Source organism: Pelodiscus sinensis, chromosome 14, assembly GCF_049634645.1.
Source record: "Pelodiscus sinensis isolate JC-2024 chromosome 14, ASM4963464v1, whole genome shotgun sequence".
Lineage (NCBI taxonomy): Eukaryota > Metazoa > Chordata > Testudines > Trionychidae > Pelodiscus > Pelodiscus sinensis.
This window is the reverse complement of record NC_134724.1, coordinates 15,595,099-15,665,287: the sequence shown is the minus strand read 5'-3', so window position 1 is coordinate 15,665,287 and position 70,189 is coordinate 15,595,099. Positions and strand designations below refer to the sequence as shown.

Here is a 70,189-nt window from a genome sequence, read left to right as displayed (position 1 = left end):
ACTCCTGATCCACCTTGCCTTATGCTTTTTCATTCCAGGTATCCCTACACAACTTTGCCAAGGAGCCTCAGTCCTGAACTTCTGTAGTTCCCAGTGCCCAGTTTTCCAGAGGTGAAAGGCTACTGCATTAACTCCTCTAGAGATATCTGGCTCTTAAACAGCTTTTATTATCTTACAAATTGAGATATGTATTATTTTCTTGGGTAGAGCCACATAATGAGGCTAGATGAAGCTCACCTTCTTGCAATAATTAATAATTAACAACTATTATTATAGGTAGAGCCAGCAGTGCTGCAAGACACTTCCCTTTATAAGACCCTGTTTTCAACAGCTTATAACTTTGCCAAACGTGAAATATTTGGACTGAAATTTCCTATGCAGAGTGTCTATTTCTGATAAATCAGAGAACAAGAATTGGCTTTGTCCATGCCAAAAAAATTCTTCACTTAGGGGACACAACTTGGCAGGGGATCTGGGGAGCTAAGTGGAGGGTCCAGATGTTGGGGAATGGAGTTCAGTGGAGTGGGAATCCAGGTTTAGCTGGTTGAAGCTTATTGGGGTGGGGATCCAGGTGGCTCATTGGAGTTGTCCAGGTGCAGGGGGAATGGAGTTCATTGAGGAGTTTTGGGGGGGGGGAGGCTTGGCAGGAGGGTCTGGGTATGAGGGAGTCTGGATGCACAGGGGTTGGGTGGATGGGGGGGAGCAGCTCCATGTGCAGAGATCCCTCCCCCTTCAGCTGAGGAGTGATGAGTGCAGGAAGTGGGGTTAGGGGGGAGAGTTTGCAAAGCTTCCTGCATCTGGGAAAGAAATATGGAGGTGGACCTTACTGAGCCCCAGGTGCTGTGCAGGGGATGAGGAAGTCCTGTTTTCCCTAGCCCAGCTGAGACTAGCAGCTGAGCCTGGCTCAGGATAGGAGCCACCAGCTGGGTCTTCCCCAGTCCTTTCCATGCCCCACAATGATTAACCTCTCTGTCAGCTTCCTTAGGTACCAAAACATATTGCTGGGAAGGGTCACATAACTGCTTTTTTTGGCTTCCCTGTCAGAGGGTCGTTTTTGTTTTGTGGGGAAGCAAAGAATTCTGCAGAGGACATAAATTCTGCACATGTGCAGTGACAATTAATTCCCCCAGGAGTAACACTGGAACTGAGATAGAAATGTAGTTGTGTTAGTCTGGTGTAGCTGAAACAAAATACAGGACTATTAACAAAATGGTTTATTAGATGATGAGCTTTCGTGGGCCAGACCCACTTTCTCAGATCAAATAGTGGAAGAAAATAGTCACAACCACCTATTTGATCTGAGGAAGTGGGTCTGGCCCACAAAAGCTCATCATCTAATAAACCATCTTGTTAGTCTTTAAAGTGCTACATAGTCCTGTATTTTGTTACTGGAACTGAGAGCAGTCTCACATGTGCTCTCAATGCTCCCTCTTCTGTTGCACAAGCACTGTTAAGGAAACTGAGGTAAGGCAATGCCTGCAGGTGTTTCATTTTTTTGTCTAGCTCTGTATTTCTTGGGCTATCTAAAGAATAATTGTGTTAGACCATTATGTGGTTCCACTATCACATGTGCATGTAAGGAAATACAGTAAATCAGAGTGCCATAAGGTTGGTGCTTTGGGGAAAGGAGTGATTAAGAAACTAGAAAGTTTATGCAGGATCAGTGCAGGTCCCAGGGACCTAAGGCATCTGGATTGTGAGGTCTTAGTTCTATACAAAAATCCAGGACTCAGGAAGTGTTCCTGAGAGACCAAAGAAGTTTAAAGAACAGGAGTCCAGTGTAGGAGGATGAAACACAGCAGGGTGGTGAGAGTCTCATGATTAAAGCAGCTGAATCCTGCCCTGAAGAACTGGATTTTATCCCTCCCTGTTCACAGCCATAGGATTTGCAAATGTTGCTGGGCAAGACAGTTAACCCAAGCCTTTTTCAGGCACTCCTTAATTATGAGTTTCTCATTTACTGGGTGCCTGACTTGAGACCCTGGGATTTGATTTGCAGAAGTGCTGTGCACTCACAGCCACAACTGAAGTCAATGGGAGCTCTGTGTTGAACAAATACAGGGCTAAATAATGCTAAGTATGGTGAAAAATCAGACCTTAAGCATCTCAAATTTGGCTCTCAAAATTAGTGGACACTTTTGACCTTAACCTTTCTGTACTTCAATTTCCTAGCTGTAAAACAAGTCTCTCCCTGGGTCTCACAAAGGGGTTGTGCAGATAAACTGATTCATATTTGTGAAGCACTCAGATGTCACAGTGATGAGTGCCTCAGAAAAGCCAATGAGGAAATTAATACTTTTGTAGTCAAAGCAGCATTCAAATAGTATGCAATAAGGAAGGCTCGGGGCCACACACTGAATGAAAATGCTGAGGCGCTATCTGTTCACTGAATGTCATCGGGATGCTGTGGGAAAAGAGTATGTAATTAAACACTATATCATAGTGCATATGCACAAGGGGAGGCAAATTAAGGCTGCAGTGCACAGACAACATGGAGCAGGAGTCTCAAAGTGTAGGGGGGAGGAAAGGGCTGCACTAGCCCCCCCCCCCAGTAACCCCCAAGCTGTGTCTATCATGATTATGAGGGTTAGCCAGCAGCCTGGGGATTAAGGGGTTAACTACACCAGCCAGGTGGAGTGGCCAATAGGAATGTAGGTAGGACTTTCAAACTGGGACAAAGGAATTTGGGTTTTTTCCTCCTTTGTCTCTCTGGGTGAGTCCTCTGCAGCTACAGGGAGGGACAACCATGTCCCTCTCTCTCCAAGAAACAATGCTTCACTTTCTGTAAGTAGGGTAAAGTTTAGGTAGTTTCGTTAGGCTTTATTGTTTTAAGGGTTGGGTATGGGAACTGATATCTGGTACTGCTTAAGAGATGTTTCGCTTTTCTTTTTAACTAAGTTTTAGCCCATGGTGTAAATCCTCCATGAGTATATTTTGTTACCTTTCCATCTGATCCTTATGCTTGCAACAGGAATATTGTTGTAATAATAAAAGTTTTCTCTTTTCTTTTTATTAACCTGGCATTGGTTACTGCGTGTCCTGATTTTAATAATAGGGGTGAGATTTCCCAAATGATCTTTCCCCTAATCTCGTTATTAATATTTGGGTGGTGGTGGCAGCAGATGTTTTATTCCCAAAATCTAGGTTTTTAAGATTTTGGGGGAAGTTTTATACCAAAGCCTGGTAGATAAGGCTTTGGGGTACATTTGCTGGCCCCCACTTCTGCATTTATCATGCCAGAGCGGGGAAGGAGCCATGACAGCGTCCCTCAAGGACAGGGTACAATGGGGGGAGGGAGGGAGAAGAGGGTGGGGTGGTGGTAGGAAAAGGAAGGGCTTGAGGGACCAGGAATGGAACCCCCACGTTGTGCCTTTGGGGCTCCCAGGTTGGATTGCGACAATACTCTGGCCACAGATGGCCTGGGGACCAGGAGTTTGAGACCCCCTGACCTAGAGCCTGGCATTGCATAGCTTTTGAGTGCTTGACTTTGCAATCTTAATATTATTTTAACATAGTTTCTAAATGTCATCTAATATTTGCATTGTGTAGATCCTTTGTCAGGATCAGAGTCCCACTGCCATTGGCACCAAATCCAGGGGTGCTCTGGGGCTGGACCACCCATGGGGAAAAAGGTGGGTGCTGAGCATTGTCCCATCATCTTCCTTCTCCCTCCACCACATCCTGCTTGCCAGGGGGCCCCACAGACAGTGCCCTCCTCTTCCCTCCCCATGACACTTGCCCAGCGTGATCAGACGTTTTGTGGTGTGCAGGAGGCTCTAGGAGCAGAGGGAGGAGTGTGGGCGCGGCACACTCAGGGGAGGGAGTAAAATGGGCCGGGGTTGAAGATGGATGGGAAGAGAGCAGGGCAGGAAGAAGTGGGGCAGGGGTGAGACCTTGTGGAAAAGGATGGAGTGGGGACAAGACCTGGGAAGAGCTGGGGTCCAGCACCCCCTGGCACACTGGAAGGTTGGCACCTGTACTTGCTGTTCTAGGCAATGTGCCGACACATGGTCCCTGTCCCAGGGATGTACCTTGTTTTGTACTTATAGAGTAATTTCTAATATAGGATATTGTCCAGAAGAACCAGACGTTCCTCTCTGCCTCCACCAAATACAAGATGGGTGGTGAATACCCTCCACTCACTGCATTTTGAAAACAAGTGTATATATAACACACACTGGCATTTGCAGATCATCCATTGGATGGGAACTAATAACCCCCTCACCTAGGTACCTGGGAGATGGGCTCTGTGCCACAGACAGTACAGATCCTTTGGGACACTGGTGCACCCAGGTCCTAGTTTTAAGAGAGGAAGTATCAGCCTAGCTATTGGGACAGGAGGGCTCCAGGAGAAACTAGAACCAAGGACAATTATTCACAAAGCCCAGGAAGTTGGGAGAGAACATTAAGGCTACGTCTACACTGGCATGATTTTCCGAAAATGCTTTTAACGGAAAACTTTTCCGTTAAAAGCATTTTCGGAAAAGCATGTCTAGATTGGCAGGATGCTTTTCCGCAAAACACTTTTTGCGGAAAAGCGTCCGTGGCCAATCTAGACGTGGTTTTCTGAAAAAAAGCCCCGATCGCCATTTTCGTGATCGGGGCTTTTTTGCAGAAAACAGTACTGTGCTGTCTATACTAGCCCTTTTGCGCAAAAGTCTTTCGGAAAAAGACTTTTGCCTGAACGGGAGCAGCCTAGTATTTCCGGAAAAGCACTGACGATCTTACATGAGATCGTCAGTGCTTTTCTGGAAATTCAAGCGGCCAGTGTAGACAGCTGGCAAGTTTTTCCGCAAAAGCAGATGATTTTGCGGAAAAACTTGCCATTCTAGACACAGCCGAACTGTCTGAGCCTGATTCACTCACGCAGCTGTGCCACCATGGTCACAAAGAGGCTTATAGAGACTGCCAGAGGGAACTACCCTCCCTTTCTGAAACATGCTCAAGGTGTGAACTTGACAAGAGCTGGAAATTGAGCCTGGTGTTGTTAGTTTGCATCATTTGAGTTCCTGTGCGTGACCTGCCCAACAGAGCTGGGCACTGGACTCAGATCTCCTTAGATGGGATGGTCTCTGCACCACAGAAATGAAGCCTCTGAGCAAGAAGTTATTTTGTTTACTTCAGTGAAGCCTTCTGAGTTGGGTGGATCTGAACATGAGGCCTGGTTACAGACTTTCTAGAGACACAGCCAGGTTAAATCTAATATCCTCTCTCCAACCTACAGCCATTAGGGGCCCCCACTCAGTTTTCTGGCTAGGCAATAAAGAATTCTAGCATTTTCAACATCACCCTGTTCTACCCCCCCTCCCCCTGTCCCATATCTCTTTTATATTTACTGCACTTATATCCCTGCTTTATGAAGTAGCTCAAAGTGCCAGGAATGCTTAATAAACCACTCAGCCTCAGAGAGAGAGGACAGGCCAGCAGCCAGCAAATGGAACTCGAGGGACCCCTGACATTGTTCTTTTCAAAAAAAAAGGAGAGGGAGGGACAAAAAAGGCAAGTGCCCCTCTAGTGCATCTTCTCCGCTCCCGCTTCCTCGCTGCTGCCGCCTGTGTCACTAATGCAAAGGGCGGGAGAGGAAGAGCTGCTAAAAGCCTTGCAGAATGCAAGCCTCAGATTGCGGCACAAATGTGAGGAGAAACAAAAAGCTTTCAAGACCTTTAAAAACAACCGAGTGCTGCCCTCCCTGAGCCACCCCTCGCCCACTGGTCATTCCTCAGGTAAAGGAGACACCCACTGGCCAGGCTAATCGGCCAATTACAGTCCCCACGTCATGCACAGAAGGGAAGAAATGAATTGCGAAGGGGCAAAACAAGGAATGGATTTGATGTAGAAACAGATACTAGTTTAGCACTTGTAAAAGCAAATGACTAAACAGCTACTGGCTAAAGGTAGGCCTGCTATGGAGAAGTGATGGGCAGGTTTCCCACACTCAGCTTCTCACTCTTGATCTACAGCATTCCCTGCTATTGTCCTGGGATTTTCTAGCCTCCATGCAGCAATGCCAAGGCAACTCAATCCTGACCTCCAGCCACCTGCTAGTCCAGACCAGGTTCTTCACACAACACTATAATACATCCAACTAGTGACCTACAACACTCCCTGCTGTCCTGGTTCTGAGTTCCCCATACACAGCTCGGTCATTGCTTCCTACTTTTGACCCACAACATCACCCAAGCCTTGCCCGGGAATCCTCTTGTGCTCACACAACTCGGTCAATTCACCTAAATGCTCGAACACCCCATCCTTTCCCAGATCCAAGCTTCTTTTGGAAAGACACCATTATGAAAAACTATGTACAGGCAGTCCCCGGGTTACGTACAAGATAGGGACTGTAGGTTTGTTCTTAAGTTGAATCTGTATGTAAGTCGGACCTGGTGTCCAGATTCAGCTGCTGCTGAAACTGATCAGTTTCAACAGTGGCTGAATCTGGACGCCAGTTCTGACTTACATACAGATTCAACTTAAGAACCCTAGGCATCCCCAAGTCAGCTGCTGCTGAAACTGATCAGCGGCTGATTCCAGGAAGCCCGGGGCAGGGGCTTCCTGTAGTCAGCCACTGGTCAGTTTCAGCAGCGGCTGACTTGGGGACGCCTGGGGCAGAGCAGCTGGGGTGCTGCTGGGTTGGTCCAGTAGCGCCAAGGAGCGGTGCTGTGGGACCAACCGGCAGCGCCCCAGCTGCTCTACCACAGGCCCGGGGCTTTGCTCCACGTCTCCCTGGTCTGCTGGGGGGGGGCCACTAGCTGCACCCCCCCAGCAGACCAGGGACACGGGGAGCAAAGCCTCACAGGCGCGGGACCCCTCCACCTCCTGGGAGACACCGGGAGCAAAGTGGCAGCGGCGGCGGAGTCCCGCACGTCTGAGGCTTTGCCAGAGCAAAGCCTCAGAGGCGCGGGACCCCTTCGCCTCCCCGGCTTTGCTCCGGGTGTCCCTGGTCTGCTGGAGACGGTCCCCAGCAGACCAGGGGCACCCGGAGCAGCTTTTCTCGCCCCGGAGGTCGAGGTGGCGGGACCGCTGCGCTCTGGGTGGTCCCGCTGTCTGCGAGCTCCGGGGCGAGAAAGCCCCGTTCGTAAGTGCGGATCCGACATAAGTCGGATCCGCGTAACTCGGGGACTGCCTGTATAGGCTTATGAGCCAGGGGTGAGTTGGATGCGGCTGAAAGAAATATGAGAAGGGCAAGGTGGGCTGGTACTGAGGTAAATGAAAAGATGGTTTGTAGAGGAACTGTTTGGGCAAGGGCCTGTGTCACTAGAGATGTCAGTGTTTCAGGCTACAAACCGGCAGAGATGGAGTTTGGGTAGAATACTTTTCTGGCTTGTTTGTTTGGGTGGAAGGCTTTGTTGCAGGCCAGTACTCTGAGAAATTCCTTCCATTAATAGCTCTGACAGCATCTCACAGCGTACACAGCCCTGAGATCTGGGGGAAGACTGACCAGACCTCCAAAGAATAAAGCATTGGGTAAACTTTTTGGAGGGACTGTGGGCCCAGTTCTGAAATCCTTGTGCACACAAAGCTCTTTCTGTCCTCTGGGTGAGTGTGTTACATGTATGAAAATATGCAGTATGGCTGTAGCCACATCAGTCCCAGGATATTAGAAAGACAAGGTGGATGAAGTAATATATTTTATTGGAAATAAGCTATTGGGCCACAAAGATCTCTTCTTTCTCTATGGCTCAAAAGTTTGTCTTTTTCACCAACAGAGTTAAGCCAATAAAAAAGGTTACCTCAGACATGTACAAAAGGACAAGAATTCTGCCCTTAGAATCCTGCATCCCTTTAGAATACAGTAGTGAGCAGGCAACAGCAAGGCAAAAGGGGAGGGAGTAAAATCGGTGATTCCTATTTAACAAACACAAATCAATAGAGGCCAAGCAATTGCTATTTCTCACCATGCTGCAGATCACTTACCCTGCTACACCAGCAGAATTGCTTGGCATCAGAACCTCTCTCTGGCCAGAGGTGTCTTGTTTACTGGGCAGGGCAGACTAACCTTTGCTGTCTATTAAAGTGTTTCTCACAAAATTTCATGTGCCTTACTCTGGGGAGAAAACACCTGCCCAATACCTGCAGATGTCAACTCAACACTAGCCATGATGCCTAAGCTAGACCTGCACTGCTTGGAAATCTTGAGTCCCCTGTGTACAGTAGCAGAGGCAGCTATTTCCTTGTGCAAAGAGGGAGGCCACACAGTACTGGTCTACAGTAGGGAGATATTTCAAAATAATTCCTTATTTCAAAATAATAAATAGAGCATAAGCACTACCAAGCCCGTTATTTTGAAATAACTCCTGCTTTCCATGTGGAATATTGCTGATTTCAAAAGAGTTATTTCGAAATAGCGTTAGTGTGGATGCTCAGCTGCTCCTATTTTGAAATAATTGGCCTCCAGAGGCCTCTCACAGCTGCACTTGTGGCTGCTCTGGCCACATACCTGACATCTCCAATGCTCCCATTCTCCAGCAAAGCTTAAAGTAGCAGGCTGACGGAAAAGGGCTTGTGGCACATGTGGACTTTCCACAGCTCCATGCCACACAGCACCCATCCCAGAAGCCATGCCCGACCCCAGTGCTCCCTCTGAGCCCCCGACAGCTGCCAGCATTCCCACAGCACATTCGACTCACCCTGGCCAAGGATGAAAGGGTACTGGCCTGGACTGGTGCAGAGATCCTGGACCTCATCGAGATCTGGGGCGAGGAGACCAACCTCCAGGATCTCCACACCAAGAGGAGAAATGCCAGATGGCCAGCAGCCTGGCCGAGATAGGGCACATGTGGACCCTCAACCAGGTCCACATGAAGATAAAGTAGCTCCGGCAGGCCTACAACAAGGCCATATAGTAAAGTGGACACTATGGGTTAGCTTCTCACACCTGCTGAAATTACAAGTAGTTCGATGCCATCCAGATAGGGGGGCTGGTCACCTCCCCCCCACTGTTGACATTGAGTTCAGCAAGGACATGCCTCCATGAGGACGGGCTTGTGGAGGAGGAGAAGCAGTCTACCAGGCCATCATTCTTGCCAGCCATGAGCTGCTCCTCACCCTGGAGCCAGTTCTCCCTCCCAGGATCTCTCCCGGGCCTCGGATGATCCCAGTGAAGGCACTTCAAGTGAGTTCTATAACTTTCCCTATACACATACAGGGGCAGGCGATAGGCTCCAAGGGTAGGTCTACACTACCGACCTAGTTCGAACTAGGGTGGTAGTGTAGACATACCCCAAGGGACTGCACACTCCTCATTTGGCCTACTTGGCCTGAGAGTCACACAACAGCCTATGTATGTGGCTGTACATGAAGCACCAGACCAGAGCTCTCAGCTCCATGACACTCTCACACAGGAATCCCTTGCGTCTTCTCACAAGGTTCCTAGAGAGGCCTGCCTTACTCTGGCCTCTGTGGTGGGACACCTTCCCATGGCAAGTCACCACTAAGGAGGCTGGGGTTATGGAAACACACAGCAGTACCACACCTGGCACAAGGTCATGCCTGCACTTGGGCAGCAGCCGCTCTAGGTCAAGTGTGGCAATGCAAAGGACACTGATTCCATGCATAGGAACCTGCCGGGGACAGGACGAGGAGGGGACCCAGTAGCACTCTCTCTGGCAAGTGGCCTCTGCTGCTTACATACACCTCCACCAACACCACACTCCTCTTCCAGCAGGCAGGGATAAAAGTTCTCTGTCTGTGGGACACCACCAGTGCCGGACTCAGTGTGTGGGGGACACAGAATGAAGCTGATCTACCCTGTCCCCCCCCTTCCACCCACAGGCTCCTGGCTTGGCTGGTATATTCCCATGCCTGCTTGTCCCGAGGCTGTAGGTGTAGTGATGCTCCTCTGGGATGTCCATGCCTCTGCAGGAAAATGCCCACTCATTAGGCAACAGATGGCCTTCCTCGAAGCACATCACCATTGTCTGAACCAAGACCTTCAGTGTCAGCGCAGAGATTAGGGCTAGGCTTCATACACAGTGTCTCCTGGGATAACTGCCGTGTAACTTTTCTTCACAGCTGGCCCAACTGCGAGCATGCTGCATCCTCCACCTCCCACACCATCCTCCTGACTCTGCAGGATCCATTGGAGAAAGTGAACCTGCTGTGGGACCAGATGGCCTGCCTCCAGTTCATCATCCAGTGGCATGATGAGCAGTGCTGGGAGCCGGCTGCTGACGGAGGAGCGTTGGGCTGACGGGGAGCAGCAAAAGGCCATGTTGGACCAGGTAGTGCCAGCATGAGGCTATATGCTCCTCTATCACCTCTGTGATGGAGTTCATGGCTCTGTGCATGGAGCAGGCAACCAGCCATCTCTTCACCCCCCCAGTTCCTTGCCCCCACCCCATCCTTCCCTTCACTTCCCCTCCTATGCCCCAAGGGGTTTCTGGGGTCCCTGAACACATGGTGATGGGATCTCTTGGGCAGCTGAAGCCTCCCAAGCTACACAAGGCAGGCACCAGTTCCATCTCTGAGGTCTCCCTCTTTCATCCTCCCTCATTCCAGGTTCTTTCCCCAGTTCCTCCCCTGTTGAATATCCCCCAAATAAACAGAGGTTTTTTTAATGGCTTCTTTATTTGCTCTGGAGGTAAGGGGAGGAGGGACCCTTTGTGGAGAGGCCTGGAGGAGAGTCTCACAGGTGATCTTGGCTAAAACTCTCCCTCAAAGCCTCCCAGATGAACACAGCCTCCGATGTGCTCTCTGTATGGCGCTGATGTCTGACTGCTCATAAGCTGTGGCCAGCCAATCAGCCTCTGCAGGAAAGTCTCCTCCTTGCTTTCATGTAGGTTGTGGAGCACGCAGCAGGCCGCCACTATGGAGAGGATGTTCCGCTCACTCATGTCCAGACAGGTGAAGAGACTCCTGAACCTCCCCTTTAGGTGGCTGAATCATAGAATCATTGAATACTAGGACTGGAAGGGACCTTGAGAGGTCATTGAGTCCAGTCCCCTGCCTTCATGGCAGGACCCAGTACTGTCTAGACCATCCCTGATAGACATTTATCTAACCTACTCTTAAATATCTCCAGAGATGGAGATTCCACAACCTCCCAAGGCAATTTATTCCAGTGTTTAACCACCCTGACCGTTAGGAAGTTTTTCCTAATGTCCAACCTAAACCTCCCTTGCTGCAGTTTAAGCCCATTACTTCTTGTTCTATCCTCAGAGGCCAGGAAGAACAAGTTTTCTCCCTCCTACTTGTGACAACCTTTTAGATACCTGAAAACCGCTATCATGTCCCCGCTCAATCTTCTCTTTTCTAAACTAAACAAGCCCAATTCTTTCAGTCTTCCTTTATAGGCCATGTTCTCTAGACCGTTAATCATTCTCATTGCTCTTCTCTGGACCTTCTCCAATTCCTCCACATCTTTCTTGAATTGTGGTGGCCAGAACTGGATACAATACTCCAACTGAGGCCTAATCAGCACAGAGTAGAGCAGAAGAATGACTTCTCGTGTCTTGCTCACATCCTTGCTCGTGTCTAGGATGTTAATGCATCCTAGAATCATGTTTGCTTTTTTTGCTACAGCGTCACACTGACAACTCATATTTAGCTTGTGGTCCACTATAACTCCTAGATCCCTTTCTGCCATACTCCTTCCTAGACAGTCGCTTCCCATTCTGTATGGGTGAAACTGATTGTTCCTTTCTAAGTGGAGCACTTTGCATTTGTCCTTATTAAATTTCATCCTGAAGGCACACTCCAGCACCATGTGGAACCTTCTGAGCTTGGTATTGAAGTTCTCATTGGTGGAGTCCAGGCTACCCATGTAGGGCTTCATCAGCCAGGTGAGCAATGGGTAGGCTGTGTCACCCAGGATGCAGGTCAGCATGCCTATGTCCCCAACCTGATGGTGTGTCAGGGAGAAAAGTGCCAGGGTGCATCTTCTGGAGTTCCAGAAGATGTAGATGTTGTGAGTCCTCCCCTACCAGCCAATGTTAATGTCCATGAAGTATCCCTTGTGGTCCACCAGGACCTGCAGTACCATAGAAAAGTACCCTTTTCTATTGATATAGTCCAAGGCAAGGTGGTTGGGGGCCAGAATGGGGTTGTAAATGCTGTCTATAGCCCCCCCCCCCCCACACACACACAGTTGGGGAAGCCCATGGTGGCAAAGCCATCCACAATGGAATCAACGTTGCCAGAGTGCAATGGTGACACGCTTCTGCAGGGGGATGGTGGGTCTCAGTTGGGTGTCCTGTCACCTGAGGGCAGGGGCAAGCCACTTGAAGAGCTTAAGGAAGGTGGCATGTGGAAGTCCTGGAGCCACCGCTGGTTGTCCCATCGCTGCAGGATGATGCGGTTCAACCTGTTGGAACTGGTTTCCCTCTGGCAGAAGAGGTGTTCCACGGAGTGCAGGGTATTGAAGATCATGTGCTGCAGTGGGAGCGCTAGGACGTGGGTGAAGGGGTCCTCCAGTTGGGGCTGATCATTGTCCTGTTGGAGCAGCACATGGGCGGTTGGGATGAACTGCGCCAAGAGGTGTAGCATGAGGCCCATGAGCCTGGTGCTGCTTTACAGCAGCTCTGGCTCCATGATGTGAGTGCTGTGGTATCTGCAAGGGCAACCAGAGCACACGGCATGAGTTTGGTGTCCCATGAGGGGGTAGGCAGTGGAGGAGTGGCGTGTGAGATGTGGCCATAGAGAGGAGCCCCTGAAAGCACGTGTCTCAGCTAGCCTCAGCAAGCAACCACAGGAAGTGTCTGCCCTCCTGGTGCCTTCCCTGGAATGCTTCAGGGGGCTTTAAATCCAATGCAGGCTCCAATCAGTGTAGACGTGCTATTTTGAAATCATTCTGCACTATTTCGATGCTGCCTTGTAGAGTGGACATGCTATTTCAAAATTATTATTTCAGGAATTATTATTTCAAAATAAGTTATTTTGAAATAATTTCCTAGTGTAGACATACCTGCAGAAACTGTGCAGACAATGGAGCAAGATAATACCACTAGCAAATGATAGTGCAAATCAGAAACACAGAGCAGGAGAGCAGACACGTTCATTCCCTGGGTGGGAAATTATTGAACATACAGAGGTAGGGGCAGACACAGGGGCATTCTTGGCTTCTTCCTTTAAATAATCTTTGTTGGTACAGCACAGGGGAGAGGTAGAAGAAGCAGAGGTGGGACAGGTGCCAATCCAGAAACATTACTGAAATATGGGAACAATTGAGGTTCAATAGAAACCATTGGAGAGAGAAATTATTACCCACCATCAGAACAGAGAGAAATATATTGTAAGCTGTGTGCAGTACAACAGGGATTTAAATACTCTAGTGCTGAATTTGGCTTAACATGACTCCGTAGCTCATTGTTTCTTGCACCTGTTCTACCAACAAATACAATCTGCTGTGATGCTGAGTTCCCACTGATGTCATTGGCTCACAGGAACAGGGCCAACATAAGCAACTTTGAAACTGCAGATTAGCTGGAATGGCCTCGTTTGGGCATACCAGTCCCAAACCACATGGATCAAATTGTATTGTACCAGCATGACTCTGCCAGTGCCTTCTAATGGACAGTTACAGTCAATCCTGTATGTTTAGATTACAGTCCCAGATTCTGAAAGTTGTCGGGGGGAAGAGGGCAGATTTAGCTCTAATTAGTTCCTGTCTCACCTTGCAGATGTTAATACTGAGCTCCCCTCTTACTTGAGTTGTGAGGTACTGTTCATGCCCCACCCTTTTCAATATCAGCCCAAAACAACAAGAAAGGACAGAGGAGTCTTTGTTGAAAGAATCTGACTCCAAATTTCTGCTTTGTTTGTTTCCCTCCCTCTGCCTCTTTAGTCTATTTTGGGAAGAAGGTGTTTGAATAAGAGGCACTTTACAATAATTGTTTCATTCCTGCAGATTCATGCAGCACTGAGATTTTTTTTTCAGCTTACAATGTCTTTAGCTCAGAGACTATTGAGACAGAACCTACAGTTCAACTCAGGGCCAACCTTGCAATTTGTGAGGGAGCCAACAAAAGGGGCTGCTGGGAGGAGAACATAAATGGAACGGTGAGTTGTCTCTCTCTTTGGTTCCACTGTGGGGGTTGGTGGAAATCAGAGTGGGCTGTGAGCCTGTGACCTTTTTTGTTTGCTTGTTCCCCCACCATACACCATACTCTGCAATGTGAATGGTATCGCTTCTTCGCTATTTTACTGCCCTGTGGAATCATTTCTTTGGAAGCTGAAATTCATGAAGAATACATCATAAAATAGAATGACCACAAAATCATGTCCTGCAAACAAGCTGCTCTTAAAACCCAGAGGTCATACACACCCCATAGGCCACGCACCAATGGAGGCCCTAGGTCAGTTTTCAGCTTTCCCTATTTCTATCTCATTGGTGGTTTTTTCTCCCTAGTGGCAATCTGGACAGAAAGGCCAAAGTTACAGCAGTGAGGTGTACCCTGCAGTCTACAGAAAAGTGAAGATGCCACATTTCCTCTGCCGGTGTAAACATAATTGCAATTAGTCCTTCCAGGAGGCCAGCATTGGAAACAGTCTGAGCTCTAGAATGAGATGCCCCCATTTGACAACTCATGGCTGTGTCTGTCTGAGTAATACAGATCTTTTGTGGATTGGAGAGAATGGGGAAAAGGGAAAAGGAAATTCTGCTCTCCAAATCATTTTGGTGAGTCAGACCTCAGGAAAGACCTCACCTCAGTCTACGCCTTTCTAATTACTGTTTCCCTCCCACAAAACAATGTTAATTAAGGACAAGGGACTGTCAGAAGTGAATGGTAGCAGGAAATATATCTTATCCTTACACCACTCAATAACCATTGTCACTGGACATTAACTAGAATGGGAAACTAAGATACACAAAGCTCTTCCCACCAAGAAGCAAGGGTGACACCAAGTGACAGAACAGAGACCCTCTCTATTCCTATACCCACACTATGGGGGCGCATGCACGACTGAGTCCCTCTGATTATCAGGAATAAGAAAATAATTGAGGAAAAACTAGTGCCCTGTCCTTGCACAAGAAAATGTCCACACTGCCATGTGTGCGCTGTGCTTTTACACAAGAGCTCCCATGGCAGTGTGGATGCGCACAAGAAAGCTTTGATGGCCATTTTAGCCATAGAGCTTTCTTGCACAAGAAATCCCTGCCAAGTGTCCACACTGCCCTCTTCCACAAGAGCTCCTGCGCAAGAGGGCTTACACCTGATAAAAAAAAGTGTAACTCTTGTGCAAGGAGCCCTCTCTTACCACACCGTACTGTAAATTTCCTTGCACAAGAGCGGGCGGGCAGTGTGGATGCTCTGCAGATTCTTGCGCAAGAATGGCCATACTTGCGCAAGAAGCCACTAGTGTAGACATAGCCTAAAGTTTAAACCCAGAGACAGTGGGTCCTTGAGAATCTTCAGGAAGTGTTGGAAGGGAGCCAGGAGAGCCAATGAAAAAAGAGTGAGAGTTTTAGAATTGAAGTAGGACCCTGCTGCGTCAGTCTTTGTGTGATCAGAGCAAGAGCTGGGAGAGATGAGTTAAGCCACGAAAAGGCATGGAGTTTCCAGTGATATCCATGCGTAGGAAAGACTAAACCTTAGAACAACAGATATGTAAGTAGTACAGGGAATGTTTAAGCAGATGCAATCAGGTTATTTTCTTTATTTTTGGATTTGTTAAACTCCTTTGTGCTGAGCCCATGCGCTCCCCCCAACTCTTCCAAACACTGTAACTTTTAAACTGAATCTCAGGAAAGCAATTCTCTGTGTTTTTAATCTGCCTTTTTTTAGTTGTCCTGTAACACCTAGCAACCAAATATGCTTTACTAAGTGTGTCTTCTTTGTTTTATTAATAACATCAGCTTTTTAAGACTATGCTCTGATTCCTGTGTCCTAAAATGAGGAGATTGTGTGCATATGCTTGAAATTGAAAGGTCCGTTATTAAGCAATTACTGTTTGTTATTACACTTTCTCTAGAGGGAGGATTAAAGAGCTCGAGGGTACCCCATAGGAACAAATTCCCAAGTGAATCTTCCTGGGTTCTCGAAAGGATTTTTGCATTTGGGTAGCAGTGTACCATCCAAGGTCAGGGAATCTCTGATCATGAGGAGTTTTTAAGCAGAAGCTTTAATGGCAAGATATCTTAAAGTCTCTTATGGGCCCCGCACCTTCTGTACTTCAAGTGCCAGGGTGGTAACAGCTTTGACAGATACCACCCCCCCAGTTTGAGAACCCCTGCTTTACAGGAACAATAGACTTTTGTTATCTGAGCTAGGAGGGGGCAGTGCTTTTGTAGTGGGGAATGGGGTAGGATCTAGGATTGGGAGTGTATTGGGGTTATGCTGCACATGGTAACCAAGACTGCTGGAAGCCAGAGTATAGCTGGTGTTTCTGATTGGCTGTTGTGGTCAAGAATTGCTGACCCATGGCTGTGGCTATGCACAGACACTCAGGCTGCGTCTAGACTGGCAAGTTTTTCTGCAAAAGCTACTGCTTTTGCAGTAAAACTTGCCAGCTGTCTACACTGGCCGCTTGAATTTCTGCAAGAACACTGACGATCTCATGTAAGATTGTCAGTGTTCTTGCGGAAATACTATGCTGCTCCCATTCGGGCAAAAGCCCTCTTGCGCAAGAGGGCCAGTGTAGACAACGCGGTATTGTTTTGCGCAAAAAAGCCCCAATTGCGAAAATGGCGATTGAGGCTTTCTTGCACAAAACCGTGTCTAGATTGGCACAGACGTTTTTCTGCAAAAAGTGCTTTTGCGGAAAAGCGTCCGTGCCAATCTAGATGCTCTTTTCCGCAAATGCTTTTAAAGGAAAAACTTTTCTGTTAAAAGCATTTGCAGAAAATCATGCCAGTCTAGACATAGCCTCAGGGTGTGAAATGCAGGATGTTTATAAGGAACCCAGTTTAGGAGCCACAACACCAAAGCATAGTGACTGACCCTCTCATTGTTCTGAATTTCACTGCAAAATGTCATACAAGGGAAGCAGGATAAAGACTGATAAAGACTCAGGTATTCCTGCAGAAACCCTAATAGGCAATCCAGAGACTAAACACCTAGCCGATGGGCAGTGGGAGTGGAATAGGCACTGGAAGAGAGTACCAAGTTTGCATGGGGTTTGCTCTACCCACACCACTACACCACTTCAGAGCTAGACACCCTTCAGAGTCTGTTGGCAGTCAGGGATGTTAGATATCATGTAACTGAATAGTTGTGTAACTGCATGAAATCTTAGGGGATACACAACTATTCAATAGTTCTCAGGGATGGGGCCAGCAGCCAGTGCACTCTCGGCCCCACTCCCAGAGAGGCCCCTGCCACCCTATGTTGTTGCCTCTGTATCAGAGGCAGCAGCGTGGAATGGCAAGAGGGAGCTGGTCCGCAAAGGGAGCCACTATAAAAAACAGCTCCCCATGCAGACCAGCTGCTTGCCGCCCAGCGCTGCTGCCTCTGATAGAGGCTGGTCTGTGGCAGCAGCACCAGTTTATGGGGGGTCCGAGCTCCCTGTGGACAGAGGCTAGTCCACAGCAGCAGCCCCCATCCACGAGGGGTCCAAATGCCCTGTGAATAGTGGCTGCTTGAAAGCCAGTTCCCTGTGCTCATCACCTTCCGCTCGGCTGCCTCTCTATCAAAGACAGCAGCATGGGGGTGGGATTTGGATCTGGTGCTCATGGGGAGCCTGCTTAAAGCTGTACAGAGGCAGCAAGCGGGGGGAGTGTGTGCAGTCGACAAGATTAACCGACAAGCCCAGGCTTCTCGGTTAAAAATCCCTATGGGCAGTGGCTGTACGGAGAGGTGTCATGCGACCGGAGGGGAGAGTGGGCACTGCACTTTGGGCAGGGAGATACTGGCGAAGAGGGTGCCTGGCGGGCACAGCTGGCTCTGTAGGGGACAGAGGTAATGCCCTGCCAAAGCTGAGTACAGCTCCCTCCTGGGGTGTGTCCAGACTGTGCCCTGGGGGTGCCCTGTCCTGCTGGGGCCCATGTGCCATCATGCCCAGTTGTGGTGGTTGCCATGGTTCCCGGCGGGGCTGCCCAGGCCCCTACAGGCGATGACTCCTCCGGCCGCCAGGGGCCACTGTCGCTGCCGCGTGCGGCCGACTCTCAGCGCCTGCCGGCGGCCACGCTCCGGAAGCACTGCCGTGGTACCCTCTTGCCCTCGTCAGCAGGGCTGAGGCGTTGTTAGTAGCGGCGCCTTGGCGGAAAGATGGCGGCGGCCATCGCGTGAACGGATTGCGGAGGCGCCGGGACCCCGCTGCGGCCCGGAGAGGTGAGGAGACTCGCGACGCCCACCAGCGCCGGAAGCGCAGCCGCTCTGCCGAGGCGCCCCGCCCCCCTCACTCTGTGAGCCTCCCACCCCGGGGCCCCGACACTGGGGCTGCCTCTGGGGGAGGCTCCCGCCCCCCTCTCAGCATGGCACCCCGCCGCCGGGTCCCCGCGGTGTTACCCTTGCGGCGCCCCCAGGGGACCCCCTACCATCCCCCCCACCCCCGCGTGTGGTGTTGGTTCTGCAGTTCCAGTACAGTGTGTTTCTTCCCTCCCAAGGGACGATGAAGTGATGGATCATGAGGCTCCGACCATCAGGCCCCGCAGAATCCAGAACCAGAACGTCATCCACCGCCTGGAGCGCCGAAGGATCAGCTCTGGTAAAGCCGGCACCCACTGGCACCAGGTCCGGGTCTTCCACCAGAATGTCTTCCCCAACTTCACTGTGGTTAACGTTGAGAAGCCGCCCTGCTTCCTGCGCAAGTTCTCCCCTGATGGGCGCTACTTCATTGCTTTCTCCTCGGACCAGACCTCCCTGGAGATCTATGAGTATCAAGGCTGCCAGGCAGCAGAGGATCTCCTGCAGGGTTATGAGGGAGAGATCTTGGCTAATGGCAATGACCAACGATCTGTCAACATTCGTGGGCGGCTCTTTGAACGTTTCTTTGTCTTGCTGCATATCACCAATGTGGCCTCCAATGGCGAGCACTTGAACCGGGAATGCAGTTTGTTCACCGATGACTGTCGTTATGTGATTGTTGGCTCTGCTGCCTACCTGCCTGAGGAACCTCATCCCCCATTTTTTGAGGTTTATCGCAACAGTGAATCAGTGACTCCTAATCCTAGGTCCCCTTTGGAGGACTATTCTCTGCATATCATAGATCTTCACACAGGGAGACTGTGTGACACAAGAACATTCAAATGTGACAAAGTCATCTTATCTCACAACCAGGGCCTATACCTGTATAAGAATATCTTGGCTATTCTCTCTGTGCAACAGCAGACTATTCATGTATTTCAGGTGACACCTGAAGGCACATTCATTGATGTACGGACTATAGGCCGCTTCTGCTATGAGGATGATCTCCTGACCCTGTCTGCTGTCTATCCGGAAGTACAACGGGACAGTCAGACAGGGATGGCAAATCCCTACAAAGAGCCCTTCATAAACTCTCTGAAACACAGGCTGTTGGTGTACTTGTGGAGGAGGGCAGAGCAGGATGGGAGTGCAATGGCAAAAAGAAGGTTCTTCCAGTACTTTGATCAGTTGAGGCAGTTGCGTATGTGGAAAATGCAGCTGTTGGATGAGAGCCATCTGTTTATTAAGTACACCAGTGAAGATGTGGTCACGTTGCGGGTGACAGACCCTTCACAGGTAGGGCCTGTCTTCTTGGGGCAGCTTATTTCTTTGTTGAGATTATTCTTATGCAGATAAATACTATAAGCTAAGTTTCTGGTATAAGTGCTGAGTTGGGTTTTTGAGTGCTGGGTAGAAATGTGCTGTTAGGTCTGCCACAATACATAATTTGGATTTTATTGTGAGGTGTCTTGGTGGTATCTTGGATGGCATTTGGCAAGATTTCCCCCTCTTACAATGTCAAAACTTGTTAGAAATTAGAGAGAAGAGCAATGTGGTTAATTCAATTTCATCTTCCAGTAAATGCAATTTTGTTTTCTATACTACACTACTGTTACTTATAGAGAGTGATCCAGTCTTTCCCCACTCCTGCATCAGATGACTTACACAAACTATATAATTTTCATTCAATTAGCTTCTGGTTTCAATCCTTCCAGCCTGACGATCATTTTGTTCTTTTTTCCCCCACTCTCACCAGTTTCTTTCAATTCTGGTGCCCCGGACTAAACAGTGCTTTAGAAGCAGTCATGCTAGAATAATGTAAAGAACTGTTAACTTTCCTACTGTGTGGCCTACGGACTCTGCATGTGCCACCCTAAACTGACCCTTTTTTCTTGCTGTATTGTATTGCATAGTTGGATCTCTAAGCCATTACTGTATTCCAGATACTTATCTCTTAGTATGTATGTGTGTTTGAGTCTTTTTCAGTTGTAATAGCTGGCATTTTTTGCAAGCTAAATTTCACTTTTTCTGCTTACAATTCTAATCCCTCAAGCCTCTTGCTCTCTTTCTGTCCTGGATGGTATTTTCAACTCCCAATTATGCTTGGGAGAGTGCTGCACCAAAAATTTTTTAAAAGCTGCACACTATTTTAAAATTCTGCAAAATTCTGCATATTTTATTTGCCAAAATAATAATGTAATCAGGCCAGTTTCAATTATTTTGGTAGTTTATTTCAAAATACTTGTCAGTAAGTACGACCGTAACAATATAGACAACAAAAAAGATTTAGGAAATGGTTTTTGACACACAGATTTCTCACTAGGCATATTAATACAGAAATTTGAATGTTAAAATGTACAATATAATACATTTCTGCAACTTTAAATTTATTTCCCGCACCCTTCTAAAGAAGTGCAAAGGCTTTAATGAGTTGGGGTAACAGAAGAACTGAAGGAGAGGGAAGTAATTGCTGGGAATGAGCCTGGGAGTGAACCTGCCTGATTGTTGGATGTGGGTGGGAGCAGTATGGAACAGGTTTATTTTTTGGGGGGAGAGAGACAATTGTTAGGGAGTTGAGAATCTTTCCCCATGCAAACCGTGGTTGAACCCTAGTCTTTCCTGTTCAATCAGGCACATCTGCCCCGGCCTTGTGTATCCCTATACCTCCATTCAGCCAGGAATAGCTGCAAGTGTCCCCTGTGGCCCTATACCCCACTCCTCTCTGTCCCCATGTGTCCCTGCATCTTCACTCTGCTAGACATAGCTGCTCTGTATCCATGTGTCTCTGTATCTGCACCCTCACTTCCCTTTCATCCAGGCATAGATGCCCCTATTCCCATGTGTCCCTGCACTCTCTCCTATTCCCATTCAGCCCCAGCTCAGTGTTGTCTCCCCACTATCTCTGCATCCAATCTGTCTCCCCTCACTAGCTATTATGAACTCTAGCCTGTGAGACCCCCAGCAGCCCCATGTGCCCTGCTCTGTTTGTCCTCCCACATAATACCTGTCTCCTTAGCTGGCAAGGCGCACTATGAAGAAAGCAACATTTGCCCCCTCCATTTCCAAGGTTGGCTACTCTGGCCCATGAGCCAGCTGCCTCTCTTCTGATACCATGTACACCACTCGTGTGCAAAAAGTGTAATTGTAACATGACTCCTCGCATGGCTTTCACCTCCCCATCCGAATCATTTATTTTGCAGGAGAAAAAAAATCTGTGGAGGACATGAATTCTGTGCTTGTGCAATGGCACAGTAGTCAATTTTGGTATCATCTACTATTTCTAACTAATACATTGTTTACTCCTACTTTCAGGTCAGTAATAAGGTTAAATCAGACCAGCTCTAATGCCAGTCTATGTGGTAGACTTCCCCTCACTCCTATAACACTTGTTTATTATTGCCTTTTTCCTAGAGACTTTCATTTCTGTTTTCAGTCCATATGAGATTGGTCTGAGACTACTTTACATTTTTTTATCTACTTAATTCCTTTCATCTGCTTATTTTATAATTCTATTAAAATTATCTGGCAAGAACTCTCTCTAAACTTGCAGTTCTGCTCATTGTTTCTTTTTCCCTGCAAGCTTAATAACTCCCTTCCTACTGCCCTCAATATTTGTCCCATTGTTTTTCTAGGGCTAACAGTTGAAATAAATGGATGGTAGCTGCCCATTATGAAACTTTCTTTGGTTGTTGTTTCTTCCATTGTTCACATACATTAGGCTGCTATAGAATCACAAAGAATATTAGAGTGTGTGCACTGTTTGTTGTTGTAAAATCGTTGAGGACTGAGGCTCTTTTGTAAAAAGCAGCATTGAAATATTTGTGGAACAAAACCACAAAAAATAACATTGATATTGCAATTGGGTTGTGTTTTGGGGTCCACTTTATTCCTCAAAGAGCAGTGTTTCTTAAACTGTGTTCTGCTGCACACCAGTGTGCGGGGAGGCAGTCAGAGGTGTGCCGTGGAGAACAACAGAATTCAAAATGGCTACCCTTAAAGGAGCAGGCGACCTTTCTTTCCTCTGACATTCCCCCAACCCTTTTTTTCCCTAAGTAACTTTCCTCCCGACCCTTTTTCCCCCTGAATTTTTTTTTGGGGGGAAGGGGAGGGTCAACCAAAAATCCTTGGTGAATGGTAATAGAGATGTAGCCGTGTTAGTCTGATCTTGCTGAAACAAAAAAGAGGTGTTCCTCATAAAAAAAAAAAAAGTTTGGTATTCCTCAGTCTTAAAAAGTTTAAAAAAACACTGTCATGGAGTCTTGAGCTCTGTCCGTGTCCAAAAATATTGTAAGACTTCCTGATTAGATGAATGCAACCTTTTCACTTGGACGTGGACTTTGACGGGCATTTGTGACTGATCATTGCAATGTTCTTTAGTTTGCTTCCATTTCAAGTACACTTAGATTTCATAGCTGATACAGTTCATGTCTGGCTTAAAGCCTGAAAGGCAGCAGCAAACTAGGTTAGTTCTTCAGGAGACGCACTTAGTTTCCCACTTTTTTTGCAATCACTTCCAGATATTGATTTTGTTCTGTGAAGGTCTGTGTAGTGATGTAAAATTTCAATTATTTGGCTAATTGAATAGTCGATGCAACTTGCACTATTTGATTAGTCAATAAGGGCGCTTCCACCTTTGAAGTGTAGCAACAGCTTTGCTACACTTCAAGGGTGAAAGCGCTGTGGGGAGCATGGGTCCAGTGGAGGACTGAAGCAGTCCCCAGCTGACCCCATGCACCTCGCGGCATTTCAAAGTGGCAGTGCCGTAGGTAGCCCAGGGTCAGCTGGGGACTCTCCTGCTGATCCTGGTCTCCACATGGTGCTGCCACTTTCAAATACTGCGTGCAGCCCGGTCTAGCCGGAATCTCCCAATAGCAAGCTGGTCTTTGTGTAAGGCTCTCAGTTGTGGAAAGTCTTTCCCTTACCTCTGATTTGAGGGAGCCAGAGTTCGCTGACAATTAGGCCCATCTCATCTCCTAGGTTCTGCTTGAGGAAGAGTTGGGTGAATTGGTATTTATGACTTTGGGGTTTTTTTTCGTACATTAAGAGGGAAAAGTTGAGATTTTAATTTTTATTACAACTCATAGAAAGATTGTTTAAAAATGTACATGAAGCCTGACTTTTGATAAACACATTTATGCATTTAAACAAACAGAAAATAGTAGAAAGGAACACAGAAAAGGTCATGTTTTAGATCTGCCTACCTGAGCACAAGGTCCCTCCTGCCATTTCCATTGCTCTAGGATGGCTTCTATGGCAGCTGAAGAAGGGTTCTATATTTAGTGAAAATTCTGTTCTTTCCTCTGTATTTGAGTCTAACCTTTCCTTTATTTGTTTGATTTTGCAGTATGTCAATGTGTAGATGACTACATAATTAACCAGTAACCCTGAGCTTATTAGTTAATCTTGTTGACTACATGCACTGCCCCCCCCCCCCGCTGCCTCAGGGGTGAGGGGTGGTGCCTGTGAAGACCTAGCTTAAAAGTGGCTCTCCACAAGCACCAGATCCACCTCGTCTCCTTCCACTACACTGTGTTGCTGCCTCTGACAGAGAGGCAGCAGCACGGAAGGTGAAGGGGCAGGCGGGAGCCAATACATGTGAGGAGCTGGCTTTCAAGCAGGCTCCCCCTGCGTGCTGGCTCCGCAGACCTGCCTTCACATGCAGCAGGGGTGGGGAGAAGAGGAGGCAGGAGCTGCTGCTGGGGGGGAGCCAGTTTAAAAGCTGGTTCTCCCCAGCACCAGCTCCACTGTGCTGCCTGCCTTCTCTCCTCCCACACTGCTGTCTCTATAAGAGGCAGCAGCATGGAGGGGGGCTTGGGAGGCTGTCGCGCAACAGCCCCTTTCCGGGAGGGTGGTCTGAGCTCCCTGAGGACGGACTGCTGCTGTAAAGCAGTCTTTGTCCATGGGGAGCTCGGACACCCACAGACAGGGTCTACTGCCACCCCGTGCTGCTGCCTCTGATAAAGAAGCAGCAGCGCAGAGTGGTAGGGGGCACACCAGGAGTGGGGCCAGGAATGTATTGGCTTGCGGCCCCACCTCATGGACTATCAAATGGTTGTGTAACTGCTAAAACTTCATGCGGTTACACGACTATTCAGTTATACGCTATCTAACATCCCTATTATGCAGTAAGGCCTAAAATTAAGATACAGTGTAATATCAAGTCTGGTTTGTTTTTCCCTAGACTTCTTGGGATCTCATCTTTACATTGGCAGTGGCCTGAACTAGATGATTAGTAGATGTTTTCCAACTCAGTCTTCTGAATAATACCAGCACATGTAGTGGAAACTAGGGATGTTAAACTGTGTTTAATCAGCTAATTGAGTAATTGATTAGGGGGGAAACTGTGGAACCTCAGTGGGGTTAGCTCCCAGCTAATTCCCATCTTGCACTCAGTCCCCCCTCCCCCTTCCAGCTGCGCCTCTGCTTTTTAAATGTATTATGAGCCTGGTGCCTCTTCATCCTTTTAAAAAGCAGAGGCACAGCATTTGGGACCGGGCAAGACCTGGAAATCAGCTGATTCCTGGCTCACGACCAGTCCCCCGCTATGTCTTTGCCTCCCTTGCTCCCCCATGGAGACAGTGCTGGGGGGAACCGGCTTTTAAGCTGCATATGCTTATGCTTATTGGGTAGTTGACTAGTCGTTTACATCCCTAGTGGGATCCTATACTGAAAGTATGGAATATGATGTATTTATTCTTATGGGTCTAGACATGAAGTGTACTATGGATATACACTTGAACCTCTTTAAACTGGCAACCCTGGAAAACAGGGTATGCCAGATTAAAGAATTTGCCAGGTCAGGGAGCCTGCTGAGGGGTCTGAGTGTGATAAGGATGGGTTGCTTACCTGGCACCCCATTCCCAGGGACACATGGCTCCACACTCCCTGCTGCTTTCGGCACTGCCCCTTCACTACTATGGGAGTGGCAGGGAAAGTCTAGGAGGAAATGCATCCCTGAGTTGCCTTTCCCCCTTTGCCTCCCAGGGTCTGTACCACAGGTGTACCCAGATTAGGGACACCCAGAGTGCAGTGGCCCCCAACTTGCGATGCGATGGGTTCCTGAGGAAGCGTTGCAAGTCGGGGGCATCCTAACTCGAACCCGCATTTACGATAGGTGCTGTGCGCCATCGTAAATGCGGGCCGGGGACAAAAGTCGAGGGTTTTCAGCCCCTTCCACACTTACAGAAATGGTCATAAGTGCGGGGACTTGCAGCTCGGGCTGTCCTAAAGCGGGGGTTTCCTGTACAGAGGTTCATGTGTGCAATGCTTTTCTCAATAGCTATGTGGTTACCTAACTGATACCAAGTATAGAATAACATCCCACACAAAAACAAGTAGCTCTAAAATATAACTTAAGAAAAGTTTCTCTGGTTTGGCACTTTCCATTGGTAAATAATTACAATGAATATAGAGCTCCCTGTAAAAGAAATACCTTAGAAATGTAATTTTGCAATTTTTAAAGTGGTAAATATGTGTACAGAGTTGAATTGAGGGTCATCAAACCCTTCTCCTTTCCTTTGCACTCCAATTCTATAGACCAGTAAGAGTCTTTCCAGAGGGTAATGATTTTTTAGGCAATACTTCAGGTGATTGGGAATAATATGTGGGTATTTGGCAGCCATCCATTTCCTCCATTTTCTGACTAGTCTTAGGGTACGTCTAGACTACATGCCTCTGTCGCCAGAGGCATGTAGATTAGGCTACCCGACATAGTAAAATGAAGCGGCAATTTAAATAATCGCCGCTTCATTTATATTTACACGGCTGCTGCGCTCAGCCGACAAACAGCTGATCGGCTGTTTGTCGGCTCAGCGCGGTAGTCTGGACGTGCGGGTGTCGACATCAAAGGTATTTGTCGACCACCCAGGTAAACCTCCTGGGATGAGGTTTACCTGGGTGGTCGACAAATACCTTTGATGTCGACACCCGCGCGTCCAGACTATCGCGCTGAGCCGACAAACAGCCGATCAGCTGTTTGTTGGCTCAACGCGGCAGCCGTGTAAATTTAAATGAAGCGGCGATTATTTAAATCGCCGCTTCATTTTAATATGTCGGGTAGCCTAATCTACATGCCTCTGGCGACAGAGGCATGTAGTCTAGACGTACCCTAAGTAACAATGTTTCAGTAACAGCTCTCTTGAGAGAAAGAACAGGGTAGCATGGATCACCTTCTCCAAAACCAACACAACTCTGTAACAGGCCATGGGTTTGGTGTAGTGATAGTCTAAACTAGAGATGTAAAATTCCATTTAATTAGTTAACTCATTAAACTTTATGTTTAACTGGTTGACTGATTATATTGGGGAAGCACTCCAGCCCACTGGCTGGAGCACCCTTCCCCCACTTCCCTCCGCCATGGGCAGTAGCTGCTGCAGAGAGGCTGCTTCAGCCCCCACCAGTTAACCATAATAGGGTGATGCTTATTTTGTTAACCATTTACATCTCTAGTCCCAATGCCATCCCTTTTTGAGAGACCTATCTGAGTTCTCTCATTCTTCTCCCCAACCCTCAAATTATCCTGTAGGGTGAAGTCTTGACATGTGTAAGTCTGAGTTCTTCAGGATTTACAAAGGTGTTACTCTGTTTCTATGTGGTGTTAGAGGTAATGCATGTGTCTTATATTTGGGTTGGAAAGTTAGTGTCTGTAGCAATTGATTAACCTTACTTAGGGAAAGATTTACTGCAGAAGTACCTGAGTCATCTTTTCGATTTACAATTGCAATGGCACCTGGAAATTCTTGGATATGAGTGCTAGTATTAAAAAGAAATAGTTGTTCTCTTTTAGGCTTTCATTTCTACATCAGCAGGGTACGTGGAGGGCAAAACTTTTGCAAGCAGTGTTGGAACAGAATGCACTAAAAATATCTCATCTCTGCATGTTGGAAATATTAAGAAGGGGAAGACAATAAATGTGGGGGAAAAAAAAGCTCTCAGCTCTTCACATGCAGGAAAAATAATTTGTTGCCAGCCAGCACCTGGTTTAAAATCACTTCCCCAGCAGGAAAGAAAATTAAATCTGCCACTTTAAAAAGCATTTTATATTTGGTGGGGAGTGAGGAAAAGAAAACAGAAATATTGACATCCAGTTTGAAATGAAAAATTGAAAGCATATTAAGTTCCCTTTATAAATAATTACACTGCGGTGAATAGGCTGGATAATCTGGTACCCTTTGAGTTATTTGAATAGCATGATGAATTTGTATAGTGCATGTGAGATTCTCCTACATAGCAGAGTAATTGTGGGTAGTCTTGTGTGTTGTGTGTATGGGGGGAGGGATTCCCAGCTAATATTGGCCCTGTATTGTATGTCTATACTCTGCTGGAAAACCACTAACACTGCTACTCTTTGCAGCCTTCATTCTTTGTTGTATACAACATGGTGACCACAGAAGTTATTGCTGTGTTCGAGAATACTTCGGATGAACTACTGGAGCTCTTTGAGAACTTCTGTGATCTCTTCAGGAATGCCACCCTACACAGCGAAGCTGTCCAGTTTCCCTGCTCAGCTTCCAGTAACAACTTTGCCAGACAGATCCAGCGCCGGTGAGCCATTCGGAGCATGCCTTATACCATATAGGTACATGCTCAACACTGCCATCCAAAGGCCAGTATCAAGTAGCTATGGCAACCTTGAAAAACTTAGATCATTAGTGACCGATGGGTATATGAGTCCATTCTGAAAATGGTACATCTCAACACAGCCTTATGGTTCTAAAATCTGCCGAACACATAAGGCGATGCAAAGTATGCCTAGTTCTGTCTTGTGTGGCCTTCCACATAAATGGTAGACCAACACTAGAAAGCATACATGACAATCTATGCAACCAACCCTACGGAGAAAGATTTCAGAGGGAAGACTGCTGCCAGCACTCCTTGTGTTGTGACTTTATCTGAGCAAGGATTTGTTAAACCAAAAATGTCACCAAACTTGGGATTTATTTTGCTAGACGGTTTTCCCCAAATGTAATGTGAATAAAGCTGTGTTTGTGGCATTTTCTACAATTTCAGCAAAAAGTATGCTGTTCCTTTTTTCAGTTGGACTTTCCTTTCCAGTGTGAGAGTAAAACTGCAATCTAGTGTCAATGAAAGTAGAGTAAGATATAAAAGTAAACAGGTCTTCTAAAATTATTTTAAATAGACAAGTCATGTTAGTAATGCATTTGGTGATATTTCTAAAACAAGTTCCTAGGAATATATAGTGATGTGCCCAAGTGTGCGAGAGTTTCTTTTGCTTCCCACAGCTTATTTAATTTCAGCATAACTATTTAGTGACCGTTTCTGCCATTGCTTATAGGGGGGCTTCATTTTGATTCAAGTTGTTGCATCCATACAAGTGAAGGAGACTTAGTCATCTTGTACATTTCCTTAAGTCCCACTGGGGATTCCTTACTGCTTGTGAGAGACAGAACTTGATCCAAACCTATGAAGTGCTGCTCTTGTTCTGTAGCTGAAACAAAAGTCAAGACCTTCATAAGCAATCTGCTTGGTTGTCAGAGCCTATAATGGGGCTGGTTATAGGGATGGGATGCTGCTTTTTAAATAAGTAAACGTAATAGGCCCCTGTTCTCAGAGTTTACAGTCCAATATAAACGATTCCTAATAAATTGTTCTTACCTGTTGGTCTCAAAAATGTTGGATCGCACCAGCAAAAAGCTCAAATTTTGCTTACGAACTTGTAAAAAAGAAATACTCCAATCTAGATAAATCTCTTCACAGGAAAGAACGTTTCAGACTGTGTTGAGGTAAACAGCTGCAGGCTTCTCTTCAAGGTGGTTCTTCTTCTACAGTTTCTTCCCTTTGTGCAATCAAAACATAATGGCTGGGGAGAGATGGATTCCCAAGTCATCCTTCAACCTGTGGAATTCAGCTATTATTGCACACCCTTAAGGCTTCATTTACAATGTTTACAATAGTTGCAGTAAAATTGGATTGATTGATTGATAAGATGCTAATCCATCTCTCCCCATTTCTGATCCTGCATATATTTCCTGTACTGCAGGGCATCTGTAGCCCAGACCTTGTGGAATGGCAAGTTCCTATCGGCTTGTCAGTCTGTAGTTCTGAAGCAGAATAGGAACACTGACTAGAGTGGGTAAAAGATCATCAGAATCAAGACTGATGGTGTATTAGGTGAATTACAATTTCTGAAGCTAATAGTACTAGTTTTTAAACAGCTGCTGTTTTGATTTTTGTTATCTCTGTACTTTTCAAACACTAATATACCTACATTGTGCCATTTGCTTGTGTGCTTTGCAAATAAAATCTATCCCTTTTTCTCTTCCAGGTTTAAGGACACTATTGTGAATGCAAAGTATGGAGGGCACACAGAAGCTGTGCGGAGGCTGCTGGGTCAGCTTCCAATCAGTGCTCAGTCTTATAGTGGCAGCCCTTACCTTGACCTCTCTCTCTTCAGTTATGACGACAAGTGGGTATCAGTCATGGAACGGCCAAAGACGTGTGGAGATCACCCCATCAGGTATGAGGAAGCGTCTGAAAATTGCACATGGCTAGGACTAAATGTGTGTTTCTCAGAAACGTATGTGTGTGTCAGACTGATGTGTATGTATAGGGATGTTTGCCTTTCCCCCTCATCTCTCCCATTTGACCAAAGTCCTTGCATAAATTATTCTGGAAGACCAGTAAATTAGGAAGTTCTGTCTGTCCTCAGATCCCCCACAGACAGAGCAGTGCTCCCAGTGCTTCCCTACCCACTTGCATGTAAACATGTAGCTGCTGAAAATGTCACCGGTTACACATTTACAAAAATAAATATATTTTAATAATAGGGATGTTAGTGTATAGTCGAGTAAATGATTAACTGATAAACCTACCAACTACACGCACACAACCACCCCACTCTTTTGCCTCTATATCAGTGGTAGCAATGACGGGGTGGGGGTGGGGGTGGGGGACACGAGCGGGAGCCCACGAGGATTTAGCTTTAAGCAGGCTTCCCATGAGCAATAGATCTGCCTGCCCCTCCCACTCCTGCGCTGCTGCTTCTGATAGAGGCAGCAAGGGGGGACATGCAGGAGCCGGTGCTGGGGGAAGCCAGCGTAAAAAGCCGGTTTCCCCCCAGCACCAGCTCCAAGGTGCCGCCTGCCCCCGCCCCTGCCCCATGCTGTGCCTCTAACAGAGGCAGTAGTGCAGGAGTGGGAGGGGCAGAGCAGCCTCTGTCCATGTGAGGTCCAAATGTGAGTCCAAGCTTGCCATGGACAGAGGCTGCTCTGCTCCATGGGATGTCGGAGCAGCTTCTGTCCACAGGGAGCTCAGATCCCCCACAGACAGAGGCTGCTGATGTGGACCAGCCTCTGTCCATGGGGAGCTTGGACAGCCTCTGTCCATGGGCAGCAGGCTGACTACTGATCCTACTGTAATGAACAGTGAAGAGTAGACATTGCAGGAGATACATTGTAGAATGTAAAACCGAATCTGTTAGAATAAAGGTCTTGATAAAGACAATAGGGATGTGTTATGTACCAGACCACATTTATGCTTTTAAGCAGACACTTTGCAGCAAGTACAGAGTTCTTACGGAAGCAGCTGGACTCAGTTTGGTGGCAAGCATGGTAAGGGATGAGCTGGGGCACAAGTCTGCAGGCAGGAGTGAGCAGGAGGCCCAGGCATGGTGGCAGGACAGGGGCTCACATGGCACCTGTGTGCTCGGCATCCCCTGTTTGCTGAGGGAGTGCAACTTTCCCTTTCTGCAGGAGCAGGCGGAAGGGACAGAGTGGGAGGGGGTTCCAGCATGGTGGAAGGCCAGGGGGGTCAAATGGCACCTGAGTGTTTAGCACCCCCCTCTTTGCTGGGAGAGTTCAACTTTCCCTTCCCACAGGAGCGGGTGGGGAGGAGGGAAGGGGACCAGGTATGGTGGCAGGGGAGGAGCTCAAGCCATGCTTCACTGAGCATGAGCAAATGGAGGTTTACTGCAGAGGCATCAGCTAATAGCTTCCCCTACTTCATCCAGATTGCCATGTGAGATATCAGCCTTCTTCAAATCACACAGAGTGATGGGGAGCAGATGCTGACTGAATGTGGCCACTTTGTGCTGAAATGATGCTAGACCACTTACTCTGCTGGCTTGGTGTGGAAAGGTATCCTACCATGGAGGACAGAATAAGGCAGGCCTCCCCTGAAACCTTGTGAGAAAGATGAAAAATTTCCTCTGAGAGTTTTATGGGCAGATTGTCCAGACATGTTAAAAGCTGTTTCAGGGACTTGCCACTGTGTAAGCACTGTGACCACCACAGATCACACCCAATTGCCTTAGACCACTTTTAGCAAGGAAAAAGAAAAAAGGGAACTCACCAGAAGTGCCCTTCTCGGAATCAGTGCTCAACTGAGAGACATCCTGGGAGGAGGGGATTGTCTCCAAGATTATAAAAAGTTCTTGGCTCTTGGTGATATTGGTTGCTCGGCTCAACTATTGACCATTCTCCTCTTCCTCCTCCATTCTGCTGTGCTCCATTCTGCTGCTTGAGTATGCCTGAGTGTCCTGGGAGGAATCCACAGATTGTCTAGGGAAGCTGGTTGGGTTCCCCCACAAGTATTCCATGAAGCTGCTTGTAGAAGCCGCATGTTTGTGGTGATGCTCCAGTCTGTCCATTTGCCTCCTTTGCCTCAGCTCCTTTATTTTCACTCTGCACTGCTCCTGGCATTCTCTTTTTCCTCCCTTTTGTGATCTGTGTTTCTTTTGCTGGTTCATTTTGCAAGGACAGATCCCTCTCCCCACACAGCAATGAGTCCAGGATCTCCTGCATGCTCCATGCTTGTGCTCATCTGCAGCCCTGGAAACTCATGGTTGGGTGTTCTGCCTGCTCTGAGGTCTCCATGCTGGACACGCAGGAAATGAAATTCAAAATTTCCCGGTGCTTTTTTTATCCACATGGAGAGCCATAGAGTTGTAATTCATGGCCAGAGAAGTCACTGCAGGGCACTGTGGGACACCTCCTGGGGTCCAAGAACATTGAGTTTCACAGCACTGTGTCTTTACTACCATAAAGTTGACTATGCAATATCGAATTTAGCAGGAGTACAGAAATTGACTTTAATTGATGGAACAACCTGCTGTTTAAAAAATCAACCCAGTGTGGCTAAGTTCAACCTAAACTCCAGACCAGATTTAAGAATTAATAGTGTGCTCTGTGACTACCCTAATGTCAGTGTTTTGATTAGTCCAGAGAGTTGAAAAACAGCCTGGTCACCTGCTGTCTACAATATTCCTTTCTACATCCTGCACACTTCACCTGACTAAAATTTGGGAACTTCTGACCATTCATATACAGACAGTTCCCAAATTATAACTATTTAATTGATTTCCAACTGTACAATCTGCAGAAAAATCTCCATTTCCTTTCCTGTCACTGTTCTTGATGTTCAGAGATCTCACTGGGTGGTGTTTGTCTGTATCCGCCAATATTTGTGCAGCCTTTACAGACAAAAGGGAGCAGGACTGCAGATGTTTTCTGTGGTCACGTCTTCTGTAGTAAACAAAGCAAACTACCACCTTCCCTCTCTCCCCTGAGTAGACAGGCAGTTTTGTGCTTTAGACATCCAGGTTATAAAATGCCAGTCAATCAAGCCTTGAATAGGGATTTGGAGCTGTAGGGGGGCTCTTACTTCCCAGTTTCCTGCTTATAGTACACAGGGCAATTCAGTAGCAGAAGTAACCTTTAACCCTTCAATAGCTGGAAAAGTGCTGCCATGTTTCTTTCACACAAGACAGCGATAAGTTACAACAGCAGCCCATCATGAAGAAAACGGTTTTGAAATAAAGAAACTTTAGCTTTATTTTCTCATTACTGGTAATGTAGGATTTATAGTGATGGTTCTGTACAAATGGCTTTGGCACAAAGCCCATCAGCATCCCAATCTACATTCAATCCACATTTTATTTTCTTCTACACCAGATGTGGTTTGAGGTCCCATAGTCAGGTCCTGCACCCAGGGCTGTGACAAGGACAGGGCAAGTGGGGTGCTCTCCCCGGGTGCATCATAATCATGGGTGCAAAGACGCAATAAGTAAAAACAATAAGCTGCAAAAGTAAAGAGTGTCACGCGTGCTAATCTAAAGGGGGGGGGCATATCATTAATATTTTGGCCTGGGTGCAAAAATACCTAGTTACAGCGCTGCCTGCATCAACTCAGCATATGCTCTGTGCTGCCACTAACCTAACTCCTCCCCTCTCTTGGTTTTACTGACTCTTTCCCCTTAGAACAGTGTTTCCCAAATGGTGGTCCGCAGAACCCTGGGGTTCCACAAAGCGAAAGTAAGAGTTCCATGAGAACTCAACCCTCCCACACACCTTTTTTGTTTTGCTCAACCAGTTTTCCTGGCTGGGGTTCCTCAAAGTTCTAAAAGGGTTCCGTGGCCAAAAAAATTTGGGAAGGTTGCAGCAGTCTTCTTTTTCAGCTACTGGAGTAGCTAACCTCCTGCTTCATGGCCTCTTTGCTGATGGAGTGGCAGCAGGGCCTTTTACCCAGTATCTGTTTGCAAGAAGCTCGGTAGCAAACTCACAGCAGAGCACTGCAAAGCTTGTGGGAGAGATGCATGAGCTCCCTAAATCCTTAACACAACTCCTCCCATGTTAGGAGGTTAAGGCTTGTAAATCTAAAGGGTTAATAAGGAGCTTATTTAAAGAAGTGGTTGCAGATAATTTTACCATTTTTGTACAATTTGAAAAGTCTGGTCTAGTTGTTTTTATTTACACACGGTCTTATATTTCAGTACCACAGAAGCAAGAGTCCATGGAAATGGCCTCTGATTGCGGAGCACTTTTAAAAATACCAAACTGAGCACATCTTTAAAATTATAAGGAACTCGTCTTGAATGTGTTGATTACCTTGAATTATGGAGAGAGAAGCAGCCTATAGGCCATGTTTTAGTTAGAAACCACCCCCCATGTGCCCAGTTCTGTGTAGGAGGGAGATTTTTGGAAAGCCAGCTACCAAGATTGTAGCTCTTTTGCTTAGTTCTTGTATGTAATTGTCAGGCAGGTTGGTTGGCATTTTTATTCAGGTGAGGAAGGAGCATGGAGAAGAGAAAGGCATGCTAGAAAAAATGTGAGGAATTTAGCAAGCTGCATTATCAAAAGAGAGTTTCAGATATTGAAAGAATCTGTCTGGAGCCATTTCTGCCAGCCTAAGAGCTGCGAGTGCATCAGGCTGGCAGGTGGTGATAGGAAGAATGTGCTCTGATACAAAAGCAGTTTTGAGCAGAAGCCAGAGACAAATGCAAACAACCAAAATCTTCAAGGCAGGAAGAAAATGGAGACATATAGGGACAGAATGAGCATCAGAAATCCATGCTCAGAAAATGTCATAATAGTTGAGCCAACTTTAGGGCCAGGGCTGCTGGATTTGTGTAATAACAGGAGGCCATTTGGTTTCTAAATTACCTGCAAATCCCATCAAAGCTGTAGGTAGACAGTAAAGTTGCCTAGATCTTTGTGCTCTCCTAGAAATGAAGAGGATGCAGCTTGAAACAGCATCACTCTTGGACATGGAGAAGAATTCCTGCAGGAGACAGGAAATATAAACAAATGAAGTGAGTGCTAGGCAGAACTCCTTCCAGAGTCAAGCCAGCACTGCTCTGCTTATGGACAAGAAAGTCATGAAAGAGCACTGTTTACTTCTTACCTGCACACCAGGCTGCAGAGCACCCCAGGTTTGAAACAATGGACCACTCTGAGTCCATGGTGATAGTACAAACATAGGGCAATTATTTCCCCTTTCCAGATCACCCACATTTGCTGTGATCACTGCATTTGGCCATTAAGTAACTTCATCCTGCACTATTGCAGTGACAGTTTTCACTGAAAAGCTGCAAGTGACTGTGAAGTAAAGTAGTTTAAGGCACTCTAGGGCAGTGGTCTCCAATCTTTTTCAGCATCATTTTTTGTATTTAAGTGCAATCCAGGATCTACCTCAAACCCAAACACCCTTGCCCCACCTCCTTTCCGCCCCACCTCCTTCCCACCCCTTCTCCGAGGCCCCACCCCTGCTCACTCCATCCTCCCTTCCTTCCCTTCCTCATTCACTTTTATCAGTCAGTGGGCTCGGGTGCAAGGAGAGGGATGCAGGCTCTGATCTTGGGCTGAAGGATTTGGTGTGTAGGAGGGACTCTGAGCTGAGGCTGGAGCAGATTATTGAGGTAAAGGAAGGGGGTTCAGGATGCTTACCATAGGTGACTTCTGGATGGTGGTGCAGTGGTGCTAAGGCAGGCTCACCCCTACCCTAGCCCTGCACCATTCCCAAAAGCAATCAGCAAACTCTCTTCATCCTTGTCCCCATTCTGCTCTGTGGAGATGGGATACGAGGGGGTGGGTGGAGAAGGGCACCCAGATATCAGCACCCCCTCCTCTTCCCTATGCTCTGCACAGCAAGCAGGAGGCTCCCAGAGATGGCAGGCAGCTCCAAAGCAAAGGGCAGGACCAGCGCAGCAGTGCTGAGCAGGGCAGTTGAAGTGCTGGCCTCCTGGCCAAACCAGTCAGGATCACCTGTCAAAGGTTCCAAGATCTACCAGTAGCTCCTGATCTACTGCTTGGTGACCACTGTTCTAGGGCAAAGTCAAGTCCAGTGGCTCTCCTACTTTTTCTGAATGGGGACACAATGAAGGGACGGGAGTAGCCAAGTTAAATTGCAGCAGTGTGAAGTTGTGAAGTCTCTTTTGTAGAACAGGAGAGACATTACATTTTCACAGTTGGAGAGTGAAGGCTGCTGCTTACAAGTTATTAAAAGGAGTGGATTTTTTTCTCATTTGCTCATGTGTAACACCCTTTATGACTGTGGGAGATGTTTGCATCAGTGGCATGGTAGGGAGACAGTATGCATCTAATAGTGATAACGTCTTTTATTTCTAACTGGATCCAGAAATTGGAGCTCACAAGTCTGAAATACAGCCCTTGGCAAGAAGTTCTGTGGTTTATAGCACTAAAAGAAGTAAATGTTAGATTTTAAAAATTTCTGCCCATGAAGTGACTTTTCCTATGTGACCCTCCATCATTTGTATTGTTAGTCCCATGGTATCTAACCAGTTCTGAAGCAGAAGTCACTATAGTGACTACTGCAATGGATGTTAGATATCTGGTAATTGAATAGTTGAGTAACCAATAAGAATTCTATAGTCCCCAGAGGTGGGACCAGCAGGCAGTGCACTCACACCCCGCTTCTGGGGAGCCCCCTACCACCCAGCACTGCTGCCTCTGTATTTAAAAGCCAGCTCCCCATGCAGACCAGTTGTCCGTTGTCCTGTGCTGCTGCCTCTAATGGCTTAGTCTGTGCTACTTATTGATTAGTGCAGGCTGAGTCTGTGTCACCATTTTACCAGCATGACTTTGGATAAATACCAGCAATGGAATAAAGAGTAGTCATCAGTGGTATCCCTTTTCATGCAGAGTCCAGGATGGCAAAACCAGTGAGCAGGAATAGACAGAACCATCATTCTCTGTTTTCTCTTCCTTACAGATTTTATGCCCGGGATTCTGGTCTTCTAAAGTTTGAAATCCAAGCAGGACTCTTGGGCCGACCCATCAATCACACAGTACGACGCCTGGTTGCATTCACCTTTCACCCCTTTGAGCCCTTTGCCATCTCAGTGCAGCGGACTAATGCAGAATATGTTGTTAATTTCCACATGAGGCACAGCTGTACATAGAACAATTGTGCCAGGGCAGCTGCTGCCATAATGGACACACCAAAGCCAGACACTCATGCCTTCTAGGAAACCAAACCATTGCTTGTGTAAGACCTGGAAGCCCTACCCAACCAGCATTGTTTCCCAGGACTTGCAGCTGACACTCTCAAGCTATTGAAAGGGAATCCCATTGTTCTCAAGAAGCCACTTTGATAGATTAGTCTTGTGACCATTTCTTTTTCAGAGATACCAGCCCATTCATACTGCCAAAGCCTGTTGTTCCATTAAGCCGTCTTTTCTCACCCCTATTGATGAACAAAATGTAGCTGAGAATCCTTTTTCTCCAAGCAGTGTCATCTTTTTTCTCACTTCGTCTGTTTTGTGATAGCAAAGGTAGAATTCTCCACAAATACCAAACACTTCCTTCAGTACCAATGCCCTTTTACCTGGTCAAGGCAGGTAGTCCATCTTACAGAGAGAATAGAAGCCATGCTGGTAGTGTTTTTTAATTTGTACCTTCACTGTTATAGGGAAACAAAACTAGCTTTTGGTTTTTGTTTTGATACAGTGTACTCAAGCCATGTTGATATGCAAGGCATTAGGGGAGAAAGGTCTGTTAGTAGGGCAGTCTAGTAATTAGAGCAGGTCACTGGAATCAGGGGAGATTATTTCTGTTCTTGACACTTATGCAAGTCACTTAATCTTTGTGCCTTAGTTTCTAACTGTAAAATGAGGATGAGACTGAGACATCTTCTCTAAAGCACTTTGAGCTCCTCGTGAAAAGTGGCAAGTTCCAAGGGAGGGGCTGATTGCATGCCTAACCTGTGAGTTGGTGCGTAGGGTGGGAAGGTTGGTAGCTAGAGTGGTTATGCGTCAGAGGGGCCTGAAACTTGAGATCAGCTTTCTCTTTGGCGCCTCAGGGAGAAGAGCTTAATGGGCCCGAAATGTGTCCCTGGTGGTAAATGTCAACCTCTTCCCTAACCTTTCTTCCGCTCACTGTGTGGGAAAGAGCCAGCCCTAGTCACTGGCGCATACCAGGTACATGAATATGGAGAATGTCGTACTTGTGGCATCCTTTTCTTTCCCATAGCTACTATGTAATGCCTTAAACCACAAGGTTATAGTCACCAGGATAGAACAGGATTAGACCTGAGAGAGCTGGTTCCAGGGTGTCTTTCTGCATGTCTCTTTGACACTAGAAATTGTGCTTGCCTTTCCCTTGAAGTTAGAGGAAGCGAGGCTGGATTTCACACTGGGAGAAGAGGGAACTTGGATTCATTTTTATTGCTGGGAGCTTGTAGCTGATGGTCTGACTTTTGCTGACTTAATGCTGCCTGCCCTTTCCTGCTTCACACCCTATTCTCAATGAGAACTGGGGATGAGGAGGCAAGGGGTGCTAATGGATGGCTCCTTGGGATTGAAGCACAGATAGATGGGTGCATCGCTGGAAGCAGAATGAACTTTTCCTAGGGAATGCTGTCATTTGAGGCAAACATAGGGTTGGTGAAAGGTGCTGGATTGACACTGGAGACTGCTGTTCTCTGCACATGATGGGCTGTGACAGGGGAGTGCCCTTGAGGGTGCTGCCCTCAAAGGAAAGCCCTTCAGACTGAAAGCCTAGTTATACCTTGATGTGAGTCTGCTGGAGGTATCAAAAAGGGCCAGTTGTGGCCACCTGTCCACTATAGGGATGTCAATATGTAGTTGACTATACAATTAACCAATAAGCCTAGGTTTATCAGTTAATCTTGTTGACTACACTCATTCCCCTGCCTCTTGCTGCCTCTGTATCAGAGGCAGCAGTGGGGTGGGAGGAAGCAGGAGCCTGTTCCCCCTAGCACTGGCTCTGCAATGCCGCCTGTCCACCTGCACACTGCTGCCTTTATCAGAGGCAGCAGCACGTGGTGGTGAATAGGGGAGGCTGCTCTATGGAGGTGGAGCACCCTTCATCTGCGGGAAGATCGGACCCCCGGCGGACAGGGGCTGCTGCCTCTCTGCACTACAGTCTCTGTATCAGAAGCAGCAACACAGTGTGGCAGGCAGCCAGTCTGTGTGGGGAACTGGTTTATAAACTGGCTCCACTCACGGAGTGGCTCCCGCCTGGCACCCCGCACTGCTGCCTCTGATAGAGGAAGCAGCATGAGGTAGCAGGGCAGCTCCCTGAGAGTGGGCCTGGAGCTCACTCACTGTCAGCCCTGCCCTTGGGGCTTATAGAATAGTTGAGTAACAAGTAAGAATTCATGCGGTTACTCGACTGTTCAATTACCCGATATCTAATGTCCCTTGTTCACTGGGAAAGTCCTCAAGTCACAAACTCATCTCACACATCCTTGAATAGCCATCAGATAATATTATTTTTGTCATTGCTACCCTGGACAGGGTTTGGATACCTCACCTAGATGTGACAGGCTTCACATCCCACCCAGATTCATTCCTTTCTCCTCTCCTGCAAACATAACCTATCTCAACCCTGTTGAAGGCAATTTTTATATAAGAATCCCAAAGCCCTCTCACAAAAATAGGTAAGTATTGCTGCCATTTTATGGATGACAAAATTGAGATTCAGATGAACTAATTCACATGAACTTGTGTAAACTAAGTATAGAATGGACTTCCAGTTCTAACCAGCTGCCTCTCTGGATCTGTGCAGGATTGTTGAGGCTTTCAAAGCCTGGCTATGGAAAATGTAATCTTCGGGGAAGAATACATATTTTTGGTCTTCTTTCCCAGGGTATTTGCTGATGGGAAGTTTCTCAGGGCTGTAACAAATGATTTCAGGTTGGAAGGCCACTTGCTGGGGGAGGTGTCAGAACATGCATGCAGTTGTGCCTCATTCCTCTCCAGCCCAGAACACTATTTCATGGTTTTAGAATCTTTCACCTACAATCTGTTTCTCAAGCTCTTTCTATTAAAGCTCTGAGCAGGGAGTCTTCACACATTGTCCCCTGCTTGATAAAACACACTGTAGCTGATAGATAACTGAGTTATCTGCTCGCTCTCTCTGTCTCACACACCAAAAGTTCACTCTTCATTACCCTTTTCCATTGTTAATGTATCCTTCTGTCTTTCCCAAAGTTCTCAACTGTTCCCATTAATTCCTTGATGCCACAAGCCTGCATTCCTACACCCAGAAGCTCCAGATGGGATGGAACAGTGCTTGCAAAAATATCTCTGCTTCTGTTAATTTTGTTTCCGTTAAGTGGTATAAGTAACAACCATCTTCCCATCTCTGCCAGTATGTTGTGTAACTGCAGGTGAGTCACTTCCCCTCCTCCCTGCCTCAGTTTCCTTCTCTGTAAATGGAAACGATGTGGATTCACTTCTGTAAAGCACTTTTGATTTGTGGATGAAAAGTACAAGATAAGTGCTAAATATTGTCTTAATGTGCTTCTGGAGAAACAGATTGATGGTTGTGAGGAGTATGGGGCAGTACTGGTGATTCTGGGGCTGTGGCTGCTACATTTTATATCTACAGCGATATAAAACAGGAGTGTCATGAAAGAAAAGCCTGTCTCATTCTCATGCTTGAAAATGTGATTCTTTTATTTAAGAAACAAGAAGGGCGGCGGGAGGCAAGGGAGGGACATATATTTTCTATCTAATATTTTTACTAGGTTAGGATGAGAACTTGTTAGCAACACGAGATAAACAATAAATACCAAAATAAACAAGATCTTGTTTTAAAAGACTGACTTGTATCCTCTTTCCAAGATTTCCTAGCAGACGTCTGTAGTAACTTAAATCCTTTCCTAAGAAAATGCAATGTTTGTTTGGAGGAGTCATGGCCTATATACATAGATGTGTCTGCATAAAATCTAAGTATGAGCTAATGGCAAAAGTGGGATGCACTTCTTTCCCCTATTTGTTTTTCGAGTTGCTAGCCCCGCTTGTGAACATAGACTTTCTTTCTGCCAATTCCTATGGCCTCATCCTGTGACTATTTCATCTCCCCTCCCCTAAACTACTGTAATGAGAGTGGCTTTGCAGAGCTATCACCCTTTTTTGTGGGGGTCAAAAATACTGGTAGGTTTTGTTTTGATTTATTTTTACTGCATGGTCCTCAGCAGGCAGAATGTGCTTGTGCAGAGCTTGAGCAGTGGCTGCCAGTTTGTAAATGGGCCCTATGTGAGGCCCCATGGCTTTGGATTTCTCCTTGATCTGCTGCACTGGGTACTTAATAGCAACGCTGTGAGCACTAGAGGGGTCAGTAACTTCACTTCCTGAGTCCTTTCCCTCTATTGTGTGTAGGGTTCTTTATGCAATGGTTTCTCTTGAACTTTGTATCAAAGTGACCCCACGGAACCCTTTAGCACTGAACACTTCTCACTCAATTCAGTTCAGTTCTGAACTAACTGGCAGGGAAACTCATGCCTTGAAAAGACAGTGTGTTGATTAACAATGGATCTACTTTATGCTTTCTGTGATTTCAGCCATCTTTGATCTGGCAGACAATCAAAATAAGACTGGGTCAGCTGTGGGAGGATCATATATAACTGTATTAAGTGATTGAGTTACAGAAGTCATTGTGGACTCAAAAATGCAGCCTACTGTACACCTGTGTATTCATCTAAAGACAGATGTCTTCTAAAGACTCCTTTCAAGCACTGACTTCCTTTCCACCATTTGTGCCCTGTTCCTTGACTTTGTTCCCATTCAGTCCCAGTGTAATTATGGTACCTTCCCTTTGTTCACATGATCTCCAATGTATTCAATAAGCTTGATTAGAATTTTTCTGACATGGAGGAGAAAAAAAGGTTTGGGACTTCCTGCAATTTTTTTCAGTCCTTTCTGTGAGAGCCTCTTTTTGTGAGAGCCATTTCAGTCCAGGGAGAAAGGGGATGAAGTCATTGAGGTCTAGTAAAACCCGGATTGCTCCTGCTATTTTTTTTTAATTATTTAGAAGAGTGGACATAGAAAATGTTTTGTAATCAATAAATCATGTGCTAGGTGTGATGGTGGTGTGTTCATGTTACTCACGCAGTGTTAGGGTCCAGGGTCATGTGTCCTTGTGCCTTTCTGCCTCCTAGGCATCATGTTAAACGTTCTCTTTTCAGAGTAATTGTGAGAAACGTTTGACTAAAAGAAGGAAATGGAGTGAGACACACACTACCAACTCCTGTTGTGTCTGTGCAACAGACGTGTGCTCTAATGAACTACAAAGTGAACTCTTCTAGAGGTAAAAAATCTGCATGACCAGCCAGCTGGGATGACAGCCTTGTGAAGGGACTTCAAAATCACAGCTGCTTTTTGGCTGGGAGTCTGGCTTTTCCAGTGCAGAATTTTAGTTGGCATGGAGGGAAATGAGTTCTGGTTTTGATAGGAGAAATATTGACAATGAAAATGCTGAATTGTATGGGGGTTTTCTTATGCGATGGGATAAAAATACACAGGCTTAATAAAACTGTAGCAACCAGACAAGGATAGAGATGTATAGGTAACCAATAGCATAGCAGTAGGTGTGTAGGGCAATATACTTATGAAGAAGGGCTAGTGAGTACTGCACCTACTTGTACTCCATTGGAGACTGGCAATCTTAATCTTTATATCTAAACTTCAGTGTCATGTTTTGGGGTTATGCAGTAATGCTAGTTTAGTGTTGGCTCAGCTCCTTTGATCATAGGAGATGGCAGGCTTGGACGCTTTAGTGAGTCTTGTGGGTGGGCACAGGCATGCCCTAACGAGCTGGCTTCCAGACAGACAGCTGCAGCTGGTAGACTTCTCTTGCATCTCTGCATGGTTTGGCTGTTCTTCCAGTGTCTTCCCTTTTGTTTTCTCACTCTGGCAGCTGGCAAAATCTGCTCTTAAAACCTCTTCTGTTTCCTGTGGTTCATCCGCCTGACAAAATCGCCATCTGCTTTGCAGTGACTGGAATGCCAAATGCACTGAGGACTACAGGGGAAAAAATTGTCGGTGGGGAGACAGATGATTGCCAGCTGCTTAATGAATTAGCAGAACCTACTTGAACTTAGAGAAGAGACCAGAGAGAGAATCCACAGATAATTTAGGAGACCCAAAAGGCTTTGGATACCAATCACTGGGAATGAGTAATGTGTTATGGAAACTGAAATGAGACAACATGGAGCTAGAGGAAACCTTAAATGCCCCCATCCTTAAAAACCCCAGTGCTCTAACAAAGGCTTATGCATGGTGTCACTGGCCTTGTAATTGGACATTCTTTGTTGCCTTGCTAATGTGCAAGGATCAGCTGACTTTAACAGAATTGAACAGTTCTTAATTTTAATCATAGAAACTGGACCTTTAATAACTCCATTCATCTGAAGAAGTGGGTTGTGTCCAGGAAATCTCATGATGCCATCCCCATGTTTTGTTAGTCTTTAAGGTGCTGCAAGACTATTCATTGTTTTTTAAGTTTTTCCAGTTAGAGACTAATTAAGCTACCCCTCTGCATACTTTGTAGGGTTTATCCTCGGTCTGAAGCTCTCTAAATGGCTTCACTATGTGCCCGCTGCAGATTGGTGCAATGTGAAAACAATCTCAAGGAAATATAGTTCTTCATAGGCTATTTGGCTTTTACCTGAGGGATGTGCACTCTCAGATTTCCCAACTTGGGACTACCCTGAAGAGCAGGCCCTTTTTCAGGACTCCTCTCTGTGTGTCTCTCATCTGCCAAATCTCCTCCCCCACACACCTACTTCCCCGGCCTTGCTGGGGCTGCTTATAGGCATTAGCTACAAAGCAAAGTAGCAGTAGGAGACAATAAACTATAACTCACTGTGGCTTCTATTTTCTGTTCCTTATGATCCCAAACATGCTGCTTTATTGCTTTATTGTGTGAGGAAGGGGGGATCAGGTCTTTCAATGCAATGGGTATGGCTGCTTGAATTTTCCTAAGTCTGTGCCTGGGAGGAGTGGTGTTGAGGTGTGCCTGCAGCCAGGTGGCATTTGACTGTGAGTGCATGACACATGGTGTTTGGAAGTACACTAGGGCTGTGTCTAGACTGGCAAGTTTTTCCGGAAAATCAGCTGCTTTTCTGGAAAAACTTGCCAGCTGTCTACACTGGCCGCTTGAATTTCCGGAAAAGCACTGACCATCTCATGTAAGATCGTCAGTGCCTTTCCGGAAATACTATGCTGCTCCCGTTCGGGCAAAAGTCTTTTTCCGAAAGACTTTTGCGCAAAAGGGCCAGTGTAGACAGCACAGTACTGTTTTCCGCAAAAAAGCCCCGATCGCGAAAATGGCGATCGGGGCTTTTTTGCAGAAAAGCGCGTCTAGATTGGCCAAGGACACTTTTCCGCAAAAAGTGCTTTTGTGGAAAAGCATCCTGCCAATCTAGACGCGCTTTTCCGAAAATGCTTTTAACGGAAAACTTTTCCATTAAAAGCATTTTCGGAAAATCATGCCAGTGTAGACGTAGCCTAGAGGTGTGTGAATGTCTGCACTCAGACCAGATGGGGTCCAAAAGACGTGTGCACATACTGCTGTACCTTCAAGTAGCTCGCCCCAGTGGGTTTCTCACCAGTAAGAAAGCAGGAATGATGAGTGAGGAGAAAGGGAGAACCTGGGCTGGAATGGAACAAGTATGACAGAGTGAAAGATGGGAGGAGGTGACCCAGCCATCTCCAGAGACACCTGTGCGGTAGCCTTGGTCAGATTTGATTTAGAGTGCTAATAGGAGTAGTTGGATGTGTACTGCATCCCCTCTCAGCAACTATCGCCCTCTTGGAACTGGTCATTTGATAGCTCCTTGGTGCTTGTCAAAGGCATAAGCCGGAGCAATGCTGGGATTAGATGTACCTGCTGCCCTTGGAGCACACGGCGAGATGCAGCTTTTACCCCTCCCCCATCTCAGGATTGAGCTCTTGCTAATCACAGTAACCATGACAACCAGGAGAGACAGGCCGCAAAAGCAGCTATCAACATGGCAACGTCCTCGGAACAGGGCAACAAAACCCAGTTAAAACAGCCACTTGGAGAGGAAAGAGCGTCCAGCAAACAGCCTGGCCTCTTCTGTGAGGGGAGAGGGTGCAGCAGCACGTATGACTGCTCTGCACGTGGCTGAGGTCAATACCCACCCTTCCGCGGAGTGTCTGTGCAAGGCCCCTATCCATATTAAGCCTCTCCAGGGTGGGGTGCATCAGCTTGAGCTTGGACTAACCTGTTACTCTGAGCAGCCTGTGCAAGAATGGTGCTAGCCAACGCTGGAGACAACACTCCCACAACTGCAGAGCAGGCTCTTATGACACTGCGGTTCACAATGGCCAAAGGACTGCTGATGGCACTATGCTAATGCCAATACGGTCTATGTGGGGGTTAGTAGCTAGTGTCACCTACAGGCTAGGCCCCAGACTCATGCTCCCTCTTCTGCATTTTCTTTCCAACCTTGAGGGGAGCTTTTCAGAGCTGCTTATTCCATTTTCTAGTTAGATTTTGAGTCTGGGGTCCAGCCAGGTTAGACATGCCGATATCTGTAGAGAGCTAGCTAAGGCACTATCTCCCTCCCAGACAGGGCATGCACAGCACGAATAAAAGCAAGGGACAGGCATGGGAATTAATTCTTTTTTTGGCTAAAATATGGGCACTTTCGGAGGGAGAAGGAAAGTAGCACTTGGCAGCCAAAGCAGCTCTGCTTTCCAGTCCCTTGCCTAGTTTGTTTCCTCTCTCAGCTCATGGTGTGTTGATTAAGGGAAAGGTGAGACTGACCTGAAGGACTGAAAGTACTTTTAAATCTAGCTATGGCCCAGGGCCAAGAGATGATTTTCTTTTAAAGCTGCAATTCTGTGTACCCACCAACTGCCGTGAATCTTTTCTTGCCCTCTCTACCCTTCCTACATTGAATGACCATCATTTTGGAGACTATTTTGCCTCGTCTGCTTCTTCCAAAATAAGTTTTTAAATTAAAGTGTCTATAGGAAGCCTAGCAGGCTTAGAAGCAGGGTGCTAGACGCCTTTCTCTTCCCAGGACCTATTTAAACCTAGCTGTGCTTATCCCTACCCTCCAATGGTCATTCTTTGACACCCGAGGAATGAGTTGGCTGTGACAGCATTCACTTCTGCTCATATCTCACAAAACACCAGCACAGGTGGGAGAAATTTCAGCAGAGGACAGATGCAGACTGTCTGCTGGTGGTCAGGTCCATTGTGAAAGGAGCTTTCTTTCTGCTAAAGTTCCATGACTAAATGGAGTCAGCATGGCTATCGCTGTTGGCACTAAACAGACGCTTTACCAACATGATGCACAATGGTGAAACTGGGTTTGGTGCATGTTGGGTGAAATAGTGTCTGTTGGAGGAGGATATAGAGAGAAGCTGCACCGATTTCCCCATGCACCTCCATGGAATGAGAGGCATTGGGAGCTGACCTCCCTTGCATTGGTGACACTAAAAGTTAATCTGTTTTTGTTTTCTAGACTTTCTTGGGCAGAATGTGGTCTTGACTGTTCAGTAAATCAGTCATCCGCTTCTGTTACAGACCCCCAGGAGCAAATGAAAGCTTGAGTCTGGATTGCTGCAGTGTGCGGCATGAGGGCTATTCCCAACAATTACTGGAGAAAGTTACTTGCCTCAGGGTAGGAAAAGGAAGAGATTAGAATCATCTTTCAACACTTCAGCCTGAGCCTTGCCAGAGGAGCTGATGAAGAGGGGTGCAAGGCTACACTGAGTCCAGTCAGCTGTGGAAAATACAGCCTGTTCTCATAGATGGTAGCTAGAGGAGGAAACACATATGTGTAATTAAAATGGATCAAAAATGGAAGTTCTTCTCCAAATGGTTTGGCTAAACATAGGGGCTACGTCTACACTGGCCCCTCTTCCGGAAGGGGCATGTAAATTTCACTAGTCGTCGTAGGGAAATCCGCGGGGGATTTAAATATCCCCCGCGGCATTTAAATAAACATGGCCGCCGCTTTTTTCCGGCTTTTAAAAAAGCCGGAAAAGAGCGTCTAGACTGGCCCCGATCCTCCGGAAAAAGCGCCCTTTTCCGGAGGGTCTTATTCTTACTTTGAAGTAAGAATAAGACCCTCCGGAAAAGGGCGCTTTTTCCGGAGGATCGGGGCCAGTCTAGACGCTCTTTTCCGGCTTTTTTAAAAGCCGGAAAAAAGCGGCGGCCATGTTTATTTAAATGCCGCGGGGGATATTTAAATCCCCCGCGGATTTCCCTACGACGACTGCTGAAATTTACATGCCCCTTCCGGAAGAGGGGCCAGTGTAGACGTAGCCAGGATGTAAACCCAAATCATTCCTGTTTTTCACTTAGGCTTTGCCAATCAGAATCCTAAGTGGTGAATTATTGCAAATTCTAAACTAGCTCTTAAATAGGGATCTGTGCATAGCAGCCCCCAGTGGCAGCATTTCTGAAGGGTAACTCACTGGGAGATCACTGCCTCAAGTGCTGGTAAAGAATCTATCTCTGTAAAGGCAAGCAAAGGCAGACAGAGCCTCATGGACAAATCGATTTAAGTTTTCCCCTGCCCAAACCCATGGGGCTTTTCAGAACCAGATGGGGAGGGAAAGAAAAATTTAAGAGGTTTCATTTCCACATTGAGAAACTGAAATTAACTAAAGAGGAGCATGGTAGAAGTAAATTCCCAATTAGATAGCCAGGCCTGTATTAAAGGCAGCTAAGCAAAACTGGGCTCTTCATGCTAAAATCAGGTGTGCATGGAATCTCCCAGATGCTTTTTGGGGGGGCTCTGGGAGTGGTGGGAGTTGGAAGAGCAGGAGGGGAGAGAGTTATTTGAATAGGTATAAGCCCTTGAAATGTAATTGCTGCTGCAGTGGTCCCTGATTGTACAGCCAGACTCATTTGGTAACCCTGATGCCTCTAAACTGTGAGCTGGAGACTCAGTCTGGGAGAATATCTGTATAGTTAAGGCAGCATATAGCCACCTAGTTCCTGTCCTTTGATCCCAGATTTCGCTCATCTTGAGTGGCTCTTGTTTTGTTTCCTTCATCTTTACTTAGCATTCAGTCCCATAGCCTCATGTATTTGCTCTGCATAACTCCTCTAGAACAGGAACTCTAAGCTGTCTGCTCCCAGAAGTAGCCTAATTTAGCCTGGACATAGAAGAGTATTGCAGCTTTTCAGCTGGTGCAAGATTTCAGTTCAGATAGCATGAGCACATACAGACTCTCCAGGGCTCAGCATATGTGGGGCCTAGTGAGGCAAGGATTTTGAGCACCTGAGAGGTGAGGGGGTGGGGGCCAGAGGGACAGGAGAGCTTTGCCATTCTTTTTACAGGAGGGCTGAGAACCTAATGCTTCCTCCTACACTGGTGCTCAATTTTCTCACCATCTGTTGTTTAGCTGCCCAGTAGGAGCTTGAGTGATCACAGGCAAAAGGAAAATAGCCATTGTCAGCCCACTTCTCTTGGTACCCCCTCCTCAAGAGAAATGTGCTGCTCATCCCCACCATGATCTCAGGGACTTGGATGCTGTTAGCTAGCTGAAAAACAAAGCATTCACTGCTGTTGAGTGCCAATTAATACCTGGGCCTCTTCTTGGGGAGTGGAGAGCATTATGAAAGCAAGAAAACAACATGAAGGTCCTTGACCTAATTTGGCCTGAGAGGTTGCTCACTAAGAACCTGGAGAGATAATTTGGAAAGGAAGAGAGATGGCCAAGATAAAAAGGCTTGAGCTGTGTTGGTATCAATGATTTGTTTGCAGACTGGAGAATATTTATGCCAATCTCAGTGCACAGGAAGGACAGAATCATGACCTCACTTGAAACCTCTGATACCCTCCAGCCCTTAGGGGAATTCATACAGATTCTTAGTTGGGGAAGTCTAATAAAGTTAATTAGATTTACCCCCTATAGCTGAGCATGAATTTGGCCCACTCCCATTTTGTCAGCGTAGAGTGTAATTCCACTGGAGTGTGCCTGAGTGATTCCTGGTTACAAGTATTCCCAGTGGGGGCAGTGAGGAAAAACTAAGATGCCCCTAACTAACAGATGCAGACAGTGGGCTGAAGTAAACCATCCCTGCTACTGCAGTTTATTGACCTGGTAGGCTCTGTGCTCTTCTCCTCACTTACAAGCACTTGGTGCCAGCTATTAAAGGACATTTGATTAACATTTCAGTTGAAAAATGCAAAGGAATTGGATTGATGACTTGTCGCCAGCAACCATTTACAGCTAAACTAGAAAGGAAACAGTGAATCATTGGTTCAGCAAACAAGAGTAATCATTGCTCCAGCTCCTGGGTGCAAACTACTTGGTATAGAGGCTAGGATTGGGGGCGTGGGGAGTCCTTGTATAGTGATGCACTGTGAGGGGGTGAGGTTTTGTGGCTTTCCTTCAGAGCACCAAGCAGACATGCACAAGGGAGACTTGGGCACCTCAGTACAACCTGCTTTCCTCCTAGTGAATGTGCAGACTGCTGCCTAATACCTGACATTTCTAAGCAGCTTCATGCCTAGCTCACACCTGAGCCCAAGTGGGAGACAGACATTAGGTGAGACAAGAACAAGGGAATTGGCTTGTCTGTCAGTTCCACCATGAAACTATACACCAACCAAGCATCAGGGAAAGCAATTAAAACTTGTAAATCCTGATGGTTGACTCCAATTGGATTTTAATTAACAGTTGGAATGAAAGGCAAAGAAATCTTGTAATTAAGTGTTCTTGGGATCCATTCCTGTCCAACAAACAAATGAGCACTCTGCACTAAATGATCAGCAGCAGTGTGTTTAATGGTAACTGTCCCATACAAAGGGAATAAGAGTCCAAGTTGGATACAATTATGCTCACCCCCAAGGCTAAAAGCTGTAGTGTAGATCTAAGCTTTGCAGAAGAACAAGAAGGGTTAAAGTTGCAGCAAAGTCAGGGCTCCTTGGCTCTTCCACTCACTCTGAGCAATTGGCATGGGCTCAGATTGTGCTTTGGGGCCCCTCCTATCTTTTTTTCAGCAATGAAGTCAAAGAGAAAGCAGGTGGATTTGAATTCACAAACAAGCTCCGTAGCTAATGCATTGTGTTTGCAAGCCCATGAAGATTATGCTGAGCTGGGGGATTGGAAGAGAAGCAAACAAGTCAAGATGTTCTATATGGCCAGCTAATGAACAGATGGAAAGGTAATGCCAGGTACACAGGGATTCTAACAGAGAGCAAGGCAAACATCAATATTGGATAGGAAGAGAGACAGGCATTGGGGCCAAGACAGGACAGCAGAGATGAGAAACTTCTTTACTGCACATACAGTGCAAAATGTTTGTTAGATTCATGCGTTAAGTCTCAGGATTCATAATAGCTTAGAAAGTGGGAAAGAATTATTCTAGATTTGGCCTAGACCTACAGAGGGTATGTGTGATGAGCGTCTAACTTAATACAAACTTCCCCTACATGATTTTCTATTTTTCACTCCCTCCACCAGTAGTCTCTCTAACCTTTTCCATCCATGTGTGGAATAGATTTTTGTGGGCACTGAGACTACAAATGGGCACCCCTAGTAGAAACAAAATCTAGCTGTAGGTCGACTGCTAATCAGCTGGGCAGCATTTGAATCTCTCCTGAGCAACCAGACAAGCTCAGAGATTAGAGGGAACACTGCCTTCCACCACTTACACTTGCAGGCACTTCGTGGTGCTTGTTGCAAGAATCACAAGTCCAATGATGCATACCCAAGGGGGGAAGGACAGAACCAGGTGGACAGTTTTAGCAAATAAAAGGTATTTATTTGACAGTGATGAATTTATAGTATTTATTCTAAGATTTTTAATAGACTGTGTTAATAATGAATTTACAGTATTTATATTTATTCTACTATTCCTAGTTAAAGGTGTCAGAGATATAAGGATGGGAATGGCAAGGGGAATAGTCTCTATTCTAAAAATATCCAGCTACACTAATTAAATAACAGTGATAACTACAAACTATGTACTACCCAAAACAACTACAACACTAAGCTTATACAGCGAAGAAAATCAAATCATACATACCAACTTACACAGCAAACGGAACATTTCAAAGATATCGGTTCGGTTGCAAAGGCCTTGGTTACGCCCGAGAGTCGGGGGAGGTGGCTGGTCAGTCGATCAGGCTGGCAGCGCTTTGGAGTATACGGGAAGGCACACGCACTGTGGTACGTGTGTTGCAAAGACCTTCTCAAGCGAACTGTGCGATGGGTATTTATCCCCAAATCTGCACATCGCTGTCCCGTTCTTGCATATTACCATATATGGCCCAATGGTCACCAAGTGGGGGGGGTCTGTCCCCCAGGGGTTGGGCCAAAACTGTGCAGGTTTCATGCAACCAGGTAAGCCCCGCAGTTCTCATGCCAAGGTGACGGGTGGGAGAGTCTGAGGCTATTCTCCCTTTTTCACACCTTCCCTTTTTCTAAAGGCAATGGTATGCAGGAAGGGTGCAGCTGGTTTCTCCCAAGGAGTACTGCAGCCCACTATAGCAAAAGTGACCTGGCCAAACTTTTTACTGAGGGGCAGTTTTTTCCTCTAACAGTGCTCATAGTAGCACTGGATTGAGCAGCACATAAGCAACTTGTGCTCAAGAATGATTTAGTTCACTCCAGAACACATATGATACTGTCTTCATCAAAGCCTGCAGCTGTTCAGCAATGCTGATATATTCACCCGTTTAGAACCATTCCATATCTTTGCTAGATAGTGGATGTGCACCTTCTGGGATATTGCTAAGTTCCGACGACTACTTGCTGATCCCAGATCAAGCTTTACTGCAGGTTTTATCCATATCTCCCCATATGTTCTCCCTGGCCATTTATAAACCACGTGTATATTTTTCTGACCTAGCTGAAATGAGGTAGGACTCATTATTCAAGCCTTCATTTATTGTCATCAGTTAAATGTCACCCAATAGGCTCCTCTAAACAGCCAGATTTCATTTGTTTGCTGTACATCTCGCAAAGCCATGAAGGAGTTAAACAGAGCCTTGTTGCTATGGCACCTTCTCTCTTTAAAGGGGAAAGAATAGCTAATTACACTATTTGAGAAACTGTAGAGCAAGCAAAAGGAGAGAGAAATAATGGAAAAGAAGCCTGGATTCATGTTAGACCTGGCAGAGGAGCCAAAAGAGAATTTGTGTTCATTAACAGCCCTGACAGAGGTGAAGTACTTGCCTGGTGTTTGATTCATGTAACCAATGTGTTCTGTTCCTCTCAGTCTTCTCCTAGAGCTGGACCTGGCTAGTCAGCAAGCTTCCCTCAGTCAGGAAGAGACATCTTGGACAGTTGCTAGTTACTGCCCTCCTTTAATACTACAGATAGCCCATATCCTCCAAGACTCTCCCTGGGTGGAGCTGAAACAGGTGGCAGCATCTAGCACAGGGCAGGTAATAAGTGGCTCATAGGCTGGATGCAGTTTGCCAGGGTTAGCCCCTAGCAGGCCACCAGTGCTTATTTCCAGCTTCCGTTGGCTGTGGATCGCCATTCCTAGCCACTGGGAGCCGCAAGAAGCCATGTCCGAGTCTGTGCTGCTTCCTGAGGCTCCCACTGGCTGGGAACAATGACCTAAGTCTAATGGGAGCTGCAAGCGGCCATACCTCCTGATGCACAGGTAAATAAAGCACCAGCCTTGGCAAACCACCTCCAGCTTATTGCCCACCCCTAATCTAGGAGGTACATTCCAGGCAAATAGGTCCTGATCTATGCCTGCCTCTAGCCAATGGCAGTATTGGCCTGGATTAGCATTTTAAATCTCTTGAGCAGCATTTGATTGTTCCTCAGGCTTTACTTCCCTTCAAACCCTGACATGGCAAGTGCAGTTGGTGTGAGACAGGACTGAAAATACTGCATGCAATGGTGAGTAGGAATAATGTACCCACTACTATATGCACGTTTCATAGTATTAGTTATCGATGGACTTGGCACAGTCACAGCAGCAATGCAGAATATCAAAACTGGCAGCATTCCTGCTTCAGTAGAACTGGGGTTTTCTATTAGTAAATACCACAATAGGCCAACTATAGCTAACGCAACATGAAGCAACAGAATAAACCTACAGCAGCAATGACTCCAGACTTCTCCACTCAGTGCAGCTAGGGGAGCTGGCTATTCTGCATGCCTCTCACATAGCAGAGCAGGGCTCTGGCATCTCATTGGGAACACCACTCTTTGTAAACTACATGGGGAGAAGGGGTTCTCCACATCCAGCTTCCAATCTTTGTGTCTGGATAAGAAGGAGAGGGAAAAATCTGCCATTCATTGCAAGAAGGCCCTTCCTAATGACAAGAGTAGCAGCACCTGGATTTGTCAAGAGCTGCATATAGCAATGACAGGAGGAGAGTAGCTGTTAAGAGAACAAATCAAAATGCTTCCAGGAAGCCAACAGATATGACCATCACAAAGATGAGAACATTTTAATTTATTAATTTTACAGATGAGGCTTCCTACTCAGTAAATACGGGCTCACTTCAACCACTAGGCTGAAGACCAGGGTTGTGTCCATTCTCTAAGATTCTCCTAGTAAAGGTTTCCAAGGAATGCATCCTGCCAAGATCCATCAAAGGCAAAATTCATAACGAGTTCACAGTACATCAAGGTGTACATGGTGTCTTCCTTTCACTACTGTATCAGAGTCTTCGTGCTTTACGAGGACGGCAGCCGTTGTGAGGAATTGGGGTATTGTCTGTGATGGAGATGACCTCCAAACCCCCCATAGTCAACCCCTTGATGGCAGCCTGTAAAAGCAAGAGAATGAACATTAGACTGCACATTATTGCACAGACTAATAGAAAGTTAAAGGGATCTTGGAGGGGGACAGTCTGGAACAGGCAAGCAACATCTCTTTGCAGTAGTCTTAACAATCAGGAAGCCCTGTTTGGTTCAAGTTGGTCCTATCAAAGACAGGATTCTTTCTTACAATGTATTCTCCATTGATTTGCTACTCTAGTTTGAAGTGACCTAAGCAATTTGGCTTTTACTCAGTCCCTCACACAAAATTATTCTAGGATCTCACCAACAGGACATTTTCTTCTTGTTGACTGTTTTCAGGATGACAAAACATTAAATTCTCTACTTCATCTCGGTTTCAGGAAAGCAGGTTAACAGGCATCATTATTCCCCAGGTCTGAATAAAAAACCCTGCAGCTCCACACAGAAAGGAGCAAATAGATGAGAGCTTATACCCATGAAGAGGAAACTTGGGCACTTACCATACGCCCAGGGCCCAGACCTTTTACTACCACTCGCACATGGGACACACCCTTTCCACAGGCTTTCTGTAGGGAGAAAAGTGCTTTCAGTGATGAGGTAAGGCAGGTCAAGTACAGGCTGTCCCCACTATACCTCCAAGATAGTCAAAAAATCGTGAATGTATAGCAAAACAACGTAAAGTGAAGAATTTCTTTGATTTGCATTCAAGTGGCTGACTTTCATTTGAGTGAATTTTTTTTTTCCAGCGATATAAAATCAGGGAACGGGAGGGACTTATAACAAAACAGTTCCTAAATTCATCAGTGACGGTAGTGCAGAACCGATGTATGCTGGTGTGCCATATAGCGGGGATGGTCAGTATTTGCTAGTACCAATCTGTCTCTCTGGATTAACCCTTGCATCCACTATTGAAAGCTTCTTTGGACAGAAAGGAAGAGGGAATCAGTTATGGTTCTGGGGTGATACACATGGAGATCTCTTGGCAAAACTAGGGATTTGGGGAAGGATAGGCAATGAGTGACCAGGGATCGATTCAACACAATATTATGAACGAAGAGGAAAGTTGCTGAGAAGGGAAGCTGTCTTGGGTCATAAATTGAGACAGCAGATGATATGTACTTTTAAGGCTGATAGGTGACCAAATTAGGAAGGGCCCAAAAGAATTTCAAAGCAAGATATTTTACCTCAGAGAAGATCAACTTCTCCTAATGTGTGGCAGGACTGCCATCTAGTGGAGATCTCTAAACCTCCCTGATGATTCATTTAAAAGTTATCTGAAGGTATGTTTATACGTAAAATGCTAACCTCTTAAATCTTCAGGGCTTGTCTACACTTAAAACACTGCAGCAGCATAGCTGCACCACTGAAGTTCTTCAGTGAAGACACTACCAATGCCAACAAGAGGTTTTTTTTATTAGTATAGGGACTCCACATTCCCAAGATATTGGGTTGGCTTAACTGCATTGTTCAGGGGTATGGATTAGGGATGTTAGGAAGCTAGTAATTAGCTAATTGTGTAGTTGATAGAATTTCTATCAACTACTCGATTAGTCGATAAGGGAGGAAGTGCTTAGACCGGCCTCGCACTGGGTCTAGGAGGTACCCCTGCTGTGGCTCTGCAGTTTAAATGTGGTAAGAGTCAGGCTTGCACCAGGTCCAGCAACCCTGTCTGTGGGGGGTTCCAGTGGGGAGCTGGGGCCCCACGTGGACAGGGGCTGCTGCTGGAACAGTGGCAAGCCTCCCCTGCTCCTCCCTGCACTGCTGCCTCTAATGGGGGGGAGGGAGGAAAGAAAGAGCAAGATGGTACTGAGGTGCAGCAGCTTTTAAGCTGCTTCCCCTTCTTGCTGCCTCTGACAGAAGTGGGCGGGAGGAGGGAAGGGGGAGAGATGTGAGCAGTCGACTCAACTAATAAATAAGCTTGGGCCTATCAGTCGACTACTCGCTTACACCCCTAGTATGGATTTTTCACATCCCTTAACAACATAGTTATATTGACTTAAATTCCTAGTGTACAGGCAGTCCCCGAGTTACGCGGATCCGACTTATGTCAGATCCACAGTTACGAACGGGGTTTGCTGCCCGTCTCCCTGGTCTGATGGTTTCCAGCAGACCAGGGAGATGGGCAGCAAAGCCGGGGAGCACGCGGGCAGCGGACAGCCCAGACGCGCCGCGGCTGTCCCACTGCCGGCATGCTCCACGGCTTTGCTCTGCTTTGCTCCCCGTCTCCCTGGTCTGCTGGAGACCAGACCGTGGCGCGTCTGGGCTGTCCCGCTGCCCCCGTGCTCCGCGGCTTTGCTCCGGACGCCTGTGGTACAGCAGCTGGGGCGCTGCCGGTTGGTCCCGTAGCGCCGCTCTGGGCGCTACGGGACCAACCTGGCAGCACCCCATCTGCTCTGCCCCAGGCGTCCTGATTCAGCCACTGCTGGTCAGTTTCAGCAGCGGCTGACTTGGGGACGCCTGGGGCAGAGCAGCTTGGGTGCTGCTGGGTTGGTCCAGTAGCGCCGCTCCTCGGCGCTACTGGACCAACCCAGCAGCACCCAAGCTGCTCTGCCCCAGGCGTCCCCAAGTCAGCCGCTGCTGAAACTGACCAGCGCTGACTACAGGAAGCCCGAGGCAGAGTTGCTCTGCCCCGGGCTTCCTGGAATCAGCCGCTGATCAGTTTCAGCAGCAGCTGACTTGGGGACGCCTGGGGTTCTTAAGTTGAATCTGTATGTAAGAACTGGCGTCCAGATTCAGCATGTTGAAACTGACCAGCGGCTGATTCCAGGAAGCCCGGGGCAGAGCAACTCTGCCTCGGGCTTCCTGTAGTCAGCCGCTGGTCAGTTTCAGCAGCGGCTGAATCTGGATGCCAGTTCCGACTTACATACAGATTCAACTTAAGAACAAACCTACAGTCCCTATCTTGTACGTAACCCGGGGACTGCCTGTAGATACGGCCTGATGCGAGGGGTTCTCCCACAGATGTAGGTAAGAGGCAGAAGCTGTCTTGATGGAAAATTTCTCCTTTTAACTAGCACTATCTACACCGGGAGTTTAGATGGCAGAGCAACATCTCAAGTGTGGATTTTTCACTTGACAATTATGCCAACATGTATTCCCAGTGCAGACCAGGTCTCAGGATTACAGGGACAGAAGCTAATTTCTAACACTGGCCGTTTGTGAGGGGTAACCATGCATCACTACATTTGTATTCTAATAATCTCTTCCTGATGCATTAGATGAGTGCTGGAAACGTTTTTTATTAATCTAAACCAGTGGTCCCCAACCTTTTTAGGTTGTCGGGCGCCAGGGGGCGTGGCAGTTTGCCCGCCGGGCGCCAGGGGGCGGGGTCCGGGGGCGGCCCCCCCATCCACGCGCCCGGGGGCGGGGCCCCCCCATAGCTGCGCGCCTGGGGGCGGGGCCCCCTCCAAGGGCCTCGCGCCCGGGGCCGGCGCTCCCCCCCCTCCCGCCGAGTACCGCGCGCCCGGAGCCGGCGCTCCCCCCACCCCCCAGCCGAGTGCCGCGCGCCCGGCGTTCTCCCCGCCAAGCGCGCTCCCCCCGCAAGCGCCCGTCCGCCATGTGCCTGGGGCAAGGCCAGCCCCAAGCACCTGGCGGGTGCATTGGGGACCACGGATCTAAACCAATTTCAACATGTTGTTCTCACAATGGGGGAAGAGGATAAAGGGTTAATCAGAGTGAATACTATCCCATTTGTGAGGTTTCCAGGTTTCTAGTCTCACTGTGCCTCATTCTGCAGCGTTGGGAGTCCAGGACACAGGCAGCCTCATCTTTCTCCACACATCATGGACAAACTTATGTTCTTTTAGAAATCCATTAGACATAGGACCAGATATTAAACACTGGGTGCGACATATTACATGTGCAACAGTATCATATTCTCCAAGTCTGGCAATGCTCTTTTAGGAATGAAGGGTTCTGGAATGGCTCAGATCTCTGGTGTGGTATTCTGCCTCCACCAGCAGCTTATAGCTGAGACGTCACCTGGCCAACTGTGCTGTACTGGCTCATGAGAAAATGCTAAACATAGCAATTCCTTCCCATTCCTCACACCTGCTTGGCTTATGCTTAGATTTCATTTTCCTTATTTGGCTTCTGAAAAAAATAAATGCCTGTGTTTCAGCTGAGATCATCAGAGGAAAAGCTGCTCTCAAGTCAGAGCCACGACTCTGCCCAATATAAGAATTTCTTACTTTGGACGAGGAAGTGAAATGGAAGCTCTGTGTCTCAACACAGCTGCCATCTCATCAATGAGCAACACTGCTTATGGCAGCATTGATATGTGGAAGGGAAGTCCCAGCTGACTAACATGTTTCGATCAGGGCTTAACAGTCAAATAAAACATACAATTGGGCTAAATGTTAAAACGATGGCACTGTCCAAACTGGAGCTCAAGGAAGATAGGATAGGAAATTGTTCACATTTCTCCATTATAGGCCACTAAAGCCACTGTATTTGCATTTAAAGCTCCTATTTCACATACAGTTTAACCAGGTTGAGATGCTCACCATGCCCCGCTCTCAAAGGAAACAAAGGCAGCAATGTGTAAAAGGGGTGTACTGCTCATACATACAAGAACTAGTTGACTCTACTGCTCTCCTCCAACAGAAGACAGAAATGGGAATAGGAAGCAGAACATTTCACTCTTCCTGATCCTACTGAGGATAATGTACATGTCCCAGTAGAGCCCATCCATAAATGCATTCCCTTGGCAATCACTCTCCTGCTAGCACTTCTCCTCTGCTTGTTAAGGCTGATCTTGCTGAGCTCAGAGTGACCAGACCAGACTCACCACTGCTGCGGCGATGCCTGCAGTCTGTGCTGCAATGGCACTGGCCTTCTTGGCATTTCTGAATCCTTCTGTGCCACAGGACGTATGGGCAAATGACATGTTCTGAGGGCTCACGACCTGGACATGGGTGCTGGAGATGATAAAAGAGGTAAGGAGCTATAAGAAATTAATTCTTCCATCTTTTCTTACTCTGATTATCTTCAAGGCCACCCAGAAGGGGCCCCCACACCATCACTCCTGCACTCTAGGCCAGGGGTGGCCAACCTGTGGCTCTAGAGCCACATGTGGCACTTCTGAAGTTAATATGCAGCTCCTTGCTCAGGCACCAACTCCAGGGCTGCAGCTACAGGTGCCAAATTTCCAGCGCTCAACTCCTGGCTCCACTTCCTCCTCCAAGCTTATTGTGCTCTTGCGCCTTCCCTCCCAAACAGAGCCTCTTGAGTGCCATGAAACAGCTGACTGCAGTGGGCAGGAGGCGTGGGGAAGGAAGAGGAGGCACTGATAGGTGGGGCTGCTGGTGGGCAAAAGATGCTGGAGACGGGAGACAAGGCACCTGATGGGGACTGGTGACAAATCACTGTAGCTCTTTGGCAATGTACATTGGTAAACTGTGGCTCCTTCTCAGGCACAGGATGGCCACACCTGCTCTAGGCTAATGGTTCTCAATTGGGGGGTACGCTGAGGTCTTTCTTCAGGTTAGATCTAGATATTTCCCTAGTTTTACAAAAACACTACTGAAGCCAGTATAAACTAAAATTTCATACAATGACCTGTTTATACTCATCAATATACTATACAATGACATGTAAGTATATTAGTATTCTAACTGATTTTATAATTATACAGTAAAAATTAAAATAAGCAATTTTTCAACAATAATGTGCTGAGATACTTCTGCATTTTTATGCCTGATTGATTGTGTGAGCAAGTAGTTTTTAAGTGAGGTGAAACCTGGGAGACAAAACAGACTCCTGAAAGGGGTAAAGTAGCTTGGAAAGGTTGAGAACCACAGCTCAAGATAACTTTAGAAAGGTCTGCAACACCCTTGGTTTCTCTTACTAGAGTGGCAGAATGAGAGTACTGTTTTTTGGGGTAATATACTCCTACTAGTAATTGTTCAAATGGGGAATTCACCTTTCCAGACCCACTTCCCCACTGCAGAGTCACCATCTCTGCTTATTTTAAAGTGTATAGAACACTTTTGTTAATTTATTACTCTGAAAAGTTCTCTAAATCTTATGTCACATTAGGGATCAATAATGAATCAAAGCGGTTTTGCTGCGGGCTCTTTTACATGACCTGTACACCAAGAAGTTTGTGTCTTACTTGTTATATGTAGCTTTGATGTGAGCTATTGGGATATCTTCATATTTCTTTCCACCCCAACTCAAGGAACTTTCCTGTCCTGGTATTGGGGGAAAAATGCTGAAAAGTAAAATAAGAGAAATCAAATACTTGCAATCTCACTAACACACAATAATTTTTAATAGTCTTTGGAATTTGGAAAAAACATGGATCAAATGCTGCCAAACAAAGCTCAGAATTTCTTATTGGAACTGTGTTTTTGTGATTGTCTCTAGTCACTTGCTTTTCTTACTTTCCTGAAAGATGCTTGACGTGAAAGATGCTTGAAGTGATTTATCCCCTATAAGAAACAAATGAAGATACTTTATGCCACAACTTGGTTTGGAGTTGTACAGGATGCCTCACCTGATTACACCTTGACTTTGGTTCTCTGTCACCTCCGATGCAGAACTTTCTGTATTCTTTGTAAGTTCCTGCAACCTCTGGAAACCAGTGTGTATGCCACGACACAAGGCAACATTGCCACCACTAAGCGAAACAAATGGGAGAAATAGATTAGGAATTCACAGCTACACAAAAATCTTTTACATTATCTTTTTCCACCCTCACATAAGACCTCCCACAGAATATTTTCACACAGGAAACAACAAAACCTGTTTGCTGACTGCAGGACTATCTTAAACAGTCATCGCCACCCTTTGGGTTCTATAGTCACCTTCAGGAGCCAAATAGTAACCACCCCAGGAATATTGTCTCTTTTTCAAGGGACATTGTCAGGTCTCCACATTCCAAGTTTTTATAAAAATAAACATTTGGGCAACTGAGGGCAGTTTTCAAAATAAAAATAAACTCAGACAGCATCTTGGCAGTGCACAAGAAACAGAAATGGAAAAGGGATAGGCTAGGTTCACTGACCAGGATCTATGGAGGAGGAAAAGCAAACACACACGGAAATGTGCACTTTGAGATACTTTGTTATAATATTTTAGTAGCACAGAGGAGGGGATTTTGTGTGTCTAATTTAATTTGTAGCTTGATAACAACCTTTCTGAAGAGGCACTCAACTGAGAGCAAGTTTGAAAATAAAACTGCATCAATAAAACTACAGTTTTGCCCAATCATTTCCTGCCATGACTGTTATTCCCTAAGAGCCTCTACCTCAAGCCCTGGATTTCTCTGTTTTGCCTAGATTCTGCAGGAGGTTATCTGTTGATATGGAAACAACAGCAACATCACATAGTATGACCTTGTTACAAGTACAGCTTGGAAGAAGGAAGCACTTGTTAAATGCATGTAGCTTTAATAATTTAGTTAATTCTACCCTAACCAATCTTATAATCCAGCAGAGCCCCTCCCTCTGTGTATCAATCAGAGTTGCTGACTTTGTCAGCTACATCAGTTTCATTAGTTGGAGAGTGAATTGGTTTCTGTTGCACCCCAGGCATCTGTACAAGGGTGAAGCGTTGTAATGAGAAGGCGCACAGGCTGTATATAAGACAGGGGTGGGGAAAAGGGGCCTCCGCAGGGCAGGTTGATCTGGCCCATGGATGCCCTGTCACTCCCTGACTGGTCTGGGGATGGGGGAGCATGTGAAATCTCCTCCCCCATCAGTGGCATGTGGCTATTAGTCAACCACCGTGCACCTGTTGCAAAGCGGGGGAAGAGAGTGAGAGACTTTGTGCTCTCCCTGCCACCACGGAGTGGGGGGCAAAAACTTCACATGCTCTCCCCCCCCCACTCCCAGGCCAGTCAGGGTCTGTGGGTGGGAAACTATGAAAGTGTCCTGGCCCCACCCATTTTGCCCGAGGCATCGCCCCTTTTGGGGCAGCCTGAGGCCCCCAGTTCAAAAATGTCTGAAGTGGCCGCCTGATATTGCCCACCCCGATATGGGAGGAGAACACAAAGAGTGTGGTTGCACTGACGGCCCTGGGAACAGAATATTACTAATGTCCAAATGCAACCAGAGGGAGCCTAGCCCAAGTCTGCAGGCCTGGCGGTCAGAACAAATGTTTTTATTTGCACTCTGAGCAATCTGGCTCTAGAATCAAGAAATATGAGACTAGCAAGGGAGCCCCACAGCACTCACGTGGTGGAGGCACTGCATGGAGCAGAGCCATTCTGAACCCACTGTGCAACCCAAAATGAAATGTGGCTGCTGTGGATAAACCAGCCCCAGAGCATTGCCATCAGCCTGCAGCCAGGACCCCAATGCCCTGGCTGGCCACCCGCTGCCCCACACAATTCTCAACCACGGGACTGGCTGCCTGCTCTCGCCCTGCCCCCACCAGCAACTCCAATGCCATGGTCACTTCCTCTCCTGCCATTTCCTCCTCCCCCCTACTCCCGGCACCCACTCAACCCCTCCCGGCACCCTGGGCACCCGCTCAACTCCTCCTCCCCCCCCCCCTACTCCCGGCACCCCGGGCACCCGCTCATCCCCTCCCCCCTACTCCCAGCACCCCGGGCACCCGCTCATCCCCTCCCCCCTACTCCCTGCACCCCGGGCACCCGCTCAACCCCTCCCCCCTACTCCCTGCACCCCGGGCACCCGCTCAACCCCTCCCCCTACTCCCTGCACCCCGGGCACCCGCTCAACCCCTCCCCCTACTCCCCGCACCCCGGGCACCCGCTCAACCCCTCCCCCTACTCCCCGCACCCCGGGCACCCGCTCAACCCCTCCCCCTACTCCCCGCACCCCGGGCACCCGCTCAACCCCTCCCCCTACTCCCTGGGCACCCGCTCAACCGCTCCCCCTACTCCCTGCACCCCGGGCACCCGCTCAACCCCTCCCCCTACTCCCTGCACCCCGGGCACCCGCTCAACCCCTCCCCCTACTCCCTGCACCCCGGGCACCCGCTCAACCCCTCCCCCTACTCCCTGCACCCCGGGCACCCGCTCAACCCCTCCCCCTACTCCCTGCACCCCGGGCACCCGCTCAACCCCTCCCCCTACTCCCCGCACCCCGGGCACCCGCTCAACCCCTCCCCCTACTCCCTGGGCACCCGCTCAACCCCTCCCCCTACTCCCTGCACCCCGGGCACCCGCTCAACCCCTCCCCCTACTCCCCGCACCCCGGGCACCCGCTCATCCCCTCCCCCTACTCCCTGGGCACCCGCTCAACCCCTCCCCCTACTCCCCGCACCCCGGGCACCCGCTCAACCCCTCCCCCTACTCCCCGCACCCCGGGCACCCGCTCAACCCCTCCCCCCCCTACTCCCTGCACCCCGGGCACCCGCTCAACCCCTCCCCCCCCTACTCCCTGCACCCCGGGCACCCGCTCAACCCCTCCCCCTACTCCCCGCACCCCGGGCACCCGCTCAACCCCTCCCCCTACTCCCCGGGCACCCGCTCAACCCCTCCCCCCCCTACTCCCTGCACCCCGGGCACCCGCTCAACCCCTCCCCCTACTCCCCGGGCACCCGCTCAACCCCTCCCCCCCCTACTCCCTGCACCCCGGGCACCCGCTCAACCCCTCCCCCCCCTACTCCCTGCACCCCGGGCACCCGCTCAACCCCTCCCCCCCCTACTCCCTGCACCCCGGGCACCCGCTCAACCCCTCCCCCTACTCCCTGCACCCCGGGCACCCGCTCAACCCCTCCCCCTACTCCCTGCACCCCGGGCACCCGCTCAACCCCTCCCCCTACTCCCTGCACCCCGGGCACCCGCTCAACCCCTCCCCCTACTCCCTGGGCACCCGCTCAACCCCTCCCCCTACTCCCCGGGCACCCGCTCAACCCGAGCGCATGCTCCGCCCACCGGCAAGCAGCGACCCCGCCGACCCCCATCTCCCCCGGGTACCGCAATCCGGCTCCGAGGAACCGCTGCCAGGCAACGACCAGCACCCGGCTCATGGCCCTTCCCCGCGACCGCCCGGCCCGCCCAGCGAGAGGGGCCGGTGTCCCAGCCCGCCGGAAGAGGGGAAAGGCCAGCGCCGGGCATTGTGGTCTCTGGGAGGAAAGATGGCGGCACCCGGTGGCTGGCGCGGTGCATTGTGGTCTCGGGGCGGGGGGAAGATGGCGGCGCCCATGCAGCGGGGCCTGTGCGGTGGCGCGGGGCGGTGGAGGGGGGCGCTGGGCTCTCGCTGCCTGACCGCCGCGGCCGCGTCCCCGTGGCGGCTCCTGGGAGCGCTGTGTCTGCAGAGGCCGCCTCGCATCACGCCGGCCCTGAGCCCGGTGCAGGAGGAGATGGCGCGGCTGGTGCAGCAGGTAGCGCGGGGCGGGGAGCCTGGCTGTGGGGGGCGCGCACTGGACCGAATTCCGCGGGGGGATCCCGAGCGCAGAAGGAGGCCGGCGTCTGCATTGGCCACATGCTGCGTAGCCCCCCGGAGGACACCGCGGGGTCCCCTCTTGTCCGGTTCCGGAGCAGCAGGGCTGAGGCAGAGCCGCTTCCCGTGCCCGGGGACGGGGACCCACCTGTAAAACTCTTCCCGGGAGCTTTCCGAGCACGTAGATGAAACCCAGGTGAAAATGAACAAGGTGGGGGCTGTGCCCCAGGTGCTCATGTCCTTGGTGCAGGAATCGCTGAGTGAGGGTTCATGGTCTGTGGTGCATGAAGGATATTAAGGACTAGTCGACTATCGGATAAGCACATGTTTATCAGATAGTCAACTAGTCATTCCTCCTCCCCGCCCCTGCCTTGCTGCCTCTATCAGATAGAGGTGGGAAAGGGGATACAGTGAGCCCTCGCTACTTCGCGGTTCGACCAGCGCGGATTCACGACTTCGCGGACTTCAAAGGGCAATGAAGAATCAGCCCCCTGCTAGTCAATACATTGTCACCCTGCAGTGCCTGCTGTGTTTTCAGCTGCTCCATGCTACGCCAAGGTGAAAGGATGACGTCCTTTTATAAACGAACCTGAATACATTCATCTTCACAAAGTGTCCAGGAGATGATTTCTCTTCGCTCAGTCTGCTGCCGCCTTTATTTGCCCCCAAGCAGCAATGTACGCTCAGCAATTGATTTTCTACCTACTGCTTATAAACTCAGTCTCTGTTCCCTTGCTGGTTAATTATTAAACTATTAAACTATTAAATCAAAAGCAATAGGAGTGAGAGTATGTAAATCAAAACCTCTCGCATGTTAAATATGGTGTCCCTACTTCGCGGATTTTCAACTATCGCGGTCGGGTTTGGAACCTATCTACCGCGATAAACGAGGGTTCACTGTACTTCAAAGTGGCAGCACTGCACAGATGATCCCGGGCTCCATGTGGGGCTGCCCCTTTGAAATGCTGCCATGGCATTGGGGCTCTTGTACGTTTCAAAGGAGGAATGCAGAGGTGCCTTCCTGTAGTTGATGGAAATTCCATCAACTACTTGACTAGTAAATTACTTGATATTTAACATCGTCAGTGTGCAGTCTAGATTATTAAAACGTCCTCTCCTTGCCTTAAACACCATGATTCCACTTCCATAAGGAGGGTGTGGCTGTCAGGGGGGAGTAATGCAAATGGCACATTCAGGGTGTCCTTTGAGTCATTTCTGAGCAACATGCTCCAGCACAGTGCTACTAGGTGTCGAGATTCCATGAAGGTGACTTGTAGTAAGAGAATACTCTCTCCTCTGAGATAACACTGAGTTCAATGCCTGGCTGTTTTAAAAGGTAACATCTGCTGCATGTAACATGAAGTCCATGTTACCGTGCAGTTCTCAAAATTGGAATTACCTGACTTACATGCATTTAGATTTCAGACTGTAATATTGTGCTAATATGCTTTGATAGTGAACATATAATTGTTTTTTCAGTGGGTAAGCATCTCGTTATGTCTGCAATATTAGATGTTATCTCAGTGTGTAGCAAAACATTGGCTTCCTGGGGTATAGTGTATGTTATGTGAAGAGAAATTATTCTCCAACAGGAAGAAATCAACACATGCCCTGTTTGTGGCAATAAAAATAGCTTTATTCTTTCCAGGTGATTCAGGATAACAGTGCTTTTAATTGTGATCAATGGTCAGGCCCCTGATGAACTAAGTTCTATACATGACAATTTTCTATTATGACCTTTCCAGATAGAGGTGGAGAAAAGCCACTTTTCGGACCATGAGATCCGGCACTTGGTAGAAGAGGAGCAGCTACAAAAGAAGAAATACAACATCCAGGATGAGGCGACTGACTCTGGGCAAGCTATTTTGCTGGCCCAAGACCTAGAGGATGCCTGGGAACAAAAATTCCAAAGTTTCAAAGCTGGCCACCGACTAACAGGTTCTCATCCAAGAGGGTTGGGGTGCCTCTGGTCTCTCTGAAAATATTTGACTTTGGTACATTTGCGTGGAGGTGAAGGAGGGTACCGAGCCCTCAGATGGAAGGACCTTCTTGACTCTCATGACCCCTTTCAGCTATTATAGGAGGAATTAGCTGGCCTTTGAAAGGAGCTGGCCTCTGATCCTTTTTTGCAGAACCTTTGAGAGAGTATGAAGTAGGAAGGCTGGATATTTTGTCCTTGAAAGAAAAACTATGACAGCCTGTCTCCTTTCACAAGAGCATGCAACATAGGCATTGTTTTTATGTAGAGTCTACATAAATGTTGACTGAGTTATTAGGCACTACATTGAACTAGAGACTTATATTAGTTGTTTTAAATGGTCTCTTTTAAAAAGAAGAGCATCTAAAGTGCAATTCTGTCACCTTTATGAGACATGACTGGAAATCAATGGATTCTGTCCAGATTCCCTGTGGCATTTATTCTCTTGTATATAGATTCGTATCTTGCTCATTGGACCCCCCTCCCCACTCACACTGAGTGCCTTCCAGCAGTATGTTAAGCAATATGACTAATGTCTGTCATCATCTCCCCAGAGGTAGAAGCATGTTTAGTTGAGTGTCTTGAGAACGTAAGAACAGCCATGCTGAGTCAGAACAATGATCCTTGTAGCCCAGTATCCTGTCTTCTGACAGTGTTCAGTGCAAGATGCTTCAGATAGAAGGAATTGAACAGGGAAATGTAGAGTGATCTGTCCCCTTCTGAATAGTCCCAGCATCGAGCAACTGGAAGTTTAGGGGCACCTGGAGCATGGGATTGCATTCCTGGACTATCCTCTTGAACTTACCCAATTTTTTAACCCCATTATACTTTTGGCCTTCATAACATCTCACGACAAGTGAGTTCCATAGGTTGTGTGTTTGTATGAGGAGATGCTTCCTCTTTTAAAATTTAAACCTGCTGCTTATTAATTTCATCAGGTGAACCCTACTTCCTGTGTTATGTGAAGAGGAAAATAACACTTCCCTATTCTCTTTCTACATCATTCACAATTGTATAGGCCTCTCTTGTCCCCTCCCCTCCCTTAGTGTCTCTTTTATAAGAGGAATAGTCCCAGTCTTTTTAATATTTGCATCTATGGAGCTGCCATACCCCTAATCGCTTTCATTGCCTTTCTCTGTACCTTTTTCCAAGTCTAATGTATCTTTTTGATGTATGGAGAACTGTGTGGAGAATTGAAAGACTGAAAGTGCCATGGTTTTTTATAGTGGCATAGTTTTATGCTTTATTTGTTTCTTTCCTAATGGTTCCTAATATTCTGTTAACTTTTTTGACTGCTACTGCACATTGAGCAGATGTCTTATTTTGGGAGGGGTTTATTTTTTAATAAATATACCTATTCTTATGGGTCTATGTTAGAAAAGGCAAGATCAAAGAAATGTGCCTTGCACTTGGAGTGGAAAAGAGTTAGGTTTGTGGTGTTTTTTATTTCTTGAGGAAGCTTATTCTACAGTCTTGGAGAAAGTTCCAAGTTGATGAGAGCACTTGTATCAAGAAGCATCACTTGGAATTGTCCCATGTGTCCTTTTCAGAGTCTGAAAGAGAGGAAGGCTTGGTCTCTTATATAGGTACTGGATGACCTATCTGTCTCTGGAATCTGTTCTCTCTTGGCAGATGCTGACAAATGCAATGATCGGACATCTTTGAACAGGAAGCTGGATAGGAACCTGGTGCTCCTGGTCAAACAGCAGGTTGGCAGTCAAGAGCAGTGGCTCCTGCCTCAAGCCGAATGGCAGGCTGGGGAGACTTTGCGAAGCACGGCAGAGCGAGTCTTGGCTACTCTCTCAGGTGAGTCATCTGTTGTGCAGCTGCTGCTGCCACCCCTTCTTGTCCCCATTTCTTTCTCTTGTCATTACAGGGCTATTATCAGCTTATGGTAATAAATTCTCATTGTACTACATGAGAGAGAGAACATACAGCAGCAGATGGGGTGGCTTGAACCCAGTGGGGTCTCTGAGGAGAGTTGTGTCTGGGTAAAGTTGCTGGGAAGCTTATGGATATTGTCCATTGTAGAGTTTTTGTACTGACTCTCTACAAGGGGTGCTAGCTGCCCAAGACTGTGTCTATATTTACCACGGCATGTAGAGCTCGGGCACTACACATGCAGCTGCACACCACAGTGAAAGGCAGGCTGCCTCCACACTTAACACTGCAGGTAGGTACCGTAGGAAGAGACTTCAGAGGTGGGGAGGCAGAAGGACACTGAACTGCTTAAAATAGCAGTGTAAACAGAGGAAGTACTGTTTAGCCATGTAGAGTGTGTGTGTAGGGTATATACCTGGGGAGTTCAGGCATGTAGGGTACCTTACTCAGCAAATCCATGTCTCACTATGTACTCTGCCATATATATCCGTGCAAGGGGGATGTGCAGTATCTATTCTGAGCACCACCATAAATATATATGTACCCTAAGAGTAAAACTGGTAGCTGCGGTGAACTTGACCCATTAAGTTCTTCATTGTGGCTATACAGGTGTGCAGTGTTTCAGCCTTCGGGTCTGGCTCCTGAAGGGTACTTAGTGCTATAATGGGGGTAAGAACTTCTGTCTCCGCCACACAACCCATTAGCAGCCGTGGTGGGCATGTACAACCTGTTCTCAGCAAGGTCCTTCTTGCTTCCCAGCAGGGTGCACTATGAAAGCAGTGCAGTTAGCTTGTCAAAGGAAGAGGCCACTTCATGATCTCTGGGACCACACTACCTGTAGCCGGTCCTTGAGAGGGGTTGTTGGACTACAAAAAAAGACCCGAAGAGGAAGTTGTGGCACAGGATGGGCCTGTGAAAGGGTGTGTTGTTGCTAGAAGGAGAAAATGTGCTGTCTTTTGCTGTTCCACTGTTACCCCTTGTATGCAGCAGCTGCTGTCATTGTGTGATCTGATCTCTGTTTTCTTTTTCCCTCTGGATCCCTAGGAAATCACATCCGGGCCAAATTCCTAGGGAATGCGCCATGTGGGTTTTATAAGTACAAGTTCCCGAAGGCGTTCAGGACAGAGGACAGCGTGGGGGCCAAAATCTTCTTCTTCAAAGCCCTCCTCCAGAGTGATGACATGCTCCAGGCAGAGAGGAGAGGAGAGTATGCGTGGGTCAGCAAGGGAGAACTGGGGGATTACTTGAAACCGGACTACCTAAAACAAATCACCAGTTTTCTGATGGACCAGTAAAAGACATGGCTGGGCTCCAAGCAAATGGGGAGGACACAAAAAGCAACTTCATGCAGGTGCATGGATAATACATAGCATTGTTTCTGTGTACAGAGAGAGGGTTCTGAACCTGAAGAAGAGTCCAACCTCCCCTTGTTTTCTATTCCTCTTCTCTGGGCCAGTACCAAATAAATATTAAAACCTCTGCTAAGTGAAGATCTCCCTGAAGAGAGTTGTGCTTATGTTGTATCCATCTTGAACACTCCTTGGATTCTCCTTTTCCCCCCTCCCAACCATGCTATTCCCTAGATCTGCAATACCTCTCTTCATTGGATTCCTACAGTTGCCTGAAGTATTCTTTCTTTAGCAGCTGTTTTTAATAAGAGGAGCAGTGAGGGCATGTCAACACCAGGAAATTATTTCAAAATAACTAAATTTGAAGTAATAACTCCTGAAATAACTATTTAAAAATAAACTTATTTCCCAAGGAAAGTAGGAGTACATATTTCGAAATAACCAGCGCATTACTTTGAAATAATAGGCTTGATAGTGTGGATTCTCTGCTTATTATTTTTGAAATAACTCCCTAGTGTAGACCAGAGCTGAGTAAGCTGTTAAAATTGTAACAAGGCATTTATTAATTAGCAACATTAGGAGACTTGGGAAAGAAACATGTTTAAAAATGGGGAACTTTAAACTCTTCATCGAAGCTTCTCACTCCTTAACTTCTTTCTTGTTTGGGATGGCCCCTCTGGGGAGGAGGCACACCTATCAGTGTGCATGGGAGGAATAACAACTGCTTGCATCTGTAAGGAATTGGGCTCCCATTGGCCTGGACCATGGGAGAGCAGCATCTTCAGTAACAGGTTGGTCTCTGCTAATGCAAATTGTACACATGGATAGGTTGCCAGAGGTTCCTTTGGCCTCCTAAGAGGCAGACATTATAGTGTATCTAGCGAACCTGTTCTAGGCCAGTGTGTATATTAATTTGTGGCATCTGTGCCTCAGTAGAAAGTATATCAGTGGCTTCCAGGATACAAACTGTCCTCTCAGCTAAGTTGAGCATCTGGGCTTTATGCTCTGAGCAATGCCCAAGGAAATGTGCATGCTACAGCTGTGGCTTTGGCTCCTCTTTTGTTTTCTCTCTGCATGGGAAATTCACAGTGAAAGCCAAACAGCTTAAATCCTATGCAGCTGTTTCATCCCAG

At 47.4% G+C, this 70,189-nt stretch overlaps 3 protein-coding genes across 5 annotated transcripts; 2 read left to right on the top strand and 1 right to left on the bottom strand.

Moving 5' to 3' along the window:
* The first annotated feature begins 17,938 nt into the window (after window positions 1-17,938).
* DET1 (DET1 partner of COP1 E3 ubiquitin ligase) lies at window positions 17,939-40,598 on the top strand. Its single transcript, XM_006139296.4, has 5 exons — window positions 17,939-18,203; window positions 18,479-19,574; window positions 27,631-27,821; window positions 29,563-29,754; window positions 36,744-40,598. The coding sequence occupies exons 2-5, from the start codon at window positions 18,492-18,494 to the stop codon at window positions 36,931-36,933; spliced, it is 1,656 nt and encodes a 551-aa protein (XP_006139358.2). The 5' UTR covers window positions 17,939-18,203; window positions 18,479-18,491; the 3' UTR covers window positions 36,934-40,598.
* A 12,570-nt stretch (window positions 40,599-53,168) lies between these two features.
* MRPS11 (mitochondrial ribosomal protein S11) lies at window positions 53,169-63,517 on the bottom strand. 3 transcript variants are annotated; one of them, XM_075897051.1, is made up of 7 exons: window positions 63,383-63,509; window positions 61,671-61,739; window positions 59,990-60,112; window positions 59,606-59,704; window positions 58,280-58,409; window positions 53,991-54,056; window positions 53,169-53,516 (listed from the first exon to the last, which is right to left on the bottom strand). In XM_075897051.1, exons 1-7 carry the CDS (start codon window positions 63,433-63,435, stop codon window positions 53,409-53,411), a joined length of 648 nt encoding a protein of 215 aa, XP_075753166.1. In that variant the 5' UTR covers window positions 63,436-63,509; the 3' UTR covers window positions 53,169-53,408. The 3 variants fall into 3 exon arrangements, with proteins under 3 accessions (XP_075753166.1, XP_075753168.1, XP_075753167.1); XM_075897053.1 differs by lacking the exon at window positions 61,671-61,739 and having other exon boundaries at window positions 63,383-63,517; XM_075897052.1 differs by lacking the exon at window positions 61,671-61,739 and having other exon boundaries at window positions 63,341-63,474.
* A 26-nt stretch (window positions 63,518-63,543) lies between these two features.
* MRPL46 (mitochondrial ribosomal protein L46) lies at window positions 63,544-69,197 on the top strand. The gene is made up of 4 exons (XM_075897050.1): window positions 63,544-63,789; window positions 65,594-65,786; window positions 67,459-67,632; window positions 68,752-69,197. The coding sequence occupies exons 1-4, from the start codon at window positions 63,544-63,546 to the stop codon at window positions 69,000-69,002; spliced, it is 864 nt and encodes a 287-aa protein (XP_075753165.1). The 3' UTR covers window positions 69,003-69,197.
* The last annotated feature ends 992 nt before the right edge of the window (window positions 69,198-70,189 follow it).

Excerpts from the sequence above, each read along its gene's own strand:
- MRPL46 (XM_075897050.1), top strand. The coding sequence starts at position 63,544 with ATGGCGGCACCCGGTGGCTGGCGCGGTGCATTGTGGTCTCGGGGCGGG. Across the intron at positions 63,790-65,593 it reads TGGCGCGGCTGGTGCAGCAG|ATAGAGGTGGAGAAAAGCCA; the intron begins GTAGCGCGGGGC and ends TGACCTTTCCAG. Across the intron at positions 65,787-67,458 it reads AGCTGGCCACCGACTAACAG|ATGCTGACAAATGCAATGAT; the intron begins GTTCTCATCCAA and ends CTCTCTTGGCAG.
- DET1 (XM_006139296.4), top strand. The coding sequence starts at position 18,492 with ATGGATCATGAGGCTCCGACCATCAGGCCCCGCAGAATCCAGAACCAG. Across the intron at positions 19,575-27,630 it reads GGGTGACAGACCCTTCACAG|CCTTCATTCTTTGTTGTATA; the intron begins GTAGGGCCTGTC and ends TACTCTTTGCAG. Across the intron at positions 27,822-29,562 it reads GCCAGACAGATCCAGCGCCG|GTTTAAGGACACTATTGTGA; the intron begins GTGAGCCATTCG and ends TTTCTCTTCCAG.
- MRPS11 (XM_075897051.1), bottom strand. The coding sequence starts at position 63,435 with ATGAGCCGGGTGCTGGTCGTTGCCTGGCAGCGGTTCCTCGGAGCCGGA. Across the intron at positions 59,705-59,989 it reads CAAAGTCAAGGTGTAATCAG|CATTTTTCCCCCAATACCAG; the intron begins GTGAGGCATCCT and ends TTTACTTTTCAG. Across the intron at positions 58,410-59,605 it reads ATCAAAGCTACATATAACAA|CACCCATGTCCAGGTCGTGA; the intron begins GTAAGACACAAA and ends TATCATCTCCAG.